General features: G+C 51.0%; 3 protein-coding genes and 1 non-coding gene across 5 annotated transcripts in view; 2 read left to right on the top strand and 2 right to left on the bottom strand.

Annotated features, from left to right (window-relative positions):
* The window catches only part of TAB1 (TGF-beta activated kinase 1 (MAP3K7) binding protein 1), an 8757-nt gene extending 5323 nt beyond the window's left edge, over positions 1-3434 (bottom strand). The window contains exons 1-6 of the mRNA XM_033056933.2: positions 3356-3434; positions 2433-2569; positions 2088-2241; positions 1395-1481; positions 738-876; positions 145-258 (exon numbers count right to left, since the gene is read on the bottom strand). Of these exons, the coding sequence (XP_032912824.1) occupies positions 145-258; positions 738-876; positions 1395-1481; positions 2088-2241; positions 2433-2569; positions 3356-3388 (664 nt within the window). The 5' untranslated portion in view covers positions 3389-3434. The remainder of the gene's footprint in view (positions 1-144; positions 259-737; positions 877-1394; positions 1482-2087; positions 2242-2432; positions 2570-3355) is intronic.
* Positions 3435-25142: 21708 nt separating this feature from the next.
* On the bottom strand, positions 25143-44260 carry SYNGR1 (synaptogyrin 1). 2 transcript variants are annotated; one of them, XM_033056934.1, is made up of 4 exons: positions 44083-44260; positions 33401-33638; positions 32409-32554; positions 25143-29848 (listed from the first exon to the last, which is right to left on the bottom strand). In XM_033056934.1, the coding sequence occupies exons 1-4, from the start codon at positions 44179-44181 to the stop codon at positions 29630-29632; spliced, it is 702 nt and encodes a 233-aa protein (XP_032912825.1). In that variant the 5' UTR covers positions 44182-44260; the 3' UTR covers positions 25143-29629. The 2 variants fall into 2 exon arrangements, with proteins under 2 accessions (XP_032912825.1, XP_032912826.1); XM_033056935.2 differs by lacking the exon at positions 25143-29848 and adding an exon at positions 29868-31099 and having other exon boundaries at positions 44083-44229.
* Positions 44261-46260: 2000 nt separating this feature from the next.
* Positions 46261-53354, top strand: RPL3 (ribosomal protein L3). The gene is made up of 10 exons (XM_033057890.1): positions 46261-46339; positions 47362-47554; positions 48029-48197; positions 49065-49200; positions 50383-50569; positions 50939-51099; positions 51374-51475; positions 51950-52045; positions 52521-52640; positions 53245-53354. The coding sequence occupies exons 1-10, from the start codon at positions 46337-46339 to the stop codon at positions 53287-53289; spliced, it is 1212 nt and encodes a 403-aa protein (XP_032913781.1). The 5' UTR covers positions 46261-46336; the 3' UTR covers positions 53290-53354.
* Positions 50685-50777, top strand: LOC116996125. Its single transcript, XR_004417880.1, has one exon. It is a non-coding gene; the product is annotated as a small nucleolar RNA U83B (small nucleolar RNA).
* Positions 53355-69666: the final 16312 nt, after the last annotated feature.

Below are 69666 nucleotides of genomic sequence, written 5' to 3' on the forward strand. Positions count from 1 at the left end.
AGAAGGCACTGAACTTGTCATCTGAAAACATAGTAGGCTTCTTTTAGTGGTTATTTATTGTCCTGTGGCTTGAGTCATTCTTGGTGCCTCAGATAAACAGTCATGCGATGTTCTCAGCTAAGAACACGAAACCCAAATACTCACCCAGCTGAGAGAAGCGAAAAAGTTCATCTTCGTTCTCTGTCGTATGGTCCACGTTGAGCTGAGTCACCTGCAGCCCATCCACCGTGGACTTGCATAGCAGTGCGCGATTGGTACCTGCAGTGGGAGCAGCGAGATGAGGCACCAGATAGCTCTGCCGTTAACAGGGACAACATATCCAAAGGGAAAAGGAACAGAGACAGGAATAAAGACAGAAAAGAAGAGAGAGGCTCATGTACTGTCTCATCATGATCTCCAAAAAGTAGCCTTGCTAGCAGCACAGTGGGCCTGCTAGGCAGCTCTCCACCCAGACCTGAGCCACAACCTCCCAAGCAAGCTCTCTGTTTCTCAGGGAACCTGCACTACTCCTCTTGACCTGTTTTCCCTCTGGTCTTTGGCCACATGCACCACATCAGCCAACATCTGCAGGGATGAAGAGCCAGGCTGATTTCAAGTGCTTGTGTAAGTAGCAAGCATACCACTGCTTGGCCAAAGACCAAAGAAACTATCCCCCACATTCAAATGTCTTTTACTTTCTAGAACCCCTGCCATCCTCAGGAATCCTGAGACCGAGCCATTGACAAAAACCAACTCACCCACATTGGCAATGTAGAGTTTGTTGTTGAGAACGACAGCCACAATAGCCATGGCTCCTCCAGAGATCTCCTGTTCTACAACTTTCAATCTCTCCACAATCTTCTGGTACTGAGGAGGGAGCTGGTGGTGAGGGACACCCTGGAGGCCAAAATGAGAGAGAAGCTTAAACACACAGTCCACAACACAAAAATCACAGTTGGAATAAAAATTCTGTAGGGAGGGCTCATCATGACATGTCTTAGCCTTGTGTCATGCCTGTACAAGACATAAAATTTTCTGTTCAATCCTAGTGAATGACACAGCTTTGATGTGATTCTCAAGAGGACAGTCCAGTACACTAGAAGAACAGAGCCTGTATTTGCCCAGATGCGATGCAAATTTGAGGCCTTTCCTCTCATCTGCATGGCTTTGCCCTGGAAGGGCCACATGTACAGGCTGAACTCCTCTCTGTGATACACTCAGTTCCTCATTCAGATAACCAACTCTGGAAAATGGACCATGGCATTTCATTTCATGCAAGCTTCCAGAACAGAACCATGGAGAAGCAACTTTCACTTGCAGCCTCCCTTGGATCAAACTGACTAATATGCCCAAGTCTCATCCAGCAAGCTGGAAGGTGGGACCTTCAGCAAGCTCTGCTCTTAAGGTTACATTACCTCTGGTAGCTGAGACTGCAGGCTGGCCTTCTCTGCCAAGGCATCATCAATTGACTCCAGGAAACTTCTTTCCACCACATCAAAAGCCTAAAAAAGTCCATAAAGAGAAACTAAGCTCTTATCCAATGCCTACAGACTTTGGGGCTGCCCAACCTCACCTCTCTAAGAGCAGCTCATAAGAGTGGATGTTCACTGTACATACAGACTTTCAAGGACCACTACAGCACATTGAAACACAATTGTTTCAGCACAACAAGTTAACAGCTTGTAAAAACAATCTGCAACAACTCAAAACAGAAGACAACACCATAAAAATTACATTCACAGCAATGTCAGAGACCTATCTGATCTTGTGTGTTGATCCTGTCACTCAAGAAAGCGCACTCACAAATCCATCTCCCCACACATTAACTTCTCCCCTTCACTCACTGTCATCTCCTTCACAGGATGACTTGTTCCTACACGTCCAGGCTGCAGCTTCCTGGAGAGCTCTCAGCACTGTGCTGACGGAGCCAGGGGACAGATGGGATGAGGCAGGAGTGAAACAAAGCACTACAGATGCTCAGGATGAGCGCAACTGCAACCACCAGATGTTTCCAACCCCCATAGAAAGCAGATGCTGCTCCCCTGATGGCAAAGAGGAGGTGGGTAGTGCAAGAAGCAGGAGCTGCTTCCACTCAAAAGCTTCTTTACCTGCAGCAGAACTCGACGCACATCAGCATCGCTGTGATCTGCATGGAGCTGGCCCAGCAGCAGCTCTGCAGAGAGCCTCTGACCCACGAAGTTGGTGACTCGGTTGCCATCATAACCATTGAAGACACCATAGAGGTAGCAGTTGTTCTCGCTCCTGCCAAGAGGGCAGAAGCAAAGAGGTCACAGATCTCTGTAAGACACAGATACGAGTAGCAAGTTCCCACAGACACCTCTAGCATGCTCAGGCCCCACCCTCTTCTTCCATGTCCTGTGTGACAAACTAAATACCTCTTCTGCCTGCCCTTGTGCCAGCAGGAGCTGGTGTCCCAGGTGCAAGCCACTTACCTGAATTTTAACCAGTTATCTTCCAAGGGATGACCCTCTGTCCCCTTGCCATCTGCACTGTAGGAACGGTTTGGAGCTGAGCCCACCCCAGAGAGATGGCAGGATGGTAAGTCATCTGTCCAACTGGGCTGCTGTTCCTGGCAGATGGGAAGAGGAATGAGATCATGTAAACCCCAAGCAGCGTGAAGTGAAGATCATGGTCCAGTACAGGTCACCAGTCCAGCCTCACCCTCTTCTCAACCCTTCTCCCTTTGCTAACTAACAGCACAGCCAATAACTCTGCTTTTCCCTGCTGCAGAACAGCATCACTTACCACATCCCTTCCCTCTGAAGCTAAGCTCTGGCTGCACTGCGGTTCTTGTTAACACGAAGGCAGATGTGAAATTTGTACGCGAGTTTTGCACTGCATACAGCACAGCACTAACTCAGCTATCCCTATAGTGAACCGGATCCTCACGCACCCCTGGCATGGGAGTGCAGGGAAAGCTCTGGATTCTCGCAGGACTACTCAACCAGGACAAGGGACTGGGGCCTGTTGGTGCAGCCAGCAATTAGACAGACATCCCCGGGGCCGCCATCTCCGGCTCGGCCTGCAGAGCCAGCTGCCCCCTCACACAGCGGGGCACCCCGCAGCCCGCAGCACTGGCACGGCCCCCAAAGCCACCTGTGGCGCTCCGTGCGCTGCAGAGCGGCCGGGCAGTCCGATGTGAGCCCCGCTGACCGTGCAGGGAACCCCGCAGCCCGGGACCCCCTGCCCTGAGGCGGCACAGGGGGCGGGAGAGCAGCAACCCACCGCCCCACGGCGGGGGGACCTCCCCCTTCCCACACGGCAGCGCGGGGGGCGGGTGAGGAGGAGGCCGGGGACTGCCTCGCACCCACCTGGGGGGTGCGTGTGCACGGAGGGGGGGGAAGATGCCACTCACACTCTGCAGCAGACTCCTCCTCTGCGCCGCCATCTTGGAGCGGGAGCGGCCGCCTCCCGCCCGCCCTGCGCCGCCACGGCCCGGCCCGCTCAGCCCCGCCCCGCGGGGGCGGCGCCGGCAGCGCCGGCCGGGCTGCGCTGGGAGCCCGCCTGGCCTCGCACCTGGTGCTGGGCCCGGCCCAGCGCGGCCCTCCCTCTGTCACCTACGGCCACCAAGTGCCTGAGAAGGAAGCGCCTGTTGGCCGCCACTGCCAGCGTGTGTGTGCGGAGGAGGAGGAAAGAGCGGCAGGGTTGTGAGGATCGTATAATCATGGGATCATCGGGGGTGGGAGACACGTTTGAGATCGTCCGGTCCACCCAGCACTGCCACTGTAAGCCCTAAGCTACATCACCCAGCGCTAGATCCAGATGCTGCTTAAACACCCCCAGGGATGGTGACTCCATCACCTCCGTGGGCAGCCTATTCCAATGTCTGACCACTACAACAGTGGGGAAAAACATCCTGATATCTAATCTGAATCTCCCTGTCTCAGCTTAAGGCCACTTCCTCTAGTTCTCTCACTGCAGGCACAGTAGAAAAGATCAGCCCCGACCTCACTACAGCCTCTTTCCACGCGTTGTAGAGAGCAATGAGGTCACTCCTTAGCCTCCTCTTTGGGCTAAAAAAACCCAGCTCCCTCAGCTGTTCCACATAGGGTGTGTTTTCTAGATCTTTCACAAGCCTTGTTGCCCTTCACTGGACCCACTCCAGCATCTCAATGTCCTTTTTGAAGTGAGGGGCCCAAAACTGAACACAGTTTTTGAGGTGCAATTGGTACCATGAATCCTGGTTCCTGTGAAATGGGGTCACCCTGAGTGCTGCCAGAGACCCCTGAGACAGCCAGGTGCTTGTAAGAAATTATTTGTAAGAAATGGTTTTCTTAGTAGTGCATCATGCTCCAAGCAACCTCTAGGGAAGGCAGCCCAGGTACCAGCTCTCAGCTGCACCCTCTTCCATAGGCACCACATCCATGGCATCCGTGTGTCTCAGCTTGCAGTCTGTGTCCTGTCTTTTCCCTCTCTCTTTTGCAGGCCATAACAACGACGTAGTTGGACCATGTCCTCAGGGAAGCAGTAGGAAGGTGTCTAGGACAGATGACAAGTGGTGATGACAACCCCCACCGCATTTTGGAGCAGTTCTTGTGGTAGTCTTGAGCCAGGAAGAACAGTAAAATCACTTGTGTGCCTGCCTTGTGTGAGACAAAATCAGAGATCACTGATTTTGCTCTTAAGATCCTTTTTTTGGCAGACATAGGCTGTTTCCATTGAATCAGCTCAGCTGGGGGAGAAGACACAAAATTCAATCTCACTACTTTTCAATATTATAAATCAGCAGAAGAGCCCTCCAGGAGTGTGAATGGCATATCTTAATGTGATGATGGCCAGCAGTCAGGCTGTGGCAGCAACGGCTTTGGGAAGAGCCCTCTGTGTTTCCCTGTGTGCATTGTGGCTGCAGGGGCTCCAACATGAGAGATGTGCACTTTCAGTCATGGGTAGCAGTGCAGTTGTGGTGAGGATGGGAGTGTTAAATAGTCTTGACTTCCAGCAGTGGCTTGATACACTTATAATGACATCTTTGTGGCAGACATATTCAATTCAGGTGCACTTCAGAAATAATTGCCAGTTAATTGATCTCATTCTATGGAATGATGGCTTTTGCTGCAGGGGTTTCTGCCAGAGGATTTCAGCTTCCTTTCCTGTAAATCCTTTGCCAATTGTTTTATTTCTTTCTTTCTTCAAAATGTAAGAAGATTACAGAAGGTGGGGCTTCATGCAAAGCTCACAAATATACAGACATTCAACCAGAATTAGGTACACAGGCAGAATTACTTTTTTTAAAGCTTATATTATGCAAAGATAGAAAAAAATTATGAATTTAGAGCCTGGGTCTACAAGTTTCTTCAGGTTTAGGTTTCTGTATAAGCTTGGTCTCAGTGATGTCATTCAGAGTATTCCTGTGGGTAAAGCTGTGACTAGGTACAAGTAATTATAGGAATAGGTCTGAAGTCTGTATTAGAAGTAGGATGGACAGATTTAGTACTGACAAAGATTTGTTTTCTTGCCAGTATCAAAAAAATAATTCCCGGTGCTGCAGAAAAATGCATAGCACAGCATTGTCCATGTCATTAAAAAGCTACAGGCAAGCGTCTTTGCTTTAAAACAGGATGACATTTTTTCAGCATTGCAGTAGCAGCTTATGGTTATTTAATGCCATTGAAGGTTGCAGTCATGCACCTTGATGAGCACAGTCAGGCTCTGTCCTTGCTCAGAGCGACACTGCAATCAGCAAGGCGTTGGGTGTGCCCAGAGACTGTCAGCATGTATTGCATTGCAGGACTGAGAATTCAAGAGTCATTTCTGTCTTCTTCTATCCATAAGTGAGTCCTTTTGAGACTAACAAGAGCAGAGTCTGTGTGAGAGTGCGATAAGGCAGAATGTGAAGGCAATGTGAGAGCAAAACAACTTTCCTAAAGATACAAGATAGAAAATCTGCCACTTTCCTTGTTTGTACAATGGCTTGTCACCTCTTGCAGTTAAAAATGTGCCCTGTTCCTAATTTAAATATCTGGCTTCAGCTCGTAGTCGCTAATCTTTGTCATTTGGGTTTTTCCTTTTTCTGCCAGCTTGCACTGGAATGCAGACCTGGTGCAAAGCATTTTTTTCTTGGTGAAAATACTTGTGCCAGATTCTGCCTGGATACTCCTGTCACTGAGCTTCTGCCCTAACCTTGAGTGAGTCAATTAACTACTTGACCTGGAAAAAGAAGTGAATAGTAGGATTTAGCAAACGAGGCCATTTGCAGCATTAAATGCATGTTTGTCCAGCATTTCGCAGTCCTCCAAAGGGAAGGGGTACAGAAGCTGGTGAGCTGCTCCATTAATGTCTGCTCATTGAAAGCTTTATGCAGCACTTGGAAGATGAAATAGTGCACTGAGTTTCTGTTGGTTGTATTGATTAAACGTATTTTAACCTCTGTTTATGCTTCTTGCTTTCTGCAAATCCTCTCAGAAATTGCCATGCTGTATTCCCATGCAGCCAAGATCTCCCCAGGAATGCAGGACATTGGTCACTGAACCTCACCATCCATGCACAAGTAAATGAATTATATGATTCAGTGACTACCAGACATACAGCTCCCCCTCTCATGTTAAATTCCCACATTTCTCATCCCTCCCTCTCTCTCTCTTTTTGCAATTACAGTAATTTCACGATTATAAGCCGCACCATTTTGACTAAAATTTTGGTCCGAAGCCAAAGTGCGGCTTATAATCAGGTGTGGCTTATATGTGGACAAAGAAGGAAAAGTTGCTGTTTTAGTTTGGAGGACAGGTGTCTGCTGAGAAAGGCAGGAACTTCTCTTTGAAATGGAGAATGTAAACCCCCTCCCTCCAAATTATTATAATTAACTCCTCTTACTCTTTTGCTTCACACACATCTCCTCCCTGTGGAGACTGAGAAACATCACCCCAGCAGGGCAGGGGAAGCATAAAATCACTCCCACATCTCTCTTCTCTTTCTTTCACAGGACCTACAAGACACTGTGAAGCTTGAAAATGAATGTCAACCACACAAAAATCCCTGGCTTAAAATTTTGCAGGCATTTAAATTTTGCAGTATTAAAATTTTGCAGGGAGTATTATCTGATGAAGGTTGGCAATAGAGGAGGGGACCAAACTGGAGCCAGGTACCATCAGAATCTTCCTGGTGGCTAAAAGTTTTGGCCCTGCCTGTCATTTCAGGTGCTATTTCCCTTTCTCCTTGCTTTATGCTGTCCATCAGCATTGTCTGACAGCATGATGTGGTTCATTAAAAAAGGGAGGGATCAGGTGCAAGATGAATTTTCCAAAAGGTCTTCCAAACGACCGTGTGTGGAGGCACAGAACATCTTTCTGAAACAGAGTTAATAATTCCAGTTGTTAATAATGCTCCACTCACAGCTGATGCTGTTCCCGGCACCCACAGCCAAGCTGTGCAGATCCCACTTGTTTGCAGGCAGTTTGGGAAGGAGAGAGAAGTGATTCTGAATAATATTGCATGTGACATTTGGCATTTAAGAATTTTATGGCATTGTTTTAAAACACTTCATGATTTCTAAGGAATCCTGCCAGAGATTGCATGTATGAAAATGTGCTTATTTGTTTCTATAGGTTGACTTTGCACATGTGATCTCCTCAGCTTTTCAGAGCACTTTTTTTGAGCATTGGGACACACCACAGACTTCCCCAAATTAATTGTGCAAAGTGCACAATGTTTTGAAAACCAGTTCCTAAATAGATACTCGGTATTGAGCAAGAAAGGTAAGTGATTGGGAAAGCACATGAGTTGCTATTTACAGCAGCTGGATTTCAAAAAGTTTTAGCAAGTTACAAGCCCTCTTGAAAACAAGCAGGAAATATTCCACAATATTCCTTCAATTCAATTGTCATTATTAAGTTGGGGTTTTTTAATGACACGGCTTTTAGCAGCTCAGACTACCTGAAGTGGACCTCCTGCTCACTACCCTGGCCAGCAGGGCTGCAGAAACATGGCATGAAGGATGATCAGGGCTCAGGGAGCTTCAAGGATGTGCTTCAAAGGGCTTTTTTATTACTCAGCTCATCGTCTTCAGAGCTCTGGGCACTGTGTCAGGCTCTCAGCAAGTGTGGAATGGTGGGAAAAAAAACCAAACAAGGACAAGAAAGAGGGAAGATTGTGTCTGTAATTGCTGACCTGTAATTATCTGCCATTGTGCATCCTGTTCCTGCTTCTCAGTAGCATAGAACCAGGAGAGTATTTAATTGCAACATGGCTCTGTCCATGGCATTATCTGCAAGCAGAGCAGAGCAGCTCAGCCTTGTGGGGCTGAGGGAGAGGTGAACTGCTCTGATGGAGATCAGGAGGGGCAGCAGGGCATAGCTGCTGGATCAAGAGGCAGAATACAAATCACAGGGCACCAGTCTGGGATTAAACAAGTGCTGTTCTCTCTTTTTTCCACTGATCACTTGGTGGTGGCAAAGTCCCACATCCTAGCTGGCATCCCAACATGTTCTGCACTGTGAGGCTGATTTTCCAAAGCATCCACAGCTGGCTGGGGGGACAGGGAGCTGCAGGAACCTGGATTTGGGTTTGGATTTCCTGGCTGTGCCTCGTTATCCTGTCCTGTGCATGAGCATTGCACAGTGGCACTGCAATTCAGTCCTGGGGTTGCACAGGCGGCAGCTGCGTGGAGAGGAGAGGAACAGAGCTGTGCTCTTGGGAGTTGTGTGAGGAGGAGTGAGGCTGAAGAATGCACTGAAATCAAGACATGACTTGCAGCAAAAGAGGCTCTGTAGCAGTGAGATGTACCTGGCCACAACTCTGTGGATGCGCATGATGGGGAATGATGTGAATTTGAGCTGCTCAAATTCAGAAGCGGAGGGAAAATTATCCAGACTTGACCTGCAGTGTGACCTGAGCACAGGGAGAGATGCTGAAGCTGTCCCCTCCTCAGTCCCTGCTCCTGTCCCCGGGCTGGAGCCCAGCTCAGGCCCATTCCCAGGTGCAGGCTGCCCCTGGCACAGGCTGTGGGTGAGTGCAGTGCGAGCCTGCGGGTCTGGCTCTGTGCTGTGGGCACTCACCTGGGTACCAAGGAATTTCAGAGCTCTCTGGCAGCACTTTTGTGCCACAAAGTGAGGAGCAGGGTTTCAAACCAATGCTCTCTGCTCTCAGCTGTCCTCTTCCCTGCAGGAAAAGGAGTTTTTATACAGCCTGGTTGGATCTGTGCTCACGAGCTGATCTGACCAGTGAGGAGGATAAAATCAACACGCTTTGGTGTGTTAGCCAGAACATCCAAGTCACCACACAGCTCTGCAGCCACCTCATCTCCTGCTCCCACTCCCACAGCCTCTGTCCTGGTGCCCTGAAACACTGCCACCAGCATTAGACATAACAGCAGGCTTAATTAGAGCCTGGCAGCCTGCCAGCATCCAAGAGGCAGAGCTGAGCTGGGTGCATTGCTTTCAAAGGGGTATTAAAAACCCAAAAACAATACACTGGGAAATAGCAGAGCAAGCTTTGTCGCCCTGATGTTGCTGTGGGTCAAGCACCTGTTTTGCCTCAGGTTCATCCCCTGGGAAGAAGAGTAGAGCAGGGGCTCTGTGGTCCCTGACCCCACTCCCAGGATGCTCCCAGGGGTGCACAGTGTGGTGTTGAGTCACATCTTCACCCTGCCCTGCTGGAGAGGGAGATGGAAAAGTGGGATTCCCCCCCCACCATCCCTGCAGGCTGCGGTGGTGCTCAGGAATTTATTCCCTTCTGTGACAAAATGAGATGACACAAGGTATTTCCATGGTTATCACAGCAGCACATCAAGGCTCCTGGGGCAATGGATTGCCAGACAGTCTGGGGGTTTCAGTGATTTCTTTTTTTTTAGTGATACTGTTTTAACTCAGAGAGTGTGAGCCTCCCAATGAATCACATCACAGTCAATTAGAAGTTTCCTGTCAGTCGTGACTTCTTGGATATTATTCCCAGCAGTGTAAATGCCATGCTTGGAGCCAAAATTGAGCTCAGCCAGAGAGAAACCCTTACTTGTGTAAATGAGGAGAGGCCCCCCCCCAGACCCCTCTGAACCTACTCAGGACCCCTCAGGGCCCCCCCAAATCCTTCTGAACCCCCTCAGGACCCCCCCAGGATCCCTCTGAGCCCCCTAGACCCCCTCAGGACCCCCCAGACCCCCCCTGAACCCCCTCAGGACCCCCCCCGACCCCCTCAGGACCCTCTAAACCCCCTCAGGACCCCCCAGAACCTTTAGCAATCTCGGTCGTGCATGTGAAGAGACATCAAACAGGAATACAATTTCGGATTAGAAGAAACAATTCAGCAGATAAAGAAACAAAAAATGCAGCACTACTAACGGTAAGTACCCCAGAACTCGGAGAAGGCGAGACTCAGGGATATCCCCCTTGTCCCTCCCAAAAAGAGATTGAAGGGAAAAAAAAAAAAAAAAGATAGGAAGTACATTAGAAAAAGGTAAGTAGAAATTACCAGATGAGAGGGAATTAATATCTAAGGATTGCACCAGAAAAATTCTAGAGACTACATTTGCAAACACATTGGGGATCACAGGCTCTGACAGAACAATTTCTGAAATTCTTCGGGTGTAAGGGGATTTATGAATTAGCTAAACAGGAAGTGCAGGGGTGCCTGATATGCTAAAAGGTTCACAAAGCCAGGACACGACAGGTAATTTGGGGTAGTTGCCCTATAGCCTATTGTCCATTTGAAAGAATCCAAGTGGATTTCACTAAGTTACCAAAGGTTGGAGGTATAAATTCTTGCTGGTTCTAGTAGACAAACTAACTTATTGGGTAGAAGCTTACCCAAGCTCGAGGGCTACAGCCCAGACAGTATCTAAATTCCTTCTGGAGGAAATCATCCCCCGGTATGGTATAATCAACTATATAGACTCAGACCAAGGAACACATTTCACCTCAAAGGTTATTAAACAACTGGCTGAAGCCCTAGGAATTCGGTGGGAATATCATACACCATGGCATCCCCAGCGTTCTGGACAAGTTAAGAAAATGAACCAGACCTTAAAAGCTCAACTATCAAAATTAATGATATAAACAAAAATGTCCTGGCCAAAATATCTCCCCTTAGCATTATCAAATATTGGGACGATGCCTCACTCTGAGACAGGGCTATCTCCTTTTAAAATGTTACATGAGATGCCTTATGACCATGGGATGCCAGTGGGACATCCGAAAATAGAAGATGGACAAATACAACCCTACTTGATAACAATAAATAAAAATTTACAAAAATTGCGAAAACAAGAAATTGTCACACAAAATGCTCCTTTGGGGTTCGCCATACACAAATACAGCCGGGAGATCGGGTCTTCATTAAAACCTGGAAAGAGGTTTCTCTCTCTCCTCACTGGGAAAGTCCTTTTCTTGTCCTTTTAACCACAGACACAGCAGTCCGGACAGCAGAAAAAGGCTGGACACACGCCTCCAGAGTGAAAACCAGAAACACCCAAGTCCAAAGTGGCTTCCTCCCCTGGAGACCTCAAGATAAAATTGCCCCAAACAAGCCGGTGATCAGCCTAGATCAGATAAGGTGAATAGCTTCTGGATGCAGATGTTTTCCTTTTGTTCGTTTCAAGTGCCAAATCTGTTGTGAAGTTTAGGTTACACATTGTGTACGGGAGATGTGACCTAAAGGGCTCTGTACTAAGTGTTTTGAAAAGAGCTGTCTTTGAGCGAGCGAATTCTAGTACTTGGCGCTGAGTTGAATATTGCTGAATTAGATTCTGTAGAGTGGGTTCTCTTATATCAACACGGGGTTAGTGGGAAACTAAATTGCAGGGCTGAAATTTTAAGAGTAGAATGCCAGAGAACAAATAAAGTACCTTGTTGGACGGACACGATAAAATTATCGAGGTGGGATGTCTTTAAGAGACGATATGCAGCTCGGACTCTGCGTTGGTCCCCTAAAGAATACCTCTGCTGCCAAGAAGATGGTTTGCCTCGCCGCTAGCAGCAAACTAGTGGGTGTAGGCAGAGGCAGAGAGGTATGCATTAACCGATTAACCCATACCCAAGGAATCCTACGAGCTCTGCGGCACAAAGCCGTAACAATGAGTGTGGGGGATGCCCACTAATTAGCACCCCGACTCGCTCTGTCCTGGCCAACTGCACCCATAATGGAAAGGAGGAGTGCTGAGCATTTAACGGCACTCAGTATGTGAGGTGTAAATGGGGAAAGAAAATGATATGCTATGATCTCAAGGCAAGACATGAGAAAGGGCAGTCAGAGACATTTGCTCACAATATCCAGAAGAGAAATGCCAATCGCTCGGTGTGGGTAGGGGGAAAACAAAAGTCGGTATATGTAGCTTATTTTCAGGTGAATAAGTTATGCTATGACAATACCCGATTAAATATGTGTGTCATAGAAGGAAAAATATATTGGGTGGGCAAAAATCTTAAGTTTGAGAATGGATTAATCTCGGACGGTAAACCAATCATCATCGACCTACTTGAAGAAAATGACAAACGGGTTTGTGCCCAATTCAATAACACTTTTTGTTTCTCCAGAAACAAGGAAGGCATGGATCCTGAAAGCGAAATAGAACAAATAGCCTTGGAACAGAAAGTTGTGTTGAAATTGATTATAGAAAAACTATAAGGGATCTTGCTACAGAAATAAAAAGGGTGGCACATGTCCCAATTCAAAAGTGAAATTCCATTCTCCAGGCATCTTGGTGAGAACAGTTATTCTCGGGAGCATAGTGGAAAAAAATTGTATTCTTTATCCTGTGCTCAGTAGCTGGAGTCATCTTCCTACCATGCTTGATACCTTGTTTCATCAAATTAATACACTCAGTGGCTCAGGGCATGCAAATAGCTGCTATGCCCATGGACCCAGAATTTAAATCTGGAAGAGATGCTTTTGGAGTCACCTTGCTCCGTGGTTTGTGTCCTCTTAGGGTACATTTGGTGTGGACACGGCCAGCTCTGCTGATGTGTTTTGGGATTGCACAGCTGGTAATGGGGGGTGTGCAGAGCTGGCAGCTCAGCTGGGCTGCTCGTGCAGCTGGAGAAGGAATTTCTCCCTGTTTGCTGGGGTCTGGCAGGTAACTCATCTCCCAGATTTGTACAACAAAATGCTGACAAAGGGAGCAGTAAGTCCAACTGGTCCCTGGGAAAGCCAGGAATTGCCATGGCCATGTGGACATGACAAGTGTCTTCAGTGCTGGGGCTGTTGGTGAGGAAGTGGCTCCGTGGATTTTTTGTAACTTTTTTTTTTTTTTTTCACCTCTGGAGTATAGATTTTCTTTTTGTCCTATAGCTGCTTTCTACTGTCATTGTTTAGTAAATTGTCTAAAGGTGGGGAGTCACTTTTTCTTTCAGAATACTTGGAGAAATTGTTTGGTTGTGCCTGGAATAGCAGGTTTGGGTGGATAATAAGCCAATGTACTGGTAGGGCAGAAATCAATGGCAGAAGTACACAGAACTTTTACCAGTTTAATTAAACTACCCACACTCCTTTTTAAACAGCCTGGTCAAAGCAGCAGAGACACAAAACTCCTCATTTAAAAGGATAGCGTTGTAGATCAAACTTTTCCACTGTTTGCAGTGAATCCTCTAAAAACAGAAGCTCACCGAAGCCAGCTGAATAATTCTGCCAGAGAAAACCTGCAGAAGGGGATGTTACAGCACCATCCAGTGCCTCTTCTCCCTGCAATATCGGGAAAATTTGGATTTTCCACTTCATTCGAGGATGTAGGTGGGGATGAGGGAGTGCATTGGCTGCTTAGGCGTTGACAACTTCTTTTCTCAACCAGTGTGGAGAGAGAAGGGAGCTGAGGGATGGAAAGGAGCTTTGGAATTTCACACAGGGAAGATTTTGGCTTTCCCCCTGAGGACAGTCAGGAAGGGGATGCAGCAGTAGGAAAATGGGAAGAAAAGTTAAATAAGAAACTGGCCAAATGGCATATTTTGGGGTTGTATTTTTGGTAGAGCAATGATCTGTTCAGTGAATGACTGATCAAGAGGAGGCTGGTGTTGGTTTTTGCAAACTCCTTGTGTTGAGGACTGCACCTGTAATCGGGGAACAGGCTACATTTTAATATGCTTTACATTCCTGTCCCTTTGTTTCATTTTCTGCTGGAGAGGTGATTTAACATCCTCTGATTCCAAACTACACCAAGAACAACTGTGCAATTATTCCCAATCACCCACAGGAGATGAATTTGGGGATGAAGCCCCTCTAGGAAACAATTTCCAGTGTTCCCAGTCTGAGTTTGGGAGCACAACTTGTGCTGGGAGGGATTCAAGTGTGAGATTAATGACTCTTCAAAGCTTTTTGTGATAATAAATATCCATAGTTATAGATGAAATGTGTTTTCTAGCAAGTTGAATTTAAACCCCTCAAAATTAATTATACCTTAAAGCATTTAGTAAACGTTCTGATGGTGATGTGGAACTTAACAAAAGTCACTTATCTCAAAAAAATCTTCACCCAAAATTCTCAGTGTTTTCACTACAGCCCTGCAGAAAAAGCTGGTGGAGAGTGATGTCTGTAAATGATACTCAGAGTCTAAATTAGAGTTAATGCCCAATCTGGGGCCTGAATTTATATTTGAAGCTCTCACTGGAGTTGCAGTGCTCATAGACAGAGCTGTTAGCAGGGTTAGGGTAAAAAGAGCTGCAACAGCATGTGAAATACTCCCGAGTCCCCACTACTTAGCATTTTATTATGATTATTACTGAATTTAGGGCTTCCTAAAAGAAACTCCAGCTCCTTGGGTAATGTGAATTTTTGGAGAATCCCAGAAGCCACAAAAAAATAAGATCTATGCTTTAAGAGTGCAGGAACAAGCTTAAAAGTGTGACTCAAATACATCCCCAGCAATTTAGTAAAAAAACAACAGAAATCAAAGTACGCTAGCATATCAAAAGAATTAAAAATATTTAGCATAACATTTCTTAATAAGATCCCAGGGTTTGGAGAAGAATTGGAGAAGATTTTTTTAATTCTTCAGTTGGCCAGCTTGGTAATAAAAATATATATATTTTTTTTTTAATAATGGTAAATTATCACATACAATATCCTGCAATTATGTCTATTACACCGAGACAATGCAGAAAAAGCTACGGAATCATAACTTAATCATTTCAGTGATGGTTGTATTTTATAAATGCTTAATGTAGCATCAGGGGGATGTTCCTGCTCGTTTAGTAAATGTGGCATTGATTGTTGCTCTAAAGGCCCATTCAGGTCAGAATTGATAATGATTGGAAATTTTCCACCCACGATGGTAGGGTAATTACAGCGCTTTTCTGCTGGGGTTTCTCATATTCAGATTAAACCTGGACAAAGGTCCTTCCTGCGCGTCGATCAATCCTGATGATGTGTAATTTTCCTTGGGAGGGCTGATTCTCGCTTACGGGGAACCGAAGCTTTGGAATGTAATTTTTCCCAGTGGAAAGAATTTACGGGAGCTGGCATTGGTATGGGGGGAACTCCCGGCTGCCTGATCTCTGGTACTTGACAGGTTCTTTAGCGATGATCGTTCCTGATCGGTTTGGAGTGGTTTCAGGATCGATCGTTGAGCTGGGTTTGTTGATATGCTAATTAAGACCTTTGTCTATGGCTCCGGGTGCTGGCAGCGGCTGAAAGATTCTCTTACTTTATTTCTTTATTTTATACAACATTCTTATATATAAACACGAATTATAACAACATATATCACAGTTTCAAATAATCCTGCCCAAACAGTGAACTTGAACCTCTCTTAGGCACTTTTGGACCCCTCTGTGCCACTCCTCTGCTCCTTTACCTGCGAGCTTTGGCACGGCAGGGGTTGGGTGCTGGGTGTGATTCTTTTGGAGCGCCTCCAGCCGCTCAGCACTCAGGCTCCTGGGGCTGGGTGTCCTGTGCCATTCTCTGTGCCATTGTCCCCCTTGTAATGTTAAGAAAGTCGTTGGCTACACCCTAGGACGGTGCTTAATGACACAAGGAGAGGCGGGGAGGACACCTGAGAGCAGGGGCGGGCTGGGGGCAGGACGGGGAAGCTCTGTGTGCTCCGGGACACGCTCTGTGTCTCTCTCTCGCTCGGTGCTCGGGCAGGAAGGTGCGCGGGGCTCTGACCCCCGGGCATCCCCGAGCGGGGAGCCACGTTCGCCGCCGCCGCCCTGCCGCTGTGCCCCGAGCAGCCTGCCACCTCCGGACACCCCTTTGAGCCACAGGTAAGCAGGGGGTCCCTCCTCCATCCCTCTCCCACCTGGGCCATTGTCCTGCCCTCCGCAGCTGCGGGGGGACCGGCCCTGCTCCCCGCAACCGGGACCGAGAGCGCGGAGACGGCGCCTGGGGCCGAGGGGGGCTGGAACTCGTTCTGCTGCTCTGTTCTGTCGCTAATTGTCATAGCTGGTGGTGGTTTTGATGTCCTGTAGATATCTTAGTGAAGAACTGTTATTGCTTAACGCCTATCTTTGCCTGAGACCCGCTTAACCTGTCCTCCAAAGCAGGACACGGGGCAAGGCTGCGGGGAGGAGGGAGAGACTGCACAGCTGCAGCTGAGGGCAGTGCTGGCTCTTTCAAACTGCTCGGTGCAGAACTGGAAGAACAGTTTTCCCCCTTTCTCTCCATCCCTGGGCAGAACATGAAGATGAAGCTGCACTAAGCTCTCTGTTTTGTGGGCTCTTGTTTGGTTTGGGTTTTTTCTGGCTTGATTTCTGCGTGACCTATCACAGAAATGCGCATCGGCGTGTGCACGCTTCCTGGCAAATCCAGATGTGATGTGGAAATCCTAAGTGAGGATTTCCAGCCTTGGCTACAGGGGACACAGGCTTCTGAAAATAGAACTGACCTTGGCAGAATAGGAGCCGTGAAGGGAAGCAAAACTGAAATACAGGTTAAGCAGAAAAACCCCGCTTCCCCTGCTCTTACCTTTGGGGTGCTGAGTTCCTGCATCTCCCTGCCTCTGCAGCTGTAGCTCACCCGGTCCTGGCTGTGGCTGATAAAATTGGGCCTGGGACGTTTTCAGCAGCAATCCATTTTTTAAAAGAACACAAAAACCATCCAATGCAGTAGAGTCTTTAGGAAATACATCCAAATCGGGGACTCTGGTTTTCCTGTAGTTCTCCCTCCTGTTTTCACCTGGGCTGGAAGGATGGGCAGGGCCTGCGCTTATCATATGAAAGTGATGCTACTACATTTCTCCAGAAGTTCTGATTATTATTATTATTATAGTTACTAATTTTCTGACAGAAAACACTCTCATTTTCCCACATTGTTTTCAGGTGCTGCCCAGGATGGACATGTGTGGGTGGGTGAGAATTACTCCACAGAGAATTTACTCTTTTTCATGTTTTTTTTTTTAAACATAGATAGCCCTGAATAGAGGTCTCTGGGACACTTACACCATTCTTCTCGTTCCTGTTCTTGTCCATCCTAGTTAGTTACATGTGTAGTAAGTTTTTGCATTCACTAAGGACTAATTTTGCCACCTAACAAATGCTCTACATTATCTAGCTACGCTGCCGAAACACAAAGTTTTATTTCTGATGCAATTTTTACCCCTTTTTCTGAACGCACTTGTTGCAAAAAGGAAAGCATGTGCATTTCCTATAAAATTGTTCGCATTGAAAAATGACTCACCTTTCTCTTGTTGAATTTCCTCACCTCGAATTCAAGTCTGAGGAGCCAAACAGCTGCAGCTATTCTGAGGCCTTTTATACCTCGTGCAAACGAGAGGCGGTCCCATATATATATATATTTATATATATAGGGGTATAATTAACCACAGCCTTTGCTAAGGGCCTCCCTTCCCTCTCTGGGAATCAGCTGGGATAAGGGTTCTCCTCTCATTTCAATGAAGAGGGTGTTTCACCTTATCTCAGTTTGTTTTTCAGTAGATGCTTTTGGGCATCTAAAGCAGAGACTTTGACGATTGTGTGAACAAAATGGCATTAAATACAGTGAACATTTAAGTTCATAGTTTTGGGTTGTGTGTTCATAGGTGATAAGATGCTTTTGTAATTTTTAGTTGTTCTTGGGTGGCTTTTTTTTTTATTTTTTTTTTTGGTGGAATACTGGTTCCTGAAATTTTAGATTGAGTAAAGTATGACACCTGAGATTTTTTTCAGCACCTTTGTTGTATGACAAAAGGCATCTGACCTGTGTTAAATATGTCTGAGGTTGAAGCTTCAGGCGAGTAAAGGGAGGACTGTGACTGGGAGAGGGAGGGTGAGCAGGCTATCCAGTTAGGCGTTACCTTAGAGTGGGTGGGGGTGGTTCGAAGGCAGTACGGTGTAAAATGTCCATTTGTCAGCCTTTGAGACTTTTCACAAGTGCGGCAGATGGATTTGCACATCTCACAGCACATGGGCACACCCACCTCGCTCACAGACATGCCGTGTAACTTTGTCTCTTCCTAACCCAAGTGCCCATCGGAACAGCCACAACCTCAGGCTCTGGCTGAAGCTGTGACCACTCAGGACCCCCAAATCCCACCCCAGGACCCTCCCAATGACCCCCATCTCCCCCCAGCTATGACCACCCCCCGGTGCTGCTGCTGCCTCCCCCCACTCCGCCGACATCCCTGCCCGTGTCCTGATCGCCGCCCGCTTCTCCCCGGACCGCCCCACACCTCCTGGCCTGGGACCCCACCCGGAGAGGGGGTTTGGGGGGGATTTGGGGGTCCCTGAGGGGTTTGGGGGGGTTGTTAGGGGTGTACAGGGGGGTTATGGGGGATTTGGGGGGAGAGAGGCGTTGTGGGGGAATTACAAGGGATTTGGGGAGGTTATGGGGGATACAGAGGGGGGTTTTGGAGGGGAAAGAAGGGTTTCTGGGGGTTATGGAGGGGTAGAAAGGGGTTTTGGGGGGGACAGAGGGGATTTGGGGTGGTAGTGGGGGTTTGGGGGGTTTCAGGACGGGTCTCTGACCCTGCCCGCCCCACCAGGTCTGGCCCAGGGCCCTGTAGGAGCTCCAGAGGGGTCTGGGGTCTCTGGGGAGCTCTATGGGGTCTGGGGATTTCAGGGGGGTTTTTGAGGGTCCCTGTGGAAGTTTTTTGGGTCTGGGGGGAGTCTCTGGGGGTCTCTGACCCCCCGTGTTCCCTCTCCCCAAATTCACAGGGACCCCTCCCCAAATTCAGAGGAACCCCCCAGAACCCCCCCCAAGCCCCACCCATGACCACCCCCCCAAAACCCCCTGGGACCCCCCGGAACCCCCTGAGACTCCTCCCCAAATCCCCCCGTGTCTCTCCCCAGCATCTGTGGGACGCTGCACTCAGTGGATCAGGTGAGTGGGGGCGTCCCAGGGTGGTCTGGGGGGGTTCTGGGGGGTTTTCAGACCCCTCTGACCTCTCCCTTGCCCCTTCCCCAATACCTGAACATCAAACTGACGGACCTCAGCGTCATGGACCCCGAGAAGCACCCGCACATGGTGAGGGGTGGGGGGCTCAGGGGGGTTTTGGGGGGTCTCAGTGAGTTTTTGGGTATTGCAGCGGTTTTTTGGGGTCTCACCGGGTTTTCTGGGGTCTCACTGAGTTTTTGGGGCCCTTCTGGGGTCTCGGAAGTTTTTGGGCTCTCACTCACTTTTGGGGCCTGCTCGGGGGTCTCATTGAGTTTTTGGGGTCCCCTTGGGGGGTCTCAGGGGAATTTTGGGGGTCTCAGGAGGTTTTTGAGGGTCTCAGGGGGGGTTTTAGGGGACAGTTCTGGGGTCTCACTGGGTTTTTTCAGGCCTCACTGAATTTTGTGGGTTCCTTCAAGGGTCTCATTGAGATTTTTGGAGCCCTTTGTGGGTCTCAGGGGGGTTTTGGGAGCAGTTTGGGGGTCTCACTGGTATTTTTGGGGCCTCACCAGGTTTTTTGGGGGCCGTTCTGGGATCTCAGAGATTTTTGGGCTCTCACCGAATTTTGGGATCCCTTCAGGGGTCTCATTGAGTTTTTTGGGGGCCCCTTGGCGGGTCTCAGTGGGATTTTGGGGGGAATTCAGGGGTCTCAGTGTGTTTTTTGGGGTCCCACCTGGTTTTTTTAGGGGTCTCACTGGGTTTTTTGGGGGTCGCTCAGGGGTCCCACTGGGCTTTTGTGGATCCCAGCGGGTTTTGGGGGCCTCATTGAGTTTTTGGGGGCTGCTCAGAGGTCTCAGTGTGTTTTTGGATATTGCAGCAGATTTTCAGGGGTCTCAGTGGATTTTTTGGGGTTCTCACCAGGTTTTTTGATGCTCTCACCAGGATTTTTGGGGTCTCACCAGGTTTTTGGGGGGCTGCTTGGGGGTGTCTGAGTTTTTGGGGCCCTTCTGGGGTCTCAGAGGTTTTTGGGCTCTCATTGACTTTTCGGGGCCTGCTCGGGGATCTCATTGAGTTTTTGGGGGACTCCTTGGGGCAATCTCAGGGGAATTTTGGGGGTCTCAGGAGGTTTTTGAGGGTCTCAGGGGGGTTTTTGGGGGGCCCTTCTGGGGTCTCACTGGGTTTTTCCGGGCCTCACCGAATTTTGGGAGTCCCTTCAAGGGTCTCATTGAGTTTTTGGGGGCCCTTTGTGGGTCTCAGGGGGGTTTTGGGAGCAGTTTGGGGGTCTCACTTGGTTTTTTGGGGCTCTCACCCGGTTTTTAGGGGGCTGTTCTGGGGTCCACTGGGATTTTGGGGTCTCAGAGGTTTTTGGGCTCTCACCGAATTTTGGGATCCCTTTAGGGATCTCATTGAGTTTTTGGGGCCTCATTGAGTTTTTTGGGGCCCCCTTGGGGGGTCTCCCCCTCCCCTCCCCCCTCCCCAAATTGAGATTTCCTCCCCCCCTTAAGCCCCCACCCCAAATTGGGATTTTTCCCCCTGAAGCCCCCTCCCCACCCTGAGGGCCCGGCGGGCACGCCGTGGCTGCAGCATGGACACCGTGAAGTCTTGGGGAGGGGGCGTGGGGTGGGTTCAGGACCCCCAGAAACCTCCCTGGAACCACTGCAGACACCGAGAAACCCCCCCCAAAAAACCCTCAAAAAAGACTCCCCACAAAGTGCCCCAAATTTTTCCCCCAAAGCCCCCCAAAATTGCCCCCAAATTCCCCCAAATCCCCCTGGGCTCTGAACCCCAGAATTTCTTGGGGGTCTGACCCACCCAGAGCTCCCTCAAAGTCCCCCAAAACCTTCCAAATTCCCCCAGATTTCCCCACAAAGCCCCCCCAACTTCCCCTAAGATCGCCCCAAAGCCCCTCCAAATTTCTCCCAAACCCCCCTGGTGTTTGAACCCCAAAATTTTCAAGGGTCTGAACCACCCAGAGCCCCCTTAACCCCCCAAAGCCCCCGCAAATTGCCCCCAAATTCCCCCCAAAAACCTCCAAAGCCCCCCGAATTTCCCCCAAGATCCCCCCAAACCCTCTGCAGGTCTGAACCCCCAAATTCCCTCTGATATTCCCTCCAAATCCCACCCAGAGCCCCCGGGGGTCTCACCCTGAAGGCGTCGGCCATGGCCTCGGCCCCTCGCAGGTTGGTCCAGGGCGAGATTCCCACAAAGAATTCCTGGACTCTGGGGGGCAGGGGGCGGTTGGGACCCCCTGAGGGTCCGGGAAGGGGTCCCAGGAGGGTCCCGGGGGTCCTGGTTGCCCCCCAGACTCACCGGTGAACAGAACGTCACCCCCGTCCAGCGCCGCCCCCTCGTCCGTCACCGACAGCACGCAGAGTTGGAGCTGCTCCAGCACCTCCCGGAGCCCCCCGAGCTGGGGGAGGGGGCAAGGGGTTGGGGGGGGGTCATGGCGGGGGGGGAGGACACCAGGTTAGAGCCCCCTCCCCGCAGATCCACCGAGAGCCCCACGAGCTGGGGAGGGGGGCAGGGGGATCCCAGGGGGGGCGGGTGGGACAGCGGGCACAACTTCTCCAGGAACCCGCAGTGATCCTCCAGAGCCCCGGGAGCTGGGGAGGGGAACAAAGGGGTCATGGCGGGGGGGGGACAGCGGGCACAACCCTCCCACAGAATCCACAGAGACCCCGCGGATCCACAGAGCCGCCTGAGCTTGGGGTGTGGGCAGGGCGGGTCACAGGGTGGGGGGACAACAGGCACGATCCCCCCAGAACCCACAGGGGGCAGCGCCCGCACCAGGGCGTGCATGAAGTGGCTGAAGGGCTCGGACATGGCCGGGACCCCCTCCCCAAAAATGGGGGCTCCTTCCAAAAAACGGGACTTTCCAAAAAATGCGACCCCTCCTCAAAAGGAGGTCTCCTCCCAAAAAATGGGACCTTCCAAAAACGGGCCCCCTCCCGAAAATGGAACCTTCCAAAATAGAGACTACTCCCAAAAACAGGATACCCCCCTCCCCAAAAACGGGACCCTGCCCCTCTTCAGCGGGGCAGTTTTGAGGTCGCCCCTTGAAATGTCCCCCCTGCTCAAAACTGTTCAAATTTTGAATGGGGGCGGCCCAGAGCCCCCACTGGGACCCCCAGGCTATTCCTCACAAACGGCGGTCCCAATCCCACAATGCATTGCGGCGGCTCCTTACCCATAATGCATTGCGGCGGATCCCTACCCATAATGCATTGCGGCGGCCCCGCCTACCCATAATGCATTGCGGCGGACCCCTACCCATAATGCATTGCGGAGGACCCCTACCCACAATGCATTGCGGCGGCCCCCTACCCATAATGCATTGTGGGCCCGCCTACCCATAATGCATCGCGGCCTCCCAACTACCCACAATGCATTGCGGTGGCCCCTACCCATAATGCATCGCGGCCCCCCTTACCCATAATGCATTGCGGAGGACCCCTACCCATGATGCATTGCGGCCCCGCCTACCCATAATGCATTGCGGGAAAAACTCGCGTGGAAAAACACTCGCGTGGAAAAAAACACGCGTGGAAAAAAACGCGTGTGGAAATAACACGCGTGGGGGGGGCTCGCGTTGGGCGGGGAGTTCGCGTGGGGAGGGGGGTTCACGTGGGAGGGGCTCGGGTGGTGGGGGGCTCGCGTGGCGCTCGCGTTGGGGGGAGGCCCACGTGGTGGGGGGGGGGTCTGGCGTCGGGGGACGCCGCGTGGCGGTCGCGTGCCGCCATGGCCGCGGCTCAGGGAGGCAGCGGGGGGCCCGTGCCGCCATGGCAGCAGCTCGGGGAGGCAGCGGGGGGCCCGTGCCGCCATGGCAGCAGCTCGGGGAGGCAGCGGGGGGCCCGTGCCGCCATGGCCGCGGCTCGGGGAGAAGACGGGGGGCTCCGTCCCCGCCTGCGGGCGCGGGGGGGGCTCCGTCCCTGTCTGCCACCACGGGGCAGCGCTGGGCCAGGGCGAGCGAGCCCAGAGGTGGCAGCCGGTCCCGAGCGGCCCCGCCGAGCGGCAGTGCCAGGCTGGGCCACCTGGCCCCATCGGCAGCCCCGAGCGGGCCGAGCCAGTAAACCCCGCCCTGCCGCTGTTCTGTTACTATTTGGCAACTTTGGTGCACGCGGGTCCTCGCTGCGTGCGACAGAGCGGCTTATATTCAGGTGCGGCTTATTTATGGACAAAGAACGAAATGTTTGCCAACACCCAGAGATGCGGCTTATACTCAGTGCGGCTTGTATTCGTGAAATTACTGTACTCTCCCTTTTTCTCTGTCCCCACTGCTAGGGATTACACATGCAGTATGCCTGGTGCCAAGCTGTACTGCTGCTTTCCTGTTTTTATGGAAGGTTTCTCTGCAGGAAAGGAAGAAGCATGGTCACTAGTCAGCTGCTGGATGAAAGATGAACAGCATGACTGAGCAACATGCCATGGGGAGCAGGGAGCTTGAGGCAGCCCCTGCCCAGTGCTCTTGTAGGTGCTCAGAAATCAGGAAGCATTTACTGTATTGCCAGCAGAAGCCATCACATTATTTAGTTTCTCTCTATTGATCATGTGTGAGATATGTTTAGGGAATTTTTTTTCCTGTTTGATGCTAACACAGGCTGGGGCTGGAAAGGAAAGCCATGATTTTTGGCAAAGCTTGCAGGAGGATGGAAAAAAGGAGGGGTGTCTCTGACAGGGCCAGCTTGCCATACTTGCTCTTCTCCTACTGCAGACAGAAAGTGGGGGGTGGCATTGTGAGGCCTCACACAGCTCCACCCCGAGGTCACCTCATCTTCAACTTCAGCAGGAGAAGTTACCAACTTCAGCCTGATGCTTCCCACAGGTACAGGTGCCCTTATGTTCCTCACTTCTTTGCAGGCCACTGTTTCCAGGCATGCTGGAAGGGCAGCAAAAGAAGACGGGGCAATAAAAAGAACAGGTGTTAAGGAAGGAAAGCTGGAAACAAGATTCCTTCCCCCAGCACCCTCTGAGAGTTGGAGAGCAAATGTGGAGAGCTACTGTCAAAGAAAGGGTGAACAATGAGAGCGTGCTGATCCCCCCAAGAGAGTCAAATACCTCTGCAAAACAGAGTTTGTACAGTTTCAGGCCAGGTGGGTTTTTGAGGGAGGGAAATGGGTCGTTTAATGTAATTTTATTGAACTCCTTGATTCACTAAACAGAATTTCATCTCCTTGAGTCCTGGGATTATGTGAACTTTTTTTAAAAAAGAAAACAACTTTATAACACAATTGTTTCTAGATGTCATGGCTGCAGGGAGAAGCTTAGAAACATGACTCATAAGCATGTGAAATACCAGAGAGCAAAACTAAAGAGATTTCAAATGATTAGAAAACACAAACAAACTAGTAATGTTGGAGTCCTACTCATCTGAAATGCTTGCTTTTGGCAACATATTGTCTCACCAGTTCTTAACTCCACCTGTTGCCAACACAGACATTTGCCTTTCTGTGGGCTTGGTATCTCCACAAAACATCCACCTCAAAAGCTGTGACTGTAGGAAGGGTCTCTGTCCAAACAAAGATTAATCATGAAACAGATGGGTCAGTCCACCAACACTTTTGCATAAAATCTCACGTGCATGTGCTGCAGTGTGTGCTCAGCAGTGGCCCCAAGAGAGGAGATAGTTTGGAGGACTGGCTAGAGCCTGTTAACCATCCTGTCCCTTGTTTGATGTCCTCAAACCCCACAAAGGTTGGGAAATGTGACACTCAGGTACTCAGGTGACAGACTCATTAAAAGGGGATGAGAAGGAAGCTTTAGCTAAGCATCAGCACAGGATGGGATTTTTAATTTAGTTTTTAATGCAAAGCCTGTTGAAACACCTTTTTAGTGGTGGGCTACCAATCACTGACACTCACTGTGGGCAGTGGCCCTGAGAGCTCGTTTCCCAGGATTTGGTTATGTTTTGAAAACCTGCAGTACACCAGACACCCGAGCAATGGTCACACACAGATGAATAAAGACACAACAAAGGACTAAACAGATCTGCTTCCCTGGGTGTGGAAACACAGGTGTTTATTTTCATATGGATTTGTATTCTATGTTCCGGTAAGCCCCCATGCACACCTCCTGTTGCCACATCTTTTTCACATCGAGAGTCTACTTCTGACATGGCATGTCAGGTTCCTCAGTTTTCCTCCTGATTAGGTGAGAGACACTAGATGGTGTGTGTGATTTGAAACTTAGGCCAAGTAAAACATGTAACCATTAGCTTCCACCGAAACATCTCAAAAAGGGCAGTTCTATAGGTTTCTTTCCTCCATCCAAGCCACGGATTGCCATTAAACTTGCCAGCTTGGCCATAGCACAGGAGCTAATGCTCCTGTAGCAAACCAAGCTAAAAAAGCCATTCCTCCCCAAAGAAGAAAATCCAGACCATTTTTTTTCCATATAGTATGGTTATTTTGAACGTCATAACTTTATTGAGACACCAGTAGTTACCACCTTCACTTTGTTAACCACAAATATATAGGACATTGTAAACACAGGTGCCGAGGTGGCGGGGTTCGCTGTAGTTGAATTTTGGAACGGACGGGGGCAGGGGAAGGGGGAGGAGGGGTGAAGGGACACTCGGGCTGAGACAAGACCACTCAGAGGATCCTGTATGCGGCAGGCCATCCATGAGTCATCGTATATACGTATATATGTATAGCTTTATATTATACATCTTTTTAAATATATATATATAATATATATACTATACACAGGCAGTAATGTGGCAGGGTAAGAGGCAGGGCAGCCCAGGTGGTGTTACAAATGCCACACAGGCAGCAGGGAGTTGTCTGGATGGATGGTTTGAACTTGCTGCATGAGGTGGCCTCGCTGGGTTCCTTACCTTGTACCTGCTCTGGGGATGGGAGCTGAGACTCCTGTGGGAACCACCCTGCAATGCTCCCTTCCTGGGTCCTCCCAAGTGCTTGCAAGGGTGCAGGGACAAAGATACCTCCTCCCCTGTGGGAACTGCCAGGAATAACGCAGAGAGGAAGGGTGTGTGATGAGGTGATGAACAGGGTGGTGGGATATGGGTGATCCAGGGATGGGGACACATCAGGAGGCTGAATCCACAGACAGAACTGGGGCAAGGTTTCATCTTTGCCCTTCACAGCGTCTGCTTCCACAGAACAGTCTCTTACTTGGGGGCTTCGTAAGATAAGACATCAAGGGGCCATTGTTCCCAGCAGGGGATGTGTAATCAATCCTCTGTAATCAAAACTAATGGCAGAGAGGGAAGAAAGCTGCCTTATCATTTTGGTTATACAGCATTCCCTCTGATCTCCTAATCTCTAGAGTGGGGCTGATCTCACCCCCACTTAGAATGGAAAAGGAAGATGTTCCAGTCAGCTGCTTAGGTCTTGCCTATGATCACCAAAAACAGGCAGCACCTTATCAGAAGCACCTAAGATAAGATAACCAGCCCTTTGCATAGGTCTGTGTATCTCATCAGCTACAGAACTAGCCAAATGCCACTGGAAATTGCATTCTGCATTTTGAAGGGCTACATGCAAATAAGCAGTCCCACTCCCAGCTCAGTCACCACCGACCCTCCACTGCAAAGGCTGAAAGCACATGAACCCAAGCAGAGTATGTCTTCTCCCATGAGCAAAAGGAAGAAGTTGCCCAAGTATCTACTGTTGTAGTGTCCCCTGTCACATCAATGCTTTTCTTATGACACAAAGCAAGATCAACAGAGAGATGGGAAGTAACCCAAGATGAAGTCACCTGGCTTCTGTCTCACTGAAGTGCTGGTTCTGAGGGGGAGGCTCATTCCTGCCTCAAGCCCACCTGAGCCCATCAGCTGGTTGCATGAGGGAAGCAAGCCCAAGATGATAAAGAAAAGCTTGCTCATTAGTCAGCCCCAAATGCTGTTTAGCCACCTACGTAACTCTGACGGGAGAAGGGGCACGCAAGATGCTCTTGCACCACAGCCCAGAACAGACCCAGCTAGATCCCCCACACACTGCCTGTACCTCTCCTTATGTGCCTAGTCACTCACAGAGGAGGGACCTCAAAAGGTACAACACATTTTTGGGCTGAGGGATGGTTACTTACAGCCTCCACCTCCTCTCTGTTCCCTCCCCACACCCCAAAGGAAAGCATGAAGGATGACACAGATGAGTCTGGGTGAGTACAACTAATTTCTCTCCTCCTCCACCTCATCATTCAATCATTCTTCTCCCCTGGTAGGAGACAGACAGGAGGGTGCTCCCCCCACATCCAGTCACAACAAACCTCTCTCAATAAAGTAAACCTATCCCAAGCCTAAATATTAGGCTGAACCAACAGAAAATGAAGCTTGAGGGGTTTCCTTCCAAAAAGCACCCCTCCTATTTACAGTATTGCATTCACTCATAGTCACAGAGCAATGGATGTGTGCCTGTGCCCAGTTATTCCTGCTGTGAGCTTAGGGTTACCTGATCCCCTGCTCCAGTCCCACCCACCAGTGGGTAACCACCAGCAAGGCAGGGCAAGCCTGGGGAAGACAAGCCATGGGGACAGCCACCAGCAGCACAAGTGTGCTGGTAGGAACTGGGAGAAACAGTGCCTGTATATAGTGGAGAATACTGCCCCACTTCCTCTGGGGGCCTCCTGCTCTACAGTTTCTACCCCTTCCCTATCTTTGTGGGGCACTGGGAGGAGGGAAGGTAAACTTGCTGTCCTCCAGATGAGATTTTCACACAGCCACAGGCCAGACCTGTGTCTCATTCTCCCCACTCCTAAGGGGACTATGAGGAATAGGCTGGATGTGCAGTGCAGGCACGAACAGATTTTGGATCTGCTCCTGATCTCTGCTACTGGGACCAGTGTTGCATAAAGCAGGGTGGCTGCCTGGGGGGATGGAGCTCCTCACTGCTGCTTCTTGTGCTCTCAAAGATGTTTGTGCCTGGGAGAATTGTCTAGGTAGCTATTGCTGACTTATTTCCATTTAGGGCAAATCTGGCAATCTGTCTTCACACACAGACCTAACTTGGAACAGAGAGTGGGCTTCCACAGTTGTGTCTTTACTTGGGAGCAAAATCATGAGGAGCGTGGAATGATACCCATATGAGCTCTATCTAAGAGTCACTGCTGCCACCTAGGCGAGGCTTTAAAGTCAGCCAGGATCTGAGGGGCTGCAGAAGAGCACTAAGGTATGGCCTATGGCAAGTACAGAAAGACTAGTTTTCAGACAACTCAGTCTGGCCCCAACCAATTCTCTGCACACCAAGACCTCTTCCCTATCTGAGTGGGAGGCGAAGTGCAGCCATACAGGGCAGGACCCTTGGATCTTGCTGCACCCCTGTGCAAGAGCCAGACAAATACTGGCCATCCCAGCAGCAGTATTTCTTTCTAAGTGGGGTCCTGCTCCATTCCTGTGTGCTACAAAGATGGTGTCATCAAGAGGCTTTGCACCATTGCAAAGGAATAGAGGAAGGTTCAGCAGGACCTGTCTCTCTTCTCCTCCTGCCCTGGGTGAAATGACAAAGCTCCCCTCTCCCCTTTGAACCAGCCCAGCTGGGATTGAAGGCTCTCAGGGCTCTTTAGGAGCCCACCCTCTCCACCCTTCCTCCTACAGGCACTGTATCTGGGCCCAGAGACTGGGCATGGCTCCCTTCCTGCCTCATCAAACACTGGTCTGGGAAGAGCAGTGACTAGCAGCATGTATAGGCAAGGGGAATCACCTCCACCTCAATCCAAGGGGGCTGAGGAAGGAGTGAATCTCAGAGCACTACCCCTCTGCTCTGCTCAGTCTCTTGCTGTAACCTACAGACTGGTGATTTCTGATTGTACCTGCAAATCTTCCTTTTTCCCTTCCCATTTTCTCTCCTTGTGCTTCCCCCCTCCCCAATACCACTTTTCCCAAACCCTCTAAAAATAAAGCACCTCTCCCACACAAGCATGTGGCAGGAAAAAGCCCCCCTGTCTTTACATGGAGGATGCTGCTCCTTCTGTCCTCCAGGCCCCTCCTCACACTCCTGAATGCTGACTCCAACAACATTCTCCTCCCTGAGCCAGACCAATTTGGATGCTCCCACATGTAATCCAACCTTTAGTGGCACCATCTCTTCTAGGAAGGTCCTCAGTCCCTCTCATTCCTTCTGTTCTGCCTCCAGCACCCTTTCCCCTGCCCCACCGGTGCCACAGCTCCTCTCCTGACCACAAGACAGACTCTGCCCTCTGTAACAAGGTAGGAGGGAGAGGAGGAAAGTGGGAACCTTCCTATCAAAATGCAGATTTTTGAAAAATTTGGTTCTGGCAGGGAGCCTGGTGGGAGAGGAGAAGGAATAGGTGATGGGGAAACCTTTTTTCCGGTTTTTTTTTTTTTTGCCTTTTTAAAAAACAATAAATAAAACCAGATGACCCAGAAGGCTGGAGCATAGCTGAGAGCCACCTCTTGTACCACTATGCACGTGTCTTGTTTGTGCCTCGGCTTTCTGCCGGCAGTGGGAACGGGGGCAGAAGGGAAAGGGGAAGGGAAAGGGGCATCAGTGGCTCAGTAGTTCTGCGTTTGGTACCCCTGTGTCTCGGTGTCGAAAGCATCTGCTGGAGGGGGCTGCTGGTACGTCCCCACCGCGTCTGTAGCATCCTCCTCGTTCGTGTAGGGAGCATAAGGCATGCCGGAGTCCTGGCTTGGGTCCATGTAGTCCTGGGAGAACAGGGCCGAATCGGCACCCAGCTGGAAACGCTGATACGCCAGGAATGCCTGGCCCGCCTTTAAGGGAGGAGGTGGAGGGAAGAGATGGGAAGCAGAGAGGGGAGGGAAGAGGAAAAAGAGGAGGAACGTACCGAAAAAGAGAAACAAACAAAAGTGGGGTTAGTAGTGGTTACGGATTAGTGTGCAAGGCCCGCCTGGCAGATTGCCGGTGAAACGCCCCAGGAGCATGGAAGTCCACACTCTCCACACAGAAAGCAAAGCCCAAAAGGAGAGAGGAAGACTGGGCAGGGATGGCTGCAAGACCAGCTGGCTGTGTGCAGCCTGCCAAGGCTCCCTGCTTTCTCTGGGATGGTCAGGGCACCTCCTGTCTGCCAGTGGGGTTTCACCAACATTGCACGGGTCACAGAGGCTCAGGTGGCACGTGGTTATCCCAGTCAGCCCCTCCTGGCTGTGGGAAGGCAACACCAGAGGGCTCAGCTGCTGGGCTGCGTGTACTAGGCCATTTCACTTGTAATGGCCAGTAGGAGAGCAGGATTTGACACCAAGTACTGAGGTAGAGGTCACCTCCTGCAACACCTTCACCATCACCCCCTGCTACACCTTCATCCACAAAGGTGTAGCACAGACCTTGGGAAGGAGCAGCAGGAAGCAAGGCAGTTGCTTCCCAGACCAGGGAACAGTTAGCAGCAAACTGCTGTCTCCTGCCTCAGGCACTGCAGGCAGGGCACCTTTTGGTGGACTGGGGGAGCCTGGGCACAGGGTTCAGCAGGCATGGCTCATTGTCCCAGAGCATCCCTGAGAGAGGCGAGTGGTCTAGCAGGTGATGGGGGAGAGGTTTTTGGGGAACAAGGTCTGGGAAGAAATGGAAGAGAGAAAATCATGGGGGCAGAGGGCATCTCCTGGCTGAAGTTAGGTCTGAGCAGTCATCAAAAAAAGGCACAGTGGTGTTACATAGCATTAGTTAGAGTATGGGTGAGGGAGAGAAGGGAGCATAAGAGGAGAAGAAATGGCCAGTTCCAACTCTCCAGAGGGAGATCCCCCCATTCAATGGACCACCCCAGTCCAATTCAATGGCCCATATCTTCCCATCCCATACCCTGCAGTGACTACACACTCATAGTCAGGGCATTGGAACCAGCTCTGCTCAGTGACCTCCTCCAGCTGCATCCTTCCACCCCTTCGCCCAAATTCTCCCATCAGCAAGGGGCTCTAAGGCAGCAAGGATGGGGAGTTAGGGAACAGGGTATTATATTCCTCCTGAAAATTAATGTCTCTGAGTCTCCGGAAAGCCAGAAATGTGAGGGAACCCTGTGAGGAGAGAGAGGGGTGTGGGAAGGAAAATCAGTACAGGAGAGCAAACCAGAGTGTTTGACTGAAATAAAAACAAAACCCAAGGAGCCAGAGGAAGAGGATGACTGTTTGCCCACTTGCAAGCCTGTGCAAGGGAGATGATTACTGCAGGTAATGACACCTCCAAAAGTATCCTGAGGGACGCCTTGCAAAAACCCTGCTCCTTGTCTCACTTTCTGCTGGGGCTTGCAAGGAGCTTCTGGCAGCATTTGAGTGCAAGACACAGCTCATGAAGGGTACACATGCTGCTGTCCCTCAATCCTGTCCGGTGTCACCAGGCTGCTGACAGCACAACCCTCTGCGGTCCCCCTTCCTCTCTGACAGCTCTGTGGTCTTATGGCACCTTTTCTATCTTGCCCCTGCCCAATATTAGGGCCTGTAGGAAGAGGAGAAGATAAAGCCACAAGGGTTTATGCATGGAGACAAGGTTAAAATGCTTTCCTGCTTGGCACTAGCCTGTCACTTCAGAAAAAAATCACTTGTGCTTGGTGCTCTCAGAGGCAGGAGGAAGTCATCAGAGATATTTATATTGCACCCAACATTTTTTCCAGGAAACTAGCAATAAAGAACTGCTGGGGAAAGGGCAGTCTTAAGACAGCACCATCACCTCCCTAAAAGGTGATCCAGTGAGGTGGCACTCCAGTGGTGGGTGCAGAATCCAGAAGAACAATTATGACATCTTGCATGATGGGAGCAAAGGTGGGAGGGAGATGGGTGCAACCCCTGGCCTGCAGCTCCCTTCTCTGTTTAGTCTTTAAGGTGAAAACGCTGTTGAAGTCCTTTGACGCACAGAGAAAACGGTAACAGTTTGTCCAGAGAGGTGGCGGATGCCCCATCCCTGGAAACATTCAGTCAGATTGAACTGGGCTCTGAGCCACTTTATGTAGTTGAACACGTCCCTGCTCTTTGTGGGGGGTTGGATTAGATGGCCTTTAAAAGTCCTTTCCAACCCAAATTATTGTGTGATCCTATGACAATGGTGGCTAGAGAGCTGGCTTCAAGGTCTTATTAAAGGTCTGTCGAGAACTCTCCTCACTGGGATATGGGACTCTCTTTGACATTGTGCTAATTAGTGCTCTAAAACCTCCTTCCACATAAGTCTGAGTTTTCCAAGTTCACTTCCCAACTCCTCTCCTGTTTTTCCTTCTCAGAAGCCATGTGAACTGAGATCCCAGAGGGAACCACTCCTAGCCAGTCACCTTTCATTCCCCACAAGATAATATGGCACAGAGGACATTTGATCCAACACCATGGCTACTGTACTCACCCAGGTAAAGATGGAGAAGAATGAGAACGTGATGGCTGCTCGGGCTGCATCCCCTCCCTCATTCAGTGGGTTGTCCTCTGGTTTCGAAGCTTGCCACTGATTGGTCAGAAAGCAGAAGCCAACGAACCAGAGGAATGCCCAAAAGGCTGGGATGGACCACCACCGGCGTGCCAAAGGGAAGGACAAAGACAACAAGAAGATATGTGTGAGCATAACATACACATATTACATTTCTCTGGACATTTCAACCCTCTGAGACCCACACTATATTGCAGCCTGGGCCAAACTGATTGCTCAGCCAGTCTGAGCCCAAATGAGCTGGCAGGCTCCCTGACAGCAAATTGTCAAGGTGACCAAGAGATGTCTGCAGAAAGCACCTCTGGAGAGTTCATTTGCTTGAGTTTGGATTGATCACAGGACTTGCATTTGGCCTTGGGAGGGAGCCTGAAGGGCTTCCAGTATTAGAGCCATCACCTGGGCTCTATGAAAGAGGCACTGCTTCACAATTCTCTCCTGCAAGGACAAACAAAGAGCAATTCCTTCCACAGGAGCTGCAAAGAATGGGAAGCAGCTGGTCTGCAGCTACACAGAGAGCAGCTTGTGCTCAGGACAGAACTGCTCAGGGACTCACATCAAGGAAAGACGCTGAAAGATCACTAACATGCTGTGCCCCCAGGAAAGGGGTGAAGGTAGGAGGTACTCACCCTCTGCCAAGCACCTGGCAGTGAGGGAAATGTGCATTCCAAAGCAACAGAAAAACAGGGCACAATCCTTCCCCTTCCTGTGTCAGCTGTACATAGGATTGCTAGGCAAGGGGCTAACTGTGAAAGAACTTGTAAGCCCAAAGTCCTTAGCAAATTCAAGTGCTTCACCTGATCCTGCTCTCACTCCATTCCTGGCCCCTTGGACATACTCCAGGGAGAACCTGGCATGGAGCAGTCTGCCTGAACGGCTGGAATAAGCCAGCAGGGCCAAAGGGCTGGGAAGCTCACCCGAGACGCCGATGTCCGAGAGCACTGCCTTCTTGCGGTCCTTGACGCTGCTGATCTGCGGGAAGTAGGCATCCAGAGCCAGGTAAAGAAGGCAGCTGAGGAAGGCGAGGACACCCACGGTAATGCCATAGTTGCAGGCATTGTGATTGCGGTTGAAAATGCAGTGCTCTTCCACCTCATCCATGCGGTTCACGTACCCTTCATTGACAATGGAGCCGAACACCACGATAGAGAACACCTGGTGGGGAGGGAGGCACCAGACACATCAGGCAAGCCCCATCTCTCTGGACCAGCTCTGCAGGGGATAGACACCCTTCACCAGCACCTTCACTCCTGCCCTGCTGCGTTGCTTGGGTTGTAGCCACAGGGAATTTACTGGGAACATGGTCTCATTTTATTTCTGAGGATTAACTTAAAATAGGACATTTTTAAATTGAACCTTTTTATCCATCTGACCCAAAGCGATACAAAGTCTGGATAAGGGTGGCTTCCCACAGACACACACAAGGAGGTGGCATGGAGTGTAAACTGGGATATGGTTTTGGTGGAAGTGCCTGCATACAATGTCTTCAAGTAGTGGAAATCCTCTTAGCCTGCACTTACTCTCCCACTCACTCCTTTCTCTTCAAGAGATTAATTGTTTCTACCACGCATCTGTTCACTGATTTTATCTATCAAGCTACTACACTTTTTTCCCCATCCACCCTCCCATAAACCACAGCCCTGCTTGCTCTGCAGCTCCATTCTGCTGGGCTTCCATTCTCCCCATTTCCCCAGGCCACACACCTCTCTCCACCAGTTTTCCACCAGCCCACTCCACCTATCCTTTTGTTCAGTGACCCATATGCCAACAGCCTCCAACCTTCCCCAAAGATTTCAGGGGCCAAACATTCCTACTCCAGATCCACTTGTCAGGGCCAGTGTGAGTCCTCCCCACCTGTCACCACCACTGTCACTACATGTTATTTTAAATCAGGCAGAATTAAGGATGAGTCCAGGTAGAAATGCCCTAATCCGCAGTTGCTGGTCTAATCTTTGCTCATGGGCTTAGCCTTCGTTGCCTGCCACAAGGCTGTCCCTCTTTGACACAGCAGGTTCACCAAAGCAGAGAGCTATTTACAGCTGCCCAGTCTTGCACCTTGCATCTCAAATAAACAGCTTCCCCTTCCCCACTGAAGAAAAGAGGAATATTAAGGCAGCATGTACACATTTTTCTTTGCAGGGCATCTGGAGACCCTCACTAGGAACAGCTGACTGGATGCTGCCTGTAAGAAGAGCCTCAGGGAAATGGGAATGGGACCTCAAGGATGGGATGAAATTACAGATGAAGTGCACTAGGACATCACCAGGGTACTCTGCCAGCACAAAAAGACCTGACACTCTTGGAACCACCTCCCCATCCCCAAGGAGAAGCAGCAGGAGGCCAAGTCTCCTGCAAGAAGTGGAGCTAGGTCTGCCGGGTGTTTGCCCCCAGCTCCACTGAACCCAACCAAGCACCAGAAGACAAGCCAGAAAGCAGAGAAGCAGCTTTGTGAGTGCAACGACAATCGCTGATTAATGCCAACCCAATACATCACCTATCATCAGTGAGGCTGGGTACCTGAGATCCAAAGCACAGCCCTCTGCTGCTTAGCCTGTGGCATCAAGAACCAGAGAAAAAGCCTTACTCAAAGTCCCCCAACAGCCCTTGGGCAGATACTCAACACCAATCACATCTCGCCTACCAAACTCTAACAAATATCCACCGACACCAATATTATTTTTTCACCTCAAGTCTCATAATTGGGTCACACTTGGGTTGCTGAAATTGGGTGTATCACACTAGAGCAAACTAAAAAAAGCTGGAAGCTGGTGTTCCTAAGCGTAGGAGCTGTATGGGTTCTCTGCAAATCACAAGAGCTTTTTAAGTTTAGAAGTAACATAACCCATTTGTCCTCCTCCTCCTCCTTCTTCTTCCAAATTGAGATTGATCATATTTTGCAGAAATTGCCCGTGAAAATTAAATAAGAATCTCTTCTGCTAGAAGCAAAGATCTAGTCCTCAAAATTTCAGCCTGGATGGTTTGGAAAGCAGCAAAATTGCAGAAAATTACAGCAAGACTCTTTCGGTGGGATGTTTGACACACCCTCACAACAGGCTGGGCTGACAGGTCTGCTTAGGGTCATTGGCAATAACACCCTGTTCCTCTGACCCAAGGAAAAGCTGACAGTTTCCTGAAGTGACATCCCAATGTGAGGCTGTGACCAAGACTGATGCTGTCATCTTAAGTACCAACCTCCATATATTGAGCTTACAAAGTGGGTGTTCTGTTTTCTGCAGCATTAGACAGAGAGCTTATCTTCTCTTTGGAAGACAAGGAACAGCCTCTGAAGAAGCATAGTCTGGTGTTCAGCTTTGGTTTAGGACTCAAAACTGGTAAAATGTTGATTCCCTGAGTCAGACAAACCCTTGCAATGAGCAGTATTGTGAGTCTCTGCTTACTCATTCAGGATGAATGAACTTCTGTAATGGTCTCTCCCCAGAGATGCATCTGTGAAGATACATCCTGATACACATCTTCTCTCTGCTCTTACCTTTGGGTCTGCTGCTGGGCTGGGCAGGATAATTTCTTTTTTCATTTGCTCTTTCATACCTTTTTATGCTGGCACATCATAAAGGCGCAGCTGAGTCACAAGACTAGAGGAACATCTCCTTCTCCCTAATTTTCAAGCAGAGGTGGAATTCCTAACTTCCCTTCTCCATCTGCAGTTAGTCAAGATGCCAGACTTCTCTCCCATAAAGAGAAACCTGTTTCACAGACTGGAGGTGCCCAAGGTATGATTTACAGGCAAGCATCTGATTTCAGATGATCTTAGGAGTTTTCTGGGGAGATTGCACTAAGCATGCCCTCACTTGTGAGCAGAATAAGACACTATGGATGCTTATCTTCTCTGTCCTGAAACAGACATCTTGAAGTACTCTGTCCTTAGGAAAGCTTTCTATGGACCAAAGAACAGTAGCTTTAGAGATGTCTCCTTCTCTCTGTGTTTTCCTCACCACTGGCATCAGCTCTGATCCATGCTCCACTCCCTGGCACTTCAGAGAGGGCAAAGAGAGAGAGGGTTGCTCCCTTTGCCAGCCTGTCACCACCCTAATGGCACAGCAAAACACTGTGAGGACCTACTGTGCACAGAAACCTTGAGCTGGGCTGGGTTACACTGGCTGGGCAAGAATGGGTAGGCTCAAACCAGAGATTCCAGGCAGAGCTGGACAACAAAAGAAGCAATTGCTGCTGCTGCTGCTTGCTGTTGACAGGCAACACCACCTGTTTTATTCCCATGATGTCTGTACCTGGAAACTGTTGTGACAAACAATTTTCTAAAAAAAATCATAGTTATGAGATCTTAAATCTTGCAGCCTTTAGGAGAAACAGCTGCACACTTCCATGGCAGCTATTCCTTGTTGGTAAGGGAGCAGCTGGGTGAAGCTGCGTGAAGCTCACTGACGTGGCGAGTCATCTTAGAAAGAGCAAATATATTTTATTTCCTTGATTTCACAATCCATGCCCTGCAAGATGACCCACGCAGCAGATGCAGAATGAATGACTGCCTAGATTATAAACAAAGCACTAAGTTTACAGGATGAAGTGTTTAAGTTCCTGCTCCTATCACATCGCAACACTTGGTAAGGAAACGCCAGTGACCACCAGCCCTGGCACAGGCCTCTTACTGCTGTATCTTACTGTTGCTTGTGTCTTCTCCTCCCATTTGGCACTTGCTGCACAAAGCCTCGCCTATGGCCACTGATAAAGCGGCCCAAAAAACACATCCAGCTGCAAAGAGGAGACAAGGAGAAGATGACAGAAGTCTTCTCCTGACTGAGCAGTGAGATGCAGGCAAGCGGCTTGTCCACAGGCTAACAGGAGGCTTCCTGAGACTCCCAAATACAGCCTATCCTTCCACTCTGGGAGAGTGAGGGGGACATCACTGGCCACTTTCTTATGCTTGGTAACCAGCCAACCATCCCCAGCTTTGTGCACTTAAGCTGCCTCATTTCTTCAGCAAGGCTGCTTCAGTCAGTTAACAGACTCGAACTAACTAGATTTTTTGGTTGAGAGGGTTTCTTTAAGCCTCCAAGAGCAACATCAATTGGGCAGGTGTGCAGCCTGTCTGGAGGTACACATTAAGCAGTAATATATTTGGCTACACTCAAAAAAGGGACAGAAAAGAGCATTTGGAAAAGATCTGACCAACTCAGCCCTGCTGCTGGGACCTGGCTTTGCTCCACTTTACTGCTCCTTAAACACCATGTCCACATAAGTTGTTGCAATCATTTTCCTCAATCTCTGTTTTCATCCAAGTGCTTCGAAGACACCAAGTGCAACCCAGAGCCAGGTGCATTGCAAAGCTGACACAGGCAGAGCAGCGTGCCAAAAGATGCAGCAAAATGAACTTAATGCTTAGCACTGCAGGAAGCAGACAGAGAATCTGAGAGTTTTCCTCTCCTCATTTCGCAAGGGGCTTGTGCTGGCCGTTACAGGCATGTAAAGGCTCATTACAGTGAGAAAAGTGCAAACCACACAAAATTCTGCATCGTGTCATAAAATACCATTTTTTCCCCCTTTGGTAAACTAGGTGATCTGATTTTGCCAAAGGTGAGAGATGAGAAGAGAGGCTCTCCAGTCCCTCCCCACTGCAGTTTCAGTCCTGCAGAAAGTCAGGCAAAACCTCCTGAGCATCATGTGAGGCACTTTCCACCATGCTGCCCATCCCCAGCCATGCATCAGATGCTCCTGAGCATCATGTGATGGATGCAAAGCACAACCAGCCTCTGGCAGTGAACTAGGATTTTCCTGCACCTCATCCCAGGACTTTGTCATGCTGCCCTCCTGACTACATTGCCAAGATCCCCATGATGGCTGTGGTGGGGATGAGGCTGAAGAGGGTTTCTTGGGCTCGCTGCGATGCCCTCCAGTCACAGCCTCTGTCGCACTGCGTGCTGCCTCTCCCTCTCACACACCCCCTTTTTCACTCTGTTATAGAGAGGAAATAGTTTGATGACATAATATTCCTCATGGGACTTCAAATCAAATCCCCCTCAGGCAGAACGAAGCCATAACCTCTTCTGAGTCTGATCTGGTAATGACCAGGAATAAATCTGTTTAAAAAGAAAGCAAGAGCAGGAGATGGTGCAAATTATAAACTCGCAGAGATGATCTGGCTTTCCTTTTCATTCAGCCACTTGCAGATGGAGTCTCTGGAAAGCTTTGGAGTGCCCTGCACAGACATGGAATAGTATTATTATTATTGTCATTAAATCCACTTCTATGTAGATGATTTTGAAGAAAACACATGCAGCTTTTGAGATGCATGGGACTAGCAGCCTGGAAACAGGCTGCCTCTATTTATTCCCCCCAGCCAGCACCACACAGGCAGCAAACAACTCCAGCCCACAGTCTCGACAGTCTGAGCCTTGTGCAGGTGCTGGAGGAGGCCAGTCTCCCTGGACCCCATTTCCATGAACATGGGACAGGGGAAAAGCATGGCTATGCCAGCACCTCCCTCCCAGCTCACCCTCCCTCAGCCACGTGGCACCAGCTCCCCAGCCAGGGCTGAGCTGGAGCAGGTGACTGGAGGGAGAAAGGCTCCACATCCCTAATTCCTGCCATGGGATCTGGGACACACTTTCCTGGCCAGCCAGCTTTTTTTTCACACATGGTTTGGCAGCTGACTGCCTGGCCATTAACCCTTCTGCCTCCCACCAGACCTTTGCTCGGGTCTTATGCACTTCCCACAGTTAAACAGCATCTTCTGTCCCACCACTGCTGGTGACAACTCTCCACAGTCACACGCCCATGGTGGTATCCAGGTAGTTCTGTGCTTGGTCCCTATATTGCTGTGCCACTGGTCAATGAAAAACCACCCAAAAGTTGCATGTTTTTCCTAGACGAAAAGTTCCATTTTCTTTCTAGCAACACATCTCCCCCTCCTTGGCTTGGCTGTGCCAGCATTGGCAGAGAACTGCACCCTGTGCCACCTGCAGTGCCTCCTTCTCTTGCAGCCACGCAGGTTCTCTCTGCTGCCTTGTTTTGCCACAAATATTTGCTTTAGCCGTGTCCCATCACCACGCAGTTCCTCTGCTTCTCCCCTGTATGCCTCTCGTGTTTTGAAACAGATTACATATGGCTGTCATATTTTTTGCTCATGTTTCTGACTGTCTTTGGTCCCTATTGCTACTTCTCAAAATTTTATCTGTAAATGTCATTAATGAGAGATCTGTTTCTGCTCCAGGATCTTTCCTGGAAATGTTATGCTGGAAACAACACAACCTGCTGTATCCAACCTGAATCACTGTGCAACTGTGCATATCTTGTTCATCTTCTGTCACAGCCTTTCACCCAGTCTCAGTGACAACAAAACCCCAAAAATCTTTTGAATCCTTTTGAAGCTGACCTAGGCAAGGGCATCCCATGAAGAACTGTCCCTAGGGCTTGACTGAAAGCAAGTGCTTTGAACCACCGTGTTCCTTTCATCTGCACCAATTTACCTCACAAGCACACAGCCAGTGAGCTGTGTGCAGCAAAAACGGGGTGGAGGAGCAGAGGCAGAAAGCATGAGCTATGGGTCAGAAATATGGGCAATGTCTCAGTTAAATTAACTGGGGACAGAAAGAAGGAGGGAGCCCAGTTACAGCTGGTTTTAGACTAACAAGGCCTTCAGGCTCTAAGGCTCAGTTTAACTGCCATTGCAAGCCCATACTATGTGTCCTTGGGAAGAGACAAGTGGTGTTGTAAGCCAAGCATAAGCGTGGCAAGCCAGGACCTGCTGGCAAGGCAGGAGATGGGGCTCTCTGCCATGCTGTGGCTAGCTCCCATCCTCCAGCTTTCAGATGCCAAGCTCTCTTGGGGAAGCCAGGAATGTGGTTCCTGTCCTTCACCTGCCTTCTCTGCTCAGCTGAGCTGCTCAGGATGTGCTGTGCCTGTAGACACGGGGGACAGCCCTTCCCATACCAGTTCAAATGCTCTGGATGCTCCTACCAGCCAGATGACTTGGTGACAACAGCAGCAAGTGGTGGAAAAGTAGACTGAGTGCCTCTCCTCACCAAACCTCCCTTTGCAGAGGCAGTGACCTTGGTGTCGGAGGGGGACTCGACACCTCAACCTATGTGACAAATTTTAATTTTGTGCAGCTCTGGTTAGAAATACTCTTACTCAAGCCCATGTCAAAGCAAGCTGGGCCTGCTTCCAAAAATTGAGTTACTTTTGCCTTGTTAGCAAGCACTTCAGTTTCTCCAGCAAGCAGGTTTCCAAGCAGACAGAAGCACCTGGAACAACCTGTTTCAATTAGCATTTTATTTATTTATGGTGCCAGCGCCACATCCAATGCCTGCGGGTTGCAGAGGAGCCACCCAGATCCCCTGCACCAGCTGTGGAGAGCACTGCTGCACTGCCCTGTGGGTCAGGGCACAATGGGAATAGGTAGGGATGTGCTCACACTCACCTGCTTTATTTCAAGGACAATCCTGAAGCTCTGCAGCCCTAGCTCGGATGGGTCACCCAATGTCATTAGCTCCAGCTGTAGCACCAATAGCTCCAGCTCCTGGGTCACCTAAACATCCAAACCCGACACAGGAACCCCACAGAGCCACCACTGACCACCAGCACACACCAGGCAACCTTTCTGTAGGGAGACACTCACTCTGCTGCGCTTGCTGACATCCAAAGCACCCACGAAACCTGAGCTGCCTCACGATGCTGTCATGGTGGACAGATGTTCCACAATTGCTAAACTCTTTCCATAATTTAGCATTCTCCTTGTCAAATTTATCCTATCTCCTCTTCAGCAAGGAGCAACATAAACAATCTTTGGTCACCCCATCTGTTCCTGATCCTGCAGTTCTTCCTGGAGATTTACTGCCACCTCAACTGGGCTACAAACTCCCTGGGCAGGAGCCAGTTTTGGTGCCTGTTGGCAAAAAGCCATACACACCTCTGTGCCATCCTGAAGTCTGCTAAAAAGGCAGCATGACCCAAGCACAAGGTCACCACCTGAGGAAGAGATAATGAGAATTTCTGCTCTCAGGGAAAGCTCATCACATGAAACAGGCCAAAAGAAGCCTCCAGCTTGCCCTGGAGAGACAATGAACCATTCATGCCATGAGCAGGAGAAAGGCAAATGAGATCTCAGGAGATGGCAGGCAAAATACTTTCAGTGTGTGCAAAAGCATGTGAAAGGAAGGATTCTCAGAGAGATCACGAGGAGGGAGAGCCTGTGGCCATCAGAAGAGTTTGGCTCATAGAGCCTGGCGCTAGAAAGTCTAAGTATGGATGCAATCACAGTTTATAAATATCCAGGGGAAAACACCAGGGATGGAAAAACACCATTTAAACTGAAGGGCAAAAGATCATAAAAGTAAGCAGATATCAAACAGATTTACAGCGGAAAGCCTCTGACCACTGGAACCATGAAACCCTCTCTCAGAGGAAGTGAGAAGGGAAGAAAACCACACTCTAGTTTTTTTCAGCAAAGTTCATTTTATGGCCCCTTCCAATTTATGGAAGGGACCATAAAGGGTCTGATGCTTGTGTCAGCCTGAGAGAGGATTTCACTGCCCACAAGGACCCCACTTGGTCTCAAGTTTAAAGAGAAGACCAGAATTACAACTAAATACTTGGGGTGAACTTTTGGTTCCCCTGTTTTGTTAAAGGAGAGATGCTCGGGAGGACACACAAGACCAAGCCACTGGAAAACCAGAAGAAGGAAGGCATAGCCTTGCACCTTGATGGCCATGTCACCCTCCCTTGCTGAACTGCTGACCTGGAGCACCTCCAGTTTCTGCAAAAGGACTTTCATTTCCAGGGCCAAGTGAAGTGCCTGGGGTAAATCCCATCCTGTCCTCTGTCAAGGTCAGATAGGCAGGGAGAAAGAGCATGGGGTCCCAAGGAGATGCCGCTCTCCAGAAAGTGCTTCTTGCCAGGAAAGACCTTGCAGGGCACAGAAATGAGCTCAGCAAGCAAGCAAGCCAATAGTATCCAAGATACTCTGAAGCAGATTAGGTGCCTAATTAAAAAACAAACGTATTTCTTGTTCTCTCTCCCTCACCTGGCGCCTCTGGGAAGCCAAAATCCTGCAGTGCTTGGATGAAGAGGGAAAAAAGCCACCAGACTGAGAGGCAGATAAAGAAAGATAAAATTCTGCTACAGAGATTAGCAACGGGAGAGCCTTTGTAGGTCACATCACGTCCATCATCCCTGGGCACACAGGCTGGCTCTGCTCCAGCCTCCCGGGGCGAGGGGCACGCATACCCCCTCGCCTGGCACTCAGCAGCAGCCCTGGCGCAGCCAGCCCGCTCCCAGCGTCATGTGCTGCGCTGTAAACAAGCTCAGCCAGATGGACAGACAGACAGAATGCCCGCATTAATCAAGTCCTCAGCTGTCCTGGGGCTCTCTGGCCACCCTCCGAGTCACCTGGAGGCGATATCACACACCCACCCGGCTGGGAGGACAAGGGCTGCCTCTCCACCACCACCAGCAAGCCAGGCCACCTTCCCTTTTCCTGCTTGTTTCCACCTGGCACTGCTTTTATTTTATTTTCCCAAAGCCAGCCTGCGCTTTGCCTCCCAGCTCCCATGCGCATGTGTCTCCCCTGCGCTGTCCCTGCCCTCCCTTCTCCGCTCCCGGCTCAGACCTCAATCTCTCCCCCGCCAGCTCGCTGCTGCAGCTCTCGCTCCCTTAATCCCAATGACCTTCTTGAACAAACGCGCCAGCCCCATGGGCAGCCATGGGATCAGCGTCACGGGAAAAGAGAGAAACCTTCCCACGACATTCCCGTTAGGCTCCTCTTTCCCCCTGCCCCCTTCCCCACGAATTGCAAAGAGGAAAACATTCAGGGAAAGCAGGTTGGGGGGCTGGGAGGGTAAGGGCAAAACACAGGGTAAAACATCCAGCCCCCACAGCCCCTTCAACTCACCCCAGCACGGCCTGAGCCCAGCACCCTCTGACCCGCAGGGAAGCAATTCCAGGACTGCAGCATTCCCCCTCCCGGGTTCTCCCACATCCTGCACCCACCATAAGCACACAGGCGTGGAAGAGTGAGAAGCCACCCCACCCTGGAAACCACCAGAGATGGAGACAGGGTCATGGTGCAACCCGACTCACCCTCCCCAGGGAAGGAACCCCAAACCTGCCTGCTCTCATCCTATATGGGCCTATATCCACACACGCAGACATATACACACAGCTGTACATCTGTGTGCATGTATACATGTGGATATACCTGGAGATTTACACGTACAGAAACATATAAACCCAGAAATCCCTACACCCAAACTAGCTGCAGATATAAATAACAGAGACACAGCCTTAAATGCTATGGAAGCATATACGTACATATGTGTACAGGTCTAGGCTGTGTGGAGACATACTGATGGACACATGCATATTACATATGTGCATACATGCCTATATAAAGCATATAATAATAAATATGTAATACATAACAGCATATGATGATAACATATAATAACATACAATATATAACACACAGCGTAGTGATTCCATATATATATATGTGAGTACATGCAGGGGTGCAGGAAGGTCAGCTCAGAGCCGGTGCCCGCCCGGAGGGAGCCCCGCGCCCCCCGCAGCCCGGCGGGTCGCCCCCCGCCCCGGTGCCGGTGCCGCCCGCGGGGGCGCGGGCCCTTACCCAGGAGACGAACCGCAGGATGGTCTGCGGCTGCCGGATGAAGGCCTGCGGGTCGAAGGCGCCGCCGGCTTTCCCCGCTCCGAAGGCGCCCCCGTCCATGGCGGCGCGGGGGTGGGCGGGAGGCAGGCGGGGGGCTCGGCGGGCGGTGCCGGGCTGCGCCGAGCCGAGCCGGGCTGCGCCGAGCCGCGCCGAGCCGAGCCGTGCCTGGCAGCCCGGCGGCGACGAGCCGCGCGCGCCCGCCCACGGGGACGCGCCGCGCCGGGAGCGCGCACCCCCCCCTTCCCCCCGCCCCGCCGCCGCCGCCGCTCATGGCGGGGGCGAGGCCGGGCGCGCCGGGTCCGTGGGGCTGGAAACATCTCCCCGCACTACGGCAGGCCAGCCCAGACCCCCGGGGGAGGGGTGGGGGCGATGCCACTCCAGGTTTGTGTGGGGCCCAGCAGGGCCAGCCCCCCGCCCGCCCGCACCCCCTGCCCGGCCCTGGTGAGGCCGAGTCCGGGGCTGTGTCCAGTCCTGGGCACCCAGGTACGAGACAGGAGCTACCCGAGAGGGTCCCGCAGACACCACGAAGATGGTTTGGGGTCTGGAGCATCTCTTAGGAGGAGAGACTGCGGGAGCTGGGCCTGTTCAGTCTGGAGAACAGAAGACTGAGAGGGGATCTCATTAATGCATATAAATATCTCAGAGGTGGGTGGATGGTGCCAGACGCTTTTCAGTGCTGCCCAGCAGAGCAATAAGCTAAACCACGAGAAATTTCACTTCATCATGAGGAAGTTCTTCACATTCAAGGTGGCAGAGGCACTGGAACAGGCTGCCCAGGGAGGTCGTGGAGCTTCCCTCTCCGGAGATACCAGGATGCCGTCCCATGTCACCTGCTCTAGGTGTCCCTGCCCAAGGACTAGGTCATCTCCAGAGGCCACTTCCAACCCCAGCAATTCTGCCATTCTGGGATGCTGCCCCAGAGAGGCCCCCATAGACGGGTAGGGCTGGGCCCTTCGGCACAACCCATTACCCCTCACCAAGTGCCTGCTCTGGGCAAAGACGCTCAGGGAACCTCAAGATCACTCTGCAGCAAAGCCTGGGGCTCTCTCTCACATTTCCAACAAATGCCACACTCTGTGTCCCTGAGAGAGGGCAAGAAAAGGCTCTCTATGAACATGGGGAGTCCAGATTTTGGGGAGATTTCCTGACTCTAGGAGGCAGAGACTGCTAGGTACATATCTTGCACTCCAGAGTAAGCCTTGAGAGTAATTTGGGCTTCTCCAAAGTTCCAAAAAGTGAGCAGCCATTCCTCACCTTTTGTGAGGCGGGTTGGTAGTAGAAGATGAACATTCCTCCATCACATCCTGCCACAGAATCATAGAATGGTTTGGGCTGGAAAGGACCTTAAAGGTTATCTGGTCCAAACCTCCCTGCAATGAGCAGGGACATCAACCAGAGCAGCCTGCTCAGAGCCCTGTCCAACCTGACCTTGGATCTTTCCAGGGATGGAGCATCCCTGTTTTAGGAAGATGAGCTGCAGTGCCAGCATAGCTAGCAAACACATCCTTATCTGTGAGCCCCAGGAGATCCTGAGGGCAAACTCTGGGTACCCCATGAGCAGGAGGCTCCAGACCAGCTAGCTCTGGGTTCCACTGACACCATTGCCTTGGGTTTGCATCCCCTTCCGTACCACAAGTAATAGTGGAGTAACGCCCATGTTCATTATAATGACACAGATGAAATTTCACGAAACTAAATGAAATGAAATTTTGAGACTCCATTTCATGAAAGGAAATGAAATGAAAATTTATGGAATGACATTTCAAAATTTCATGAAACTGAGTGAAATTTTGAAATTTCATGAAATGAAATTAACATAATGAAGTAAAATTTAATTAAATGAAATAAAATGAACCGATGAAATGAAACTTGATGAAATTAAATGAAACATGTCAAAATTTCATGACGTGAAATGTCAAAATTTCGTTCATTTCATGAAATGTCGTAGAATGAAATGGAATTAAAGAAGTGAAATAAACATCATCTCTTATGACCGGTGACCGTGCGCACAGAGCTCCCCACAAGCCCCGCCCGAAGATTTGGACGATCTTGTTTTTCCGCGCATCGCTGCCCGCGCACCTTTATGGCCGCGCTCGCCGCCCGTAGCGCCGCACGCTCCGCGGCACCGCCCACTCTCTCGCGAGACCGGGAGGCGAAGCGCTTATAAAGGCTGCGCGCGGGGCTGGCGCCCCTTCCGGCCCGGCGCGTGGACAAGATGGTGGGTGCAGAGTCCTCGGGCCTTGCCGCGCATCCCGCGGGCATCGCTGCCATCCCGGCCCCGTACGCCGCGCGGCCCCGCGCCCGCCGCCCTCGGCACCTGCCGGATGCCGTGCGGGGCCCATTTCGGGGCGCGGGCGAGGCGTTGTGCGGGGAGGCCGGGCGGGCCCCTGCGGTGCCGGGCAGGGCGCGGGGTTCGGGTGGCGCGGGCGGCTGTGGGGGCATTGGGGGGCTCATTTTTCTAGGAACGGCGGCAGCTTTTCTCCGGAGAGCTTCCTGTGTTTATGGCCTTTTTTGGGGCTTTAAACTTCTCTTAGGGTAACTCGTGTCGAGTATTTTAAAATAAAACCGTATTTATTTTTAGTTCCGTGTATAGCTGCACGGTATTTTTCTTCAGTTTGCGTGTGAGATTGGCTGGGTAAATATTTTTTTTTGGCTGAGAGTTCTGTGGATGGAATCCGGTCTTTACATGGCTCTCAGGTTCCGGAGGGAAGCTTCAGGGGTGGTACTCGAGGGAAGAAACTAAATAAAAAATATTGGAATTCCACCCAGAGCGACTGACTCAAAGGTGGATGTTAAAATGCTGTTTTACTGCAGTATTGCAAACTGAAAAATTGTTTTTGTAAGGCTTATATTGGTACCGATTCTTTGAAAAATGTGAAGCTGTCTGTGCTGCATTTTCTAGACTTGTGGGGTGGACTGAAATTCTGGTGGCACACTGTGGCCAAAGTGCAGTTTCTTTGGTTCCCTGGCTAGGGTGGCGCTTGGGGACATCTTAGAATAAGCTTGGAAGGGACATTAAAGAAATCTGAGAATTACATAGTTATTGCATGGGGATTACATTGCTGTAACGTAATGGATTTCAGAAGCCCCATAGGTGATACTGGGAATTTCTAGAATGTGAAATGTCTTGGTTATCTGTAAAACTCGTGTTCTAAGGCAAAGACAGAGTTGGCCTTGGCCCTCCAGTGGGCATAGTGAGTCTCTGTAGCAAGCTCTCTAAGTGTTGTTTTCTCTCTGCAGTCTCACCGCAAGTTCTCGGCCCCGAGGCACGGCTCCCTGGGCTTCCTGCCCCGCAAGCGCAGCAGCAGGCACAGGGGCAAGGTCAAGAGCTTTCCCAAAGATGACCCCAGCAAACCTGTCCATCTCACCGCCTTCCTGGGGTACAAAGCTGGCATGACCCACATTGTCCGGGAAGTGGACAGACCTGGATCTAGTACGTATCAATGTTCCTCTTGAAACAGGAGGTGGGTTTGGTCAGGAATGGTGGCAGGTGGCCCCTTCAGTAGCAGCTCAGTTCCAAGTCCAAGTAGGTAGTGTATTTCTGCTGTAACCACTGGTTTGGTTTAACTGCACAGTAACAGGCTCCTTGGGATGGCTCTTCTGAAAGGGGGCACATCAGTCAGCTGCCTTTGGGTTTTTTATGGAGGTTGTCCAGTCCTGGATGTATTCCTTGCTGCCATTCATTTTACCTATCTAGCTTTGCTGACCTTTCTCCTGAGGCAGCCTCAAAGTTTTTGCAAGAAATTAAATTATGACTTCAGGGCTGGTTGCTTTATCCTGCATCATCTCTGTGAAAAGAACTTGAGTCATTGATGTTTCTCATGGTCGACTTGGGAATGAGAAAAAACAGGTGGTGTTCAAGAGTTGCTACTAGAATTAATTGTGCTGTATTTCTATTTCCATCCAGAGGTGAACAAGAAGGAGGTGGTGGAGGCAGTCACTATTATAGAGACTCCTCCCATGGTCATTGTGGGCATCGTGGGCTACGTGCAGACTCCTCGTGGTCTCCGTAGCTTCAAGACCATCTTTGCTGAGCACATCAGCGATGAGTGCAAGCGCCGCTTCTACAAGAACTGGTGAGACAGTGCAGGCCCTTGGCTGGTCTCAGGCCATGGTTCATAATTTTACTGCTGGGTTGCAATGATCCTAGCACGGCATTTTAGCAGTTAGTGCTCAGCCTTGACAGACAGCCTAATAATGGGATAGGCTGTAGGAATGGCTCCATGAGGGTGGCAGCATAACTTTGGGTAGTTCCCTTCTTGGTGTGGATGTGGTGGCCTTGGGTTTGCCTGAGAGCTCCTTAACAGGCTACACGTGATGATACTTCGACGGGCGGACATAAGGAAATCGCCTCTGGCGCTTGTTGTTGAGTGTCGAGTCCTGACTGTAGCCCTGTTTTCTCAGGAAAGGGGAAGACAAGTGTCACTTGTGATTGCCATTCCAGGCACTGTTGTTGTGATTGAAAGTGTGCATTTGCCCAAGTGCGGCTCCAGCGTGTCTGGAGCTTCCAGCCTGTTTATGAACTTGGCAGGCTGAAAAGACGTCAGAGTGGAGCAATAAAGTTCTCAAGGGTGTTTTAGTAACGACCTTGCTGTCGGGCACACAAGGGAGGGAAATGAGGGTATTTTGAAGCAAATCACAGTCCTCTCACAATTGCTTTAAAGATCTGGGTTTTTTCTGTTATTGTTTGACATCTCCTTACAGTCTTTTGTTTTCTGTAGCGTGAATGTTAATGTGCTTTGGAATTCATGGCAGCTCCGCTCAGCTTTGGCAATTTTGCCACTGTCTGATGAGCTCCAGGCTCCGCTTGCCAGTGGAAAAGAGTCATTAGAAGCTGGCAATGAGCCAAAGCCAACTGAGGTGGCAACTCCTTCCGCTCACCCCACTTTCCTGGGGATTGATGAAGGGCTTAGCCAAACCTTGTCTCTGCTCTGCTCCTGAAGGCACAAGTCCAAGAAGAAGGCCTTCACCAAATACTGCAAGAAGTGGCAAGATGAGGAGGGCAAAAAGCAGTTGGAGAAAGATTTCAATAGCATGAAGAAGTACTGCCAGGTTATTAGAGTCATGGCTCACACTCAGGTGAGTGCCTGTGGGCTCAGGTGTGCTGGAAACAGCTGAGAGAGCAGACTTGAAACTTGATCCATCTCTGTAGGGAGATTTTTGCCCTCCCCTGCAGCTTGATCCCCGTTCAGCACATTACACATTAATTCTCTACAGAGCTGTGCTTACAGGATGTTTAAATAGCCTTGGCAACCAGTGGGTGGTTTTGAAGGAGTGTCCAAAAGAGACTGAGTTGTAGTAGGAGCTTTTTGGACTCAGTCCTTTGCTGATACCGTGTAGACCTGGACTCCCTTGATTTCAGCTGTAAATAAAACCAGACTCGACGTTAAACTCAGGGGTTTGAGTGCTCAGCATTGTTTCAAGCTGCATTCTGTTGGGATTGCAAACACTCGGGCTTTTGGTGGCTTCTCTTGCTCAGCTGAAGGAGGTGTTCTGCTGAGTGATGGGTGTCTCCGCAGCTGCCAGTGCTCTTGACAGCTTTCTTGAGAGATGAGTTAAATCTTTTCAGTTGGTTCTAAGTGCAGTAAGAGGACTAATTTTATATAATTAATTTCCTATAGTAAACAGTACAGGTAGTGTTGCAACTTGTATTGATTTTCTCACCCATTCCTTCTACTAAATACAGTAGAAGTAGCTGTAAATGTTGTCCAACCCATTAAGTGGCCTTAAATGTGGCAGGCCTTATCAAACAATCCAAAGAGTTTGGTTTGGAAGGGACCTTGAGGATCATCCAGTTCCAACCCCCATGCTGTGGGCTGGGACACCTTCACAGCAACAAGGTTGCTCAGGCCCCTGTGCATCCTGACTGAACAGTTCTAGGGGTGGGGCCTTTTCTGGGTGACCAGTGCCAGTGATTCACGATTGTCATAATAAAAATAATCCTCCTTCGGTCCAATTTAAATCCACCCTGTTTCAGTTTAGAACTATTGCCCCTTGTCAGTTGTTTTTCCTCAGTGGGATTTGCTCGTGGCTGTGGGGTGAGAGAACAGTCTTCTTGTGGGTGGCATATAACTTCCAGGTGCAATAACTTGCGCACCATTGCACAACCTTCCCCCTTAATGTAGGCCCTTCTTTAATTTTTATATTTTGGAAAAGGGTACTAGAAAAATAGATTAGACCAGGGCTGAAAGAATGCTGGGCTTAATAATAGAGGGTCCATTTTAGAAGAGCAGGAGCTGAATATCATGCTTTGTGTTCTAGATGCGTTTGCTCCCCCTGAGGCAGAAGAAGTCTCACCTGATGGAGATTCAGGTGAATGGTGGCACTGTTGCTGAGAAAGTGGATTGGGCCCGGGAGAAGCTGGAACAGCAGGTGCCTGTGTCAACAGTCTTTGGCCAGGATGAGATGATAGATGTCATTGGAGTCACCAAGGGCAAGGGATATAAAGGTAAACACATGGGAATCCTTCTCTTTGATAGGATACAGTTTTTAATTAAATCCTGAGCTTGGGTTTTCACAAGTCCACGTGCCAAGAGCTGGGTAGGTAAATCCGTACTGCTGTCACAGTTCTATGATGAGACCATGGAATGAGCGCTGGGCACAGCGCCTGACATCCGTGAGGAGTCATTCCATGCTGCCTTCCTTCTGAGAACACAGCCCAGGGACAGCCGGGGAGGGAGCTTCACCAGGAAATGTTGATTCCTGGGATGCTGGGTCTGTGTTTCCCTTTTGTTGCACCTTGAAGGGTGGCTTAAACTGTGGTTGAAGATTTAAGTGACATCTCAGCCTGACAGCAGTCTGCTTTGGTGTCTTGCAGGTGTCACCAGCCGCTGGCACACCAAGAAGCTGCCGCGTAAGACTCACCGGGGCCTGCGCAAGGTGGCCTGCATTGGTGCCTGGCACCCTGCCCGCGTGGCCTTCTCCGTGGCCCGTGCTGGCCAGAAGGGCTACCACCACCGCACTGAGATCAACAAGAAGGTTTGTGTCTCTGCTGCTAGGAAGCAGAGAGCTGCCTGATGTCCCATGCTCTCTGACAGTGAACAGAGTGGGGAGTTTTGCTCTGTTAGAATGTTGTCTTGGGGATAGTGGCCATGGTCTGTTATGTTGGATAATTAAAATTCTTGCATGGCCATGTGTTTTCCAAGTGCAGCAGACTGTTTCCTCTGAGGCTATGTAGAATTTAATTGCATTTTATCTGATGACAGGCTCTTTCTCCTACCTTTTGCTAAGTAGACTTTCTTTACATTTTTAGATTTACAAGATTGGCCAAGGTTACCAAATCAAGGATGGAAAACTGATCAAAAACAATGCATCAACTGATTATGACTTGTCTGACAAGAGCATTAACCCTCTGGTGAGTTGCTGCAACTCTGTGCCAAAGGTCTGATTCTGAACTGCAATCCTAAGAGGCAAATGGGCCTGGTATAAGTCACAAAATGATTGAATGAAGAGCTCTTGAAATGAGTCAGCTGCTGTTGGAGGTAGTGGTGTTTAACCAGCCTCAGTATTGACTTATGTAACATGGAAATTGCATTTATGTGGCAATAGGACAGAGATGTTGCAAACCTTGAATGATACTTGTACAAGGAATAACTTGGCAAGAAGAGCTTTTGCTGTTGGGTCAGCCTCTTCTGCTGTTCTTAATAAAAACCCTACAGCAACAAGCAAATGGCTGCATTGAGAAACTTGACCAGTGAATGGCAGTACTGGAAACAGGATTGCAGTGGATGTGGGCATGGCCAAGGCCCAGAAATTGTGTGGATCTGTAGGCAGGTGTGATCACCGGTCCTGCTTGGTACAGAGTACTGACTGTTCTCTCCTTGCTCAGGGAGGCTTTGTCCACTACGGTGAGGTGACCAATGACTTCATCATGGTGAAGGGCTGTGTTGTGGGGACCAAGAAGAGGGTCCTGACCCTGCGCAAGGTGAGTAGTCAACCTGCTGTCACATGGGCTGGAACAATTTAGGGGAGCTGGGCTGCCTCTGGTGCAGGTGATATGTGTGCTGTTCTGGGGGGTCATGTGGCTTGCTAGAAAGAAAAGCCTTCCACACCAGCCCACCTTGTAGTAATGGCCTTGGAAGTGGCACAAGGTAATTTCTGCAGGGTTGTCTGTAGTGATGGACATGGTTTAAGCTTGAGGATTCTTGTGATCAGAAGGACACTGACAGAGTAGGGCTTGTGCTATGAGAAGCTGACCGGTCTTCAGTGTGAAAGGCCAAAGGTGCAGGGTAGATGACTAATGGTCCAGTGTTCCTTGCACATGGTAGCAACTGAAGTCAAGAGGTCAGAGGGACTGAGGAGGCATTAGCTGTGGAGGTGGCAAGAAGTAGCCAGTGTACTGGAGGCTTAAAGGGTGCTGTTGCTGCTGCTGCATACTCACCTGGCATCTCTCTCTCTAGTCCCTGCTTGTGCAGACCAAACGCCGGGCCCTGGAGAAGATTGACTTGAAGTTCATTGACACAACATCCAAATTTGGTCATGGGCGCTTCCAGACAGCTGAGGAGAAGAAGGCTTTCATGGTAAGGGCTCTCTTCCTGGCACATTTATTGTGTATCACTGTTGTCTTTGAGCTCATGGCAGCTGATAGCTTGGCCTTTGGGCTGTCATGTGGCCAGAGTTGCTGTGAAACAAACTTCAGTTGAGAGGCCTCGTCCTGCCAACTTGGTTATAACTGCAGGGGACCTGGGGTCTCACTTCCCCTGTGACAGCTCTTGGTGTCTGGGGGGTGTTGCCATGTTTGGGCACAAATTGTTCAGTGTTGAAGCACGGAACAAGCACTGCTCCATTTCCTGTAAGAGCAGCTTGGGAGGAGGGTGCTCACAGTGGTGGCATTCCCAGTTTGTCACTTGCTGGAGAAAGCAGCTGGGAGTGCTGTAAGCAGGAGACTCCCCACCAGGTGGCACCAGCATTGCTGCTCAGGCACATCCAGAGCCACTGGTCAGCCCCATGCAGCTGCACCAGGTTCGGCTTTTCCCAGAACCCCTGGCTGTGGGCATGGGGTGTGGGGCTCCCAGTGAGTTGGAACATGGAGGGCTTCTTGTGCCTTGACTTCTTTAGCAGGGATATTATGTCTTTTGTGCAGACTGCTGTTTACATAGCTTGTTTTTTGTGGTTTTTTTTCAGGGACCACTCAAGAAGGATCGCATTGCAAAAGAGGAGGCAGCCTAATGGGTGGAATGGTCCTGTGGCCTGTGTGCTCTCAGACCAAAAAATAAATATTTTAAAGAAATTAACTCTGCCTCTTGGTATATACATTGCTGTGTCAAGCCTGGTACTCTGACTGCAGGTTCTACATGTGACTCAAACCAAAGGAACACATAAAGTTTAGGTCATGGGCATCAACCTTATTGCAGGTTGGTCTAAAAAAAAATGAAGCTGCTGTTGGTGGTTTTGCAGAACAAAGATTGTGGGTCAGAGCAAGGTGTTTCTGATTGTGTGAAATAGCGAAAGCAGCAGGGGCCCTAAATGTGTTTGTACTTGCTGAGTTATTAGTCCACCTGTCAATACTCAACTGGATGGACAGAGAGCTTTGAGTCAAATGGGTTTTGAAATAAAACCAGACAGTTCACTAAATTTTAGGTAGTAGCTGGTGGATGCTGGTTGTTGCCATGGAAACCTTCCAGTGTCTGTGTGGCAGGGGCTGCAGCCTGCACACTTGGCAAATGCTGTTTGTTGCTGTCCCTGAGCAGCAGAATGCAGCAGGTATGCTGAGAAATCCCAGCCTCTCAACAGCTGGATTTTTCTGACTGCATAGTTTCTGTGCTGAAAGGTGGCAGGAAGCAGGCCTGCCTGGGCAGGGAAAGGGATGGTCTGCATCCCACCCTCTGAGGAGGCAGGAGAACTGTGAGTGCTGCTGGTGTTGTGTTACTGCCTGACCTAAAATACCCTGCTGGCTCCCAGGGAGATGGTTTGATGTCCTTCACTGACCATAATTGGAGACAGGGCAGCAATGGAGGCAATAACCCCAGACCTTCACACCAAAGTGTAGCACTGCCCTCAAACAGACATGGGCTGGCCCTATTTGCTCTTACCTGAAGTGGGGAAAGGTGGGATGAAGAGATTCTTTCCTGTGGTGGTGCATGAGAGCCTTCTAAGAGTTAAAAGGTAGCAAGAAGAAACCAAACATTTACCTTGTTTCCCTAGAAACCAGACTGGGTGACTGGAAAAGCTGCCTGGCTCACTGTCAGCCTCATTTAACACATGAACCTGCTGGCTGATTTCAGCCGAGTGAAATAAGAGAGGTCTCACCTGCTAATTTTTTTCCCCTTGTCACAAGTCTCAAATTGGCAGGTAGCTGGAGAAGATCCTTTAATTAGTATTCTTCTGATGCAGAAAAGTAGAATTCCCAACCTCTCTAGCCTGAGCCTGCAGGTTTATGGTCAGCTCTGAGGAGTGAGGTTTTTTCTCCCACCTGTAAGCCTTAGGTGGGCTTTTCACTTTTTATAGCTGGTCTGCATTAGCTGACTAGGGGAGGGCATGGCTCCAAGGCAGCCCTGCCTGCTGCCACTTCCATCTCACCAGTCAGATGCATCCAAGGGATTATCAGGATAAATGGATGTGCTGGGGGTGTTAGCATCCATGACAAACTATGGTCTACCTTAAAGAAAATCTCTGAAGGCACCCAGTGTTACCATACCTTGTGGTGGGAACTCTGGGCTGCTGCTGATTTAAGTGACAATGGTAGCCTAGTCAAACTGGCACCTAAGTAGGTGGAAGCATTCCTGGAGGAATGTCATTGTTGAAGATGCTCGGCGTGTGTCTGGCAGGAAGAGTTACTTTGTCTTGGAATCTAGTGCCAGACTTCGGTTTGTTTATTTTTGAAGCGATTGTTGCTGACTGATAAAACAGCGGCTGGTGAAGGGGAAAAAACCCACAAGAGCGGTTTCCTGGAATCCTGGGGACGTGCAATGTCAGGAGGTGGCGCTCCTTCCTCTGTGGAAACTTGGGACTGGGCTGGAGAAAAGCCGTGCTTAGCCGGGGCACCTGGGCTGTGGGGGTCCTCTCAGCCCCTCTTAGGGTTCCCTGGAGCCCCACGATAACACTCGGCTGCTTTGCTGGGCAGCTCCTGGGAGCCTGCCAAGCCCTGTGGGTAGGGAGTGAAGCCATGGGATGCTGAGCTGGCTTTGGCAAAGCCTTCCTCTCCTAAAGCCTGTGTCCACCCTGCAACTCTCATCTCCCAGTCTTCCTGCTCCTGCAAAGCATGCATCCTCTGTTCTGGGGACAATCAATCCCCAGTGCAACAGACAGCAATTGTTGCAGATCACACATTGGTCCAGCAGCTTCTGAGTGCCAACGGTTTAAGAGTGACTTACATTTATTTTCAATTGAGTTTTTGGCACTGTCATCTCATATCCCGCAGCTCCATGAATGCTGTGGTGGTGCTGCTTACCTGCATATTCTCTGCTCCAAAAAGTCCCAACAACATCCCAGTCCAGTCAGAAAAGATCCCACACCCTGGTGATGCTCAGACCAACCCGAGAGCCACAGGAGGACAGGGACAGCCCTGACCCTGCTGAAATAACATCAGAAGCCGTGGGAACGTGCCCTGTCCCAGCTGGTGGCGGGAGTGCTGAGGCTGGGAAGTGGGACTGGGTTTCACCCCCAGCACCCGGTGCTCCCCAGCTGCCAGCAATGCGGGGCTGGGACTCGGCACTCCCGGCTGGGGGAGCCGCTTTTCCAGCAGCATCCGGCCCCAGCCAGCGCTGCGCCTCTTTTCCTTGCCGAAGATGAAACGAGATGCAGCTGTGATGCTGGAGAGGAGACCTTAGAAGTGTGTAAGGATGCCTGGGGGGGGGCGGGAAATTGGGTTCAAGTTGGAGGTCTTGGCTCCTGCAGTCAGCTTCACAAGTGGCCCAGCTGACACCCTGCCTTCCCACCCCGGCCCCTGCCTTTGATCCCAGTGACAAGCAGGGAGCTTCAACTATGCTCGATGGGGGAGAAGGGCTGACGAAGGTGCCCCGGGGGAGCCGTGGCTGGGTTCACGCACCGCGGCAGCTTTTCTGCCAGAGCAGCTCCACTGGGCTGTTCCGAGGGCGGCGTGCGTTTGATTTGCAGCACCCCCCACCAGCCTGAGGTCTTCTTTTGTACCTGACAACTTGCTGGCTTCTCACCAACCCTTAGAAGTGCCTGTGGGACCTGGAGGCATGGATGTGGTGGGGAGTGGTTCCCCACAGAGGCGCTCCCAGTGTGGGGCAAGGGGGTGGCAGGCAGCCCTGCTCCAGGACTCCAGCTCCCTGTGCCAAAGCAAAGCCAAAGCTGAAGTTTCCCCATTCCCATGGACACCAGGGCCTTCTTGCCGTGGAGATGTCAGTAGTCCTGGTGCAGCACTGCTCCCTGGCTGGGCACAGGACTTACGAGAGGGAGCCCATGTAAGTTTTGGGAAGTCTTTTCATTCCTTCCCCCAGCATGGTGCTGGGGAATCACATGTTTCTTGTGGTGACTGATAGGCGCACAGGAGAAGACTAAATTTGTTTTCTACAGACTCCCAACTTCCCCAAAACTGTGTGGGGCTGTCCTTCCTTTCTGGTGGGGACAGCTCCAGGGTCCCCTGGATGCCCAGATGCCACCCAGCTCCCTACATGCCCTAAAACACTCTGATGTCAGGCAGCATTCTTGGTAGCATGTGTGGCATCAAATTCAAACCAAAGCGTTGAATCAGGGAAAGACATATACCTACATTTGGCTTGGAGATCTAAGAGACACCTCCGAGACTGTCCACTGGGCTCAGGCATCACTTCACACCCAAATGCCACATCACAGGGCTTTTGTAATATGTATTTTTTAACTTCTTTATTGACACCAGTGGTGATGGAGACTGAATTAAGCCAACAGGGGCTGTTGCTGCTGGGCACAGCTGTGCAGGCAGGCAGTGAGAAGCTACCCCCACATGTATCATTCCACAAGGTAATTCCCCCCTCAGCTTTGTGGCTGGAGCTGTCTGCTGTGTGCTCTGCTCCTCTCTGCCACTGTGTTTGAGGGGTGGATGGAAACCAAAGCTCGTTATTCCCGTTGGGAATCAGCCAGCCCCGGGGCTCTGGCAGGCCAGGTCGGTGAGGAGCTGTTGATGGCGGAGGTATTTATAATCTTTGTTTGGTTCCAGCAAGGCTGGACGCCCACTCCCGCTTCCCTCCATACAATAAGATCAAACAGCTCCGGGACATTTCCTTGCTCCTTGCAGATGAAATTCTTGCATCTGCCGACCTGCTCCGCCCTGCCTGGGGCTGCAGTCTCTTCCTTTGCTCGAAGACCTAGGGGGTTGCTGCTGCTGTTTATTCTACCCCTAAACTGGGGATTTACTCATTTCCCCCACCTCATTGCACACAATTTTCAGAGCTTATGGGCGAGGGGTACAGGACTAGGACTGTTGCACCTTCCCCAACTCAACTTCGTTCCCTCTCCCACTTCTGAAGGACTTCAGCTGCGTTTGATGGGTCGCATGTGGACTTTGCCCATGGATGTCACAGCAACTGGAGCAGGAAAGCAGGAGCATGCTTGCCCATGGCAAGGGCAAGATGCCTGCAGGAGTTTGTCCCACATCCATCCTCTTCTTTGGTGGCTGGCCCTGGTGACAAGGAGAGGATGGGTTCTAGGAAGCCAGTACACCTGTGCTGGGAAGGTTGTCTGCATCACAGATGATGCAGAGGCAGGACCCTTGCTGCTAGAACCTCTGGCTGCTGGCCTCATCCCAGCCCAAGGCTCTCGCCATGCAGCTGTGTTGGGGGTCTCATCAGACCACCAAAGGCCATTTTGTTCTGGGGATCCCTCCCATGCACTCAGCAATGGGAGACAACCACCACCACGGTGGCCAGAGATGCAGGAGGGTCAGCATGCAGCATCCCTAGGGAGGTGACACTGAACACTGGCAAAGGCCAGCTGTCCCCAGGCTCTGCTTGAGGCAGAGTGAAATCATCCCCTGGCACCCAGCCACAGGCAAATACCAGCCCAGCTTCACCTGCCTCCTCTCCAGAGGGTTTACCTGCTAGGCAGGAGCTGGCCCCAGGGATACCAGCCTGCTGATGGAAGCTGTGGCTGATCATACCCCAAGCCATGTTGTGCTGTCCTGTTCATCTCCCAAGGTTTCCATTCCCCTCTCCAGGGGAATACTCTTGCTCTGGGAAACAGGAGCCTTCCCAGGTGTCCCCAGAATTAAGGGGCTGATGGTGTGGCAGGGGAGCTTAGCTGTGGGCAGGAGACACAGCTGTTTTTCATGTCCCCCCTCACAGCACAGCTCATGCTCAATCTTTCAGCAGGTCCCTGTGATCTAGGGGTAAATTATGGGTGTCAGGTTTGGGGCAGCCAAGAGAGGATTTTGGAGGGGGGAGGTAGCAGGGAGTAGCACGTGTGAGTGGCTGGGGAAGGACAGAGCAGGGTGGTCCATAGCTGGATTTTAGTACCTTTACAGCATCTCCTCCTGGAGCATGCTGGGGTTTCAGGCTGTGCTTGGATGGCCAAAATATACATCACCCCACTTCGAGCCTCAGCATCCCTTTTTCTTCAACCCAAGCCTTCAGCCCTAAAAGAAAACCTTCAGTACTGTTCTCCCATGCCTTGCTGCTCCTCCTTGCCCTCAGGGTGCTGAGCTGGGTCGGATGTGTGCCAGAGGAAACAGCGGAGACGGCGGCGGGGCAGGGACCCAGGTGTGAACCCACACAGGTAGCGGGGCTGTGACTCAGCCGCGGCGGAGAAAGCGCCGCGGTGCCCCGGCTGCTGGCACGGCGGGGCTGGGAGGGCTCTGCCGGGGAGCCAGACACGCCACCAGCCCCACTGTCCATCAGCCTTCTGCTCCACAGCCGGGCTTGGCTGCCCCGGGGCTGCTGGGGTGCGGGAGCTCTGAGCTTTCAAATTTAGGGCTTTTCATTTCCATGGGAAAAAGTAAAAAAGCACCTCATTCCCCTGGAGACCTAAGCGGTGTATATACCCCAAAGATTTTCCACCCCTGGGTCCAGCCTAGTGTCAGAATCTGATGGGGTCCAACCATCGAGACCCTTTCTCCTTGCAGGCAACCTTCCCTCCTCCTTTTTCTCCACAAAGAGTTAAAACTCTCTCCAATTCAGCGCCTTTTCCCCTCCCTCCTGCCCCCGGGATAATGTTTAACCGAACTCATTGCTAATTAAATATCGATGACCTCAGGCAAGTTTTGTTATCGTCTGGAAACACCTGATGCATGTGTCACCAGAGAGAGTTTTTCTTGTCTCAAGTACACCGGCAATCCTTGAACTCCTGTTGGCTTTTCCCTTCCCACCCTGCCGGCTGCCCCTGCCCATGGGCACCGAGGCTTTGCTGGCAACCGAGGGACTCCGGCTCGTGTGGGCTTGTTGTAGCCACTCCTAATTGCAGGGGGCAGACACGGTGGGAAGGAAAGTTTTATTCCTCCTTTCCTTCCCCAAAGCATGGTCATTGCTGCCCACCTTCCACAGCTGAACAAGCTCAGTTTGAACTGGGTGGACTTTCCTCTTCTGGGCTGAGTCTGTTCTTTCCTACCTCCTGTGAGCATGGGGATGACACATCTTGGAGTTTGGCTCTCCAAAATATCTCCTGGGATTTCCCAGGGGAGTAGCAAAGGCCCACAAGGAGAATTCCCTGTTCCTTCTTCTCCTGTCCTTGAGGGCAGACTTGGACCAACACTGCCGGGATGAGCAGGCAGGAACCAAAACCCTTAAAGGCTGCAGTGGAGAATGGGATAGGAAAAAAAGAGAGCGAAAGAGAGTGAGAAAAGAGAGGCTGTGGAGGGGTTAGAGATGTTCTGGGAAGGGGTTGTGAGTACATTTTAGGCAGGATGGACTTTTACAGGGCAGAGTCATATTCTAGATGGATTTGGGACAGCTGTTCCCCTGAGCTGGTTGTGTGGAAGTAGAGGGGACTCCTCAGGAACGTGGCTTGGGGTATGATCAGCCCCAGAATGGCAGCTGGGGTTTCCTGCCAGGTCCACCAGCCTTGTGAACAACCTCTGAACCTTTATGTTCAAGGAGGTCTCTCAGCCCTGCAAAAATTCTCAAGGCTGGTTTTCTTTGTGGTGAGGAGCAGAGGCTTTGCTGACATCATTTTCACACTCTGCGGTATAAATAGCCAACCTGAAAAACAAAGGAAAACTCCCCATGAAGACCATGTAAGGCAGAGCTACTGTTGCACCATTTATTTATTCGCTCACTGTAGCTATTTCCTGCCTCTGTTGGTCAGAGACCTCCTGTGTTGGCCAAAAATCAGATTTCCTCCCTTGCCAGGAATTTATGGATCAGCAGCACTGATAGTAACGAGGGAATCACAAGCCCCTGGCCCTGACAGGACAATTTCCTGACTACAGCTGGCCTCAGACCCACCAGCTGGTACAAGGCTGGGAGCATCTGCTGGGCATCTACAGGTAGGGCAGTGGTGACCTCGCCTTGGAACAGCAAGGTCAGGGCTGAGGCTGGAAGGTTCAGTAAGGCTGGAGGAATCAGCAAGGCTGCAGGCAGTATCCTGCTCCCTCCATCAGCTCTGCAAGCCTGGTGTTCACTGGGTGCTGCAGCAAGCAGGACTCCTTCAATTCGCAGGACTCTCCTGGGTCGTACCACCTCCAAGCTACCCAGAGCCCCAGTGGGAAGCAGATGCCATGTTAGAGTGGGGCACACTAAGGTTTCCGGGCCATAAAGCCAGGGAGGTGTCACTTGGGCACACACAGTCAGGTTTTGCTGTCCCCCAGTCTGCAGGTTCCTGCCGTGCGAGGCAAAGGGAGCACGAGCCCAGCACCTGGGAGGGGGAGGGCGGCGCAGACACGAACCCGGCTTGTTCAACAAGCTGGAGCGTGGCTGCAGATGCACCTTCTTCAGGCTCCAGCTGCACTTCGGCTCTGCAGCTACTTCCCAGTGCTTGTTGCTGCCTCCAGACCTGCCAGCAGATCAGTCTGTGCATGTGCTTCCTTGCTCACCCCAGGCACCATCGGCCAGGCTCGCTCCTTCCCTTGCCCCAGCTGTGCCGGAGTGAAGTGGGCAAAGCTTCCCGTGGCTCCAGCCGTGTGCTGGGAGGGAGGCAGCTCCTCATCAGGAAGTGGTGGCCAGCAGCTGGGCATGGGGCCTCCTTCAGAAGATCCAGGTAAAGTGAGTGAGTGAGGGCTCCCTGAATTTCAGATCTCCATGTGGGATGCTAAGAAATCCCAGCTGTCCTTTGGGCATGCCTGGGGTGGAGAGGTGGACACACAGGTCCAGGACTGCTGCTGCATGGGAGCACTCTGCAGGCATTCAGCTCTGCTCATGGATGAAGACAGTCTGCAATTACCCTTCCCCAAAAATGCTGCTCCCTGGGAAATGGAGCTGGGTTGGCAAGGGAGAGCACAGCATGGTACCTTGTTGCTCTGCTGACGGCTGATGGGGATAGCAGCTGGGGACAGTGGGGACAGTGTCAGAGCTGCTTTGCCTGGCCACCATGGCCAAGGTGTGGGGATGAAAGGACCTGCTGGCATGGAGCAATTCCCCTTTCTGGCTGCTCATTCCTCTGCCTGAAATTCCTCTGTGCACAAGTAGACACAAGGGCAGGGAAGAAGGGGTTGCCAAAGGTTGATGTGAGCTGTTGGGAGGACTGACTCTAGGGAGGGTCTCATCCAGAGGACTGTCTCCTTAGTCATTGTTATCAGGATAATTCTCCAGCCACTCGAATCCTGTTTTTGTGCTGGTGTTGCCTGGCTCTACGGGAGTGAGGGGGGAGAAACACAGGAAACGCTAGCGACGGAAGCAGAATCATCTCCTGGAAGGAGCGAAGAGCTGCTGACGCCACTGAGGGGAACAAAGAGATTGAGGAGTTAGACATCGTCTTGTACTGGAGGCAGCCCAGACAAGTAGTCTGAGTCCCATCTTATGGCACACCTCACATCCCTCCAGCACGCTGCACCTCCATCTCCCCCAGCCCAACCTCCTGCATTGAGTTCTGGGGTGCAAAGAGACCTTGGGGTCCCCCAGGTGAGGAGAGGAGGCAGCTGTGAGCTAACAGTGTCTGGTGTTCTTGCCATGGAGAAGCCATGGAGGGGGTGACCTGGGGAATGTCCTTTACTGTATCCCCAGCTGCTGCAGGAGCTTGGCTGGCGTGGTGGAGTGAGGGTGACCATGGGAACAGCACAGCACTCGGTGGCAGCGTGGGCGCCGGCCTCGCTGCTGCCTCAAAGCTCTCCCCCCAGCACCCCCGAATGCCAGGGGCTGTCCCCCCGCCTTGCACGGACAACAGGCCCTCTGTCCCGCAGGCACAAAAGGAAACTCTGAGTAAAAAGGTCAGAGGGCCTGGCATCCATCTCATCCAGGGCCAGGAGGAGCATGCAAGCCCTGCTTGGCAGGGTCACAAGCTGCCCCTGTCCTCATCCCCATCCATGGCACCTTTCAGGTCCTAAGGAAGCCTCCATGTGCTTCCTCTCTCGAAGGTGCACAGCAGGAGTGCTGCATCCCAAGTGCCAAAGGATCTTCCCTGTGCCTCTGGGGCAGGACACCCACACTCCCAGAGCACAGCAAAGCCCTTGGGTCTCCTAGCTCTGGCCCTATGGGGTGCTAGTGCCTCAGCCAGGTTGGGGAGCTCCCTAGGTCCTGGCCTTGTGTGTGGCAGTGGAGTGTGATGACAGAGGACACAGCCTTCTCCTCAACACACTTGTGCCAGTGTAATTCCCCCCATCCAGCTCCCACATCCCTTATTCCCAGAAAAGGATGTGTACCAAAACTGTAAGTAAGGATTTTGCATTACAAGGGGCTATGTTTGCATCTCAGATCCTTCTGTGGCTCAGGAGTAAGAGCCCATTCTAGCTCCATGAGATGTAGACCCCCCTCCCTTCCCTAACCCCATCCCCATGGAATGTGCACTGCCTGCTCCAGAGCCAGGAAGGAGGATTTCCCCCATCAGTGATGTCAGGAAGCTGAGTGATGCTGTGGGACACTGGGAACCATGGAACCATTTGGGGCAGCACTGCTGGGGGGAAGCTTACGGCACCTCTACCCTGCTGCCTGCAGAAAGGGCAGCACAGCCAGGATGCTGCTGCTGCCAGCAGTGCCTCCAATCCCCAGGGTCTGCCTTCGTGAGCAGTGTTTGTGGCTGGAACATAAGCGTCCAAATGTCATCAGTCCCTTATCTGCAACATATCTGGGTCCCTTTGGTACCTACTCAGCCTCCAAAAATAGCCTAGCAGAGAAAAAGAATACATTCCTAAATTAGCACCACCACTTAGGCTCGCCAGTGCTGGAGCTGACACCTGGTTGGGTGCCCACCGCAGCTTTGCAGGGAGATTTCAGATCCATTCTCCTGTGCTTTCCCAGCCTAAAATAGCAGCCACACCTCACTGCACTGGGAGGCTGGCAGGTGCTTTCCAGCTTTTGCCCAAAGCAGTGCCAGCTGCTGCCTGGCCACGCTGTGCCACTGTGGGACACCGCTGCTCAGTGCCCCGTGTGAGCCCCGGGCATGTCCCTGTGCCCACGCTGCTCACACGTCCCACGGCGGGGCAGGGAGGTGTGCAAAGCCCTGGAGCACAGCAAGGACCAGGTGAGTCACCCCTAGGGATGCAGCCAGCCATGTGGGAGGAGAGAGCTGGCTGCCTGCCTCTCCTGAAAAGGAGAGCTGCTGAGGAGGAGGAAGCTGGGAGGAAGGAAAGCCTTGTTTGTCCGTTCCCAGAGCGGTGCAGGAACTGCTATATGAGGAATTACCTGACCTCAAATCTCCAGATGCTTTTCACTAACTTCCTCGTTTGAGCCTCCCCCAGCTCCTGCAACCTTGCCCTGTGCTCTGCTGCTGCTGCCCCCCTGAGCTACCCCAGCACTGGCAGCTGGTTTCCTCCAGGCTGCAAGGACTCTTCCGCCTCCAAATTTATCCACACCTGCTCTTCCTCCTGGACGGGCCACATTCCCTCTGCATGTGTGACTCCAGAAGCCCAGCTCTGCAAGGCAGGCAGCTTGGCCACCTGGGAAGGCAGGGAAAGCCACGGTGAGTGGGTGGCTCACGAGCTTCCAGTTACAGGGAGGATGCTGCAGGTGTGGGGTGTTCTGTGGGATGCTCTGCAGGACCCAGGTGGGAAACTGGGGACTCAGGATGTAGGAAATCGATGCTCTGCATCAATCACTGGCACATCTCGGCCTTTCACACACATTCCAATCCTACACACCTCGTGTTGCTCCCCGTGCAGCCCCTGCCTCATGCAGTGCTGCACAGCCGGACTTCTCGGCATCCATGAGGGATCAGGAGACAAGACCATGACATAAAGGTCTCATGCTCTTCGGAGACTATTGCTTCCTCTCTTGCCTGGCCCTTTAGAAAGTCTGGGCAAAGATGTTTATGCAGGATACAAAAGGTTTAAGGATGTGTGTTGGATTCTGAGGGATGAAGCCCAGCATGAGATAAATGCTGATCTGGAAGCAGGATCCAGCACTGCTGCTCTTCACATTGAGCAGTGTTTCCTGGGGCAAGTGGAGGAGGAGGGGTGAGGCTGCTGAGCTCAGGAGGGCTGGGAATCATGAAGATAAGGTGCTCCCAAGGAGTAGGATGTAGTCAGGGGCTGTGGTGTCTTGGAGAGCAGGGATGGAAGCACATTTTACTGCAGAACAAACCTGGGGCTGTCCTGGATGTGTCCAGGAGCAGGGCTGGGAAAGAACACATGGAAGGGCGTGCAGAGGAAGGGGAGATCAGCAATGGCCTGTGCTGAATGGAGAGCAGAGCAGGGGGCTTTTTGGATCAGGGAAGACTTCTCTTTCAGTGACCATGCTGGGAATTGAGTAGGTGCTCAGAGTACCTCCAAAAGCAAGCTTGAGGAATTAGAGGGCAATGGAAATGGATTGCTGAGGTATGTGAGGGAAAGCTGGGAAGGCAGGGAATGGCAAAACCTTTGGTTTTCTCCAGGAAGGATCTGTTCAATTGCAGAGATTCTCCAGTTCTTTGCAACCTCTCAGCACCCCACCAACCCATGGTTAAATTAGGGACTGAGACCTTCCAGGCTGGGGCAGGAAGGGGGGATATGAGTCAAAACAACAAAAACAGCACTCCTGAGGAGGTTAATTTCAGGGTTGAGATGGATCTTTTGAAATAACAGGTTATTTCTAGACTTAGGAAATGAACCAAGTAGCCCACAGGCCCAGAAGGAACCATGCGGAGGTCTCATACCTCTGAATTCAACAACCTGTTGTGCAAGTTGAGGTCACTGGACATTGCAGATGACAGGAACTCAGGGAGAGGAAGAGGGGACAGGATGCTTGGCCAAAATACCTTAAGAAATGATGTTAAGGATATCCCCTCTCCTCCAGAGCCAAGATGTGACAGTACCTCCCCAGGGCTCCACGGGGAGCAGTGGTGAGGGGGTCGCTTGCAGCAGGAGAGGTTGCCCCAAACCTCTCCCCAGCTCCATCACTTTTCCTGAGCTTCCTCTGACAGCAGCGTTGATTTACCCTGCTCCTTTTTTTTTTTCAATTTCAACATAAGAAGCAGCAAATGAAATCTTCTAAGCCAAAACAAACAGGATAAACATGGGCCAAGACTGAGCAGGGTGTGGTGGAATGGCAGGGTCATGATGTTGCTGATCTTTGAGAAGCCATGGAGACAATGTGATGGGTTTTAGGGGTTTGGAAGAGCAAACGGGCTTGTGCTGCAGCAGCAGAGGAGACAGGAGCCAGCCTGAACATCGTGCTGAACCCTTCAAGCACAACAGCCTGTCCAGTTTCACTGCCCATCTGAGCATGAGTTTGTCACTGCTCAAGTAACTGTGAACCCCAGTAGGGTTTTCCCAGGGAGGTGGGGGGAGCCCTGCCAGCACAAGGATCAGAAATCCTAAGGGACTGTGCCCATGCTTCTTGGTATGCCTCTGTCTAGCAGAAGAGTTATGGCTGAAAGACTCAGATCACATCAGACAACGAAGGTGGGGCAGTCCCTTAAGGGTCCCTTCGGTCACCCTATGGACAAATGGGACTGTTTGAACCTTAAAATCTGCAGCAGAACCCTGATGAATGGGGCCCTGAAATTCTGATGGTTATCCAAGGAGAGGGGGCTGTGGCCATGAGCAAGACTGTGGCAGAACATGAGAGATGCACAGCTTTCCTGGTTCCTGGGAAAGGAAGCCACCATCTGTTATCAGAAAGAGGAATACTGATGGAAGACCAATTTCATTAGATAATCTCTCTAATTAAGACAGGTGACAGGATGCAAATTTCCCTCCTGGGGAGACCTTTGTGGAGACCTCAAGCAAGGATGCTTCTGACCTTGTCCTTTCTGTCAAGACCAAGTGCCTGAGCAAGAAGAGAAGCTGTGGGTCCCCAGGACCCTCCTTGCTGCTCCCCAGTGCCTGAACCCCTCTGGGGTTGGGTGGGAATGCTGGGAACCAATAGCCAGACCAAAACAGAGTATTCCATACCCAGGATAGAGAGATCCCACAGCACCAGGCTATGTGCAAACCTGCCTTCCTTTGCCAGCCAGCATCTGCTGAAGGCCCTTACTCAGGCTGTGCTTAATCCTGGCAGCTGTGTCATTCTTCCCCTCTACCCAACCCCCTTTTTCCCCTGAAGAAATTTCTATGAGATTTTTTTTTAATTGGCTTTGTCTGTTTGATCCCTAGTTCCTATCCAGGCCAAACAAGGAATGCATCTTACTGGAGACAGGATAGAGGACTCTTGGAGTTAATAGTTTTCTCCATTGTCTTTCAAATGTGTGCTGAGATGTCCGTAGCTGGGGGACCCATTGTGCTGCCTTCCTGCTTGTTTTTCCAACAGTCTCCAGTGAATAAGAGCAATGCAGAGCTTGTAATACACTTTCCATGACCTCTAATCTTGTGTACAATCTATCTCAATTGCCAGGTTGAATACAGTATTCATTAGCAGTGGTTCCACCTCCATTTCATCTAGTCCTCCAAAACCCAGCTCCAAGCTATCCCTCGGCTGCACCACCATCTCCACTGCCCTCATCCATACCTTCTTGTCCCTCCTCTCTTTTTTCTGCTCTCCTATGTGTCCTCCCCTCTTCCCCTGAGCATTTGGTCTCTGGAGGTGCTGGCATGGGGGTGGCTGTGGCAGGGAGGTGACAGATCCTGGTGGAGGAATGCCTGCACCTTCTGGAATGTACTTCCTGGGGACCATCCTACCTCCCCATCCCACCACAAGTGGGTCAAGGTGATGCCACTTAGGAGTTACCAGCCCTGGCAGCACAACAGGGAGCCAAAGCAATGGCAGGATGGGACTTGAGGGCAGACAAAGGCTCTGGGTTTGCCTTCCCACCCTGCTGTGAGCTCACTCTGCCGCGTGGGCTTGATGAGATTCCCAGGTGCACAGGCACACAATGCAGCAGGGAAACCCTGTTCTCCTGCCGTTATTTTGCATGGCTTCTCTGGGAATGTTTGCCCTTCCTACCACTTTCCTGTGGTGCTGGAACCTCTCAGATATCCCTCAGCCATCTGGGCTTTAAGGATGAGTCACCCCCTCTTCCCATGTTCTCTTCAGTCTTCCCTTTAGCAAGGACTGGCAATAAACAGCAGGAATGAATCAGAGGCCAGGGGAGCTGAAGGGCCAGATGCCCATTTCTGGGAATCCCAGCATATGTGTCCCAGCTACAGCACCACAGGGGACTGGGAATTAGGCATCACTGAGTGACAAGGACTGGTGATCCCAGGGGACAGAGACATCTCCAAGCCATCTCACTGGAAGCTGTGCTAAAGAAGTCCCTCCCTAAAAGGATGGAATTAAAATTGTGATCTTTTGCAGCCCCAAAGAGACATTCCCAGAGCTTCCTCTGGACAGAGTAAGGATCCTTCTCCTGCTCCAAAAGTTTGAGCCCAGGCCAAGGATAAAACACCAGCTTCATGCTTTGGTCTTCTTTCTCCATCACCCAGGCTTTTCTTTTTTGTTTTTTTCCCCTCTCATTTGCTTCTTCACACCAGTGGGTAGACCCTGGCCTGGATGTCTGTGCCCACCTCAAGCTGATGGAGTATCCCTCTGGAGCTGCCAGACTCAATGACCGATGTCCTGACTCTTATCAAGGGGGTGTAGGCAGGAAGGTGCAGAGCTGGGGCACCACCACAGCCCAAATCTCCATACAAACTTTGTCACTCACATCTGCTGAGGAGGCAACTCCATCCTTGCACTGGGGTTCCCAAGCACTGTGCAGCTGAGCCTCTCTTCAGAATCTGGCAATGGCCTGAGCCACCGTGGGTCTGACTGCTTCCAAGTCTCCCACCTTCCTCCCACTTCCCAGGGATCCCGTAACACACCTGTAGCTCATTGTGCCACATTGCAAGGACTGGTCACTGGAGGCACCACAGCCACAAAAACATGGGCTGGGGAAAAGGCTTGGCAAGCAAGATTTTCTGGGCTGTGTTGTGCAGAGGACGAGGGGATTGGACTAAGCAGACTGAGTGGCTGGGTTTAGAAAAGGCAGCTGGAACTCAGCCACTCCTTCTGGAGATTGTTCACATGGTTACAGAAGGGACTTATGGTTTGGTAGTGCTGCTTCTCTGTGCCTCTCTTCCCAGAGCTCTGCTCAGTTCATGCCCATCACATCTGTGTGGGCAGGAGATGGGCTCAGGGTCTCTGAGAATTAAGGTCATGGCCTGGCCAAGCAAAGCCTGCACAGCCCAGGCTGGGGATGGCATGGGCAGGCATTCTGGTGCTTCCCTCTCCCTCTCAGGAAGTTAGTACCTGTGCTGTGAAATGCTACCCAAATATTCTGCCACCTTTATCAGCCTCGGCTTTACTGCCCATAATCTTGCTCCCTTTTTCCGAACTGCTCCTCAGGTTACAGCTACTGATGTAAATCAGAGGGGTGCCATGCAAGCGGACTCAAGGACACAGGTCAGATGGTGGGGAAGGAGAGGGGCCGTGGCTGGGCTGCTCCTGTGGGAGCCCACCAGGGGCAGTGGCAGCCCTGGGTCCAGGGGTGCCCGGGGTCCGGGGGTGGCTGCGGCTGCCCCTTCCACTGCAGCTCAGCATCCAGGTAAGCTGCCCAAGACCCTCACTATCTCCGATGGAAGGCAAACAAAAAGGGGAAAGTGAGAAGGAATTCCTCATCTGAGAGGGCTCTTATCACCTTTCCGCTTCCCTCGCCCTGGAGAGATAGGGCAGCAGCTCAATGCTCCCTTGTTCCTCAGGGGCCTCTCCTTCCCCACTCCCGTCCATGTGAGGATGAGATGGGGGCTCCCGGCCCCGCAGCTCTCCAGACACCCTTGGGCACACATTCCCTGCCGTGTCTGGACCTCTGTCCTTACCGAGTGTCCACCGCAGCACCTCTCACACGTGCCCTAAAGCAATTAAACAAATTAACCCTCCGACAGAAGCAGAGCGAGCCAGGCTGGCTGGTGAGGGCAGGAGGAGGCAGCTGCAGGTGGATGGATGCTCCTGTAGCAGTCAGGTCCTCAGGGCAGGCAGAAGAGCTGGAATAATCCTGACACCACATCAGGGAGAGGCAGACACGAAGCACACCCATGCTCCACTCTGGCAGAGGCAGGAAAAAATGCTGGTCAACATCACCATGACATCTCAAGGCCCCTTCCACCCTTCCCTGTAAGAAGAGCGCTTGGGAAAGATTTTATGCAGCACGCCAGCTGCCAGAAATGGTGAAGCTATTGATCATCAGGTTACAGAG

This window comes from Catharus ustulatus, chromosome 4 (assembly GCF_009819885.2).
Source record: "Catharus ustulatus isolate bCatUst1 chromosome 4, bCatUst1.pri.v2, whole genome shotgun sequence".
In the NCBI taxonomy this organism is placed as follows: Eukaryota; Metazoa; Chordata; class Aves; order Passeriformes; family Turdidae; genus Catharus; species Catharus ustulatus.

Coding starts and splice junctions, on each gene's coding strand:
- SYNGR1 (XM_033056934.1), bottom strand. CDS start 44,181: ATGGACGGGGGCGCCTTCGGAGCGGGGAAAGCCGGCGGCGCCTTCGAC. Junction 33,639..44,082: donor TCCTGCGGTTCGTCTCCTGG/GTAAGGGCCCGC, acceptor CCTCCCCACCAG/GTGTTCTCTATCGTGGTGTT. Junction 29,849..32,408: donor TCTTCTCCATCTTTACCTGG/GTGAGTACAGTA, acceptor CCTCCCTTAAAG/GCGGGCCAGGCATTCCTGGC.
- RPL3 (XM_033057890.1), top strand. Junction 51,100..51,373: donor GCACTGAGATCAACAAGAAG/GTTTGTGTCTCT, acceptor TTACATTTTTAG/ATTTACAAGATTGGCCAAGG. Junction 52,046..52,520: donor GGGTCCTGACCCTGCGCAAG/GTGAGTAGTCAA, acceptor CTCTCTCTCTAG/TCCCTGCTTGTGCAGACCAA.